This window comes from Sapajus apella, unplaced genomic scaffold (genome assembly GCF_009761245.1).
Source record: "Sapajus apella isolate SASKATOON/1434 unplaced genomic scaffold, GSC_monkey_1.0 scaffold5, whole genome shotgun sequence".
Taxonomy (NCBI): domain Eukaryota; kingdom Metazoa; phylum Chordata; class Mammalia; order Primates; family Cebidae; genus Sapajus; species Sapajus apella.
The window spans coordinates 33,897,161-33,969,249 of NW_022436945.1; the positions used below are offsets into that span (position 1 = coordinate 33,897,161).

A 72,089-nucleotide genomic window follows, 5' to 3' on the forward strand; every position below is an offset into this window, starting at 1 on the left:
CCAGTATATGAAGCAGAAAACAATGGAACTGTTTTGTTGGAGGAGTTGGGGGGCTTCAGATCTCTCTCTTCATATCCCACTCCTGGCAACTCCACCCTAAAAGGATTCATGTCTCCTCAGGAAATATACAAGAATTCAGGGGATAAACAAAAATGCAGTAGAAGGCAGACTGAAATAAGTGACAAGGATAATGCACAAAGTGGAGTGGAAGTTCAAGAAACAGAAATTCTGATAAGTTCCTGGAATTTGTTACAGTCCTGAGTTGAAGACAAATACAGTTTTTGAAGAGTTGAAATGATGAGGAAGCAGCAAGTAGAGAATAAAGAGGCAAATAAAGCCAAAGAAGCAAAGGACAAGGTGTGTTTTTGGGACAGCACACTTGGATAATAGCTTTGGCTGAATGTAAGAAAGGATTGAGAAATATGGGTCAAGAGATGAACTGGGGAAGTCTGGGGAAAGCCGAAAACCAAGCTTGAAAACTAAAGTTTTTACTTCATCTAGTCATGGGAAACTTGCACTGAGCATGGGGAGTCAATAATTAGAAGCAAGTTCAATTCAAAAAGTGGAACCCCATTCATAAAACCGGTTGATAGTCTGCAAATATGCTTCGAGGTAAGCAAAGAATGCATGTTGACAAATCGTGATAACTACTTTAACTTCCTTTCTCTCACACAGTGGTGCATCCTAGGTTGTGACAATGCTTATTTTCAGTTGTGTCCTCTCACCTTAAAGACGCCTTCTCTGTTACAAACCCACTTTACTCTTTTCTGTAATGGTACATATGGGGTTTTCCTATTCCTAGGAGGACCTTGAACTTAATTTAAACATGGAAGAACACATTGAATATAAAGCTTGTATATAGCATCCTTGAAAATTGTTGCATTTTGTGAATTCCCACAAGAAGCTTGATGTGACACATGTAAGAGTGGACTTTATATGGCTTCAAACCTCAAAGAAAATCATGACTTATTTCTACACACTCTGGCAGTGTTTGCTATGAAAGTTTAGTAGATTCTGCTGCTGCCCCCAATGCCATATTGTTTTCAATAATAATCGTTTACTTAAATTGGGTCTTACATTGATTATTCTAGCACAGTTCTTCAAGTTATTATTTCTGTGCCATTTGTATATATTTACTTTTTAGAATACTGGAAACATGCATGAAACCTTTATTCATTTTCTGAAAGAAAATCAGTGTAGGTCCCTACTGGCCCCATCTGTGTAAATGGCACCATCATTTGCCCAGTTTCTTATGCAAGAAACCAAAGAATCATTATTGATGCTTTGCCCACTTCATTCTCTGCAGTTAGATTGAAAAATAAGATGACAATTATCTATTCCTCCCCATCTCCACACTCTTTGAAATGTGACTTTGCAGTTCTTTTCATAACAGGCAGACCTATGTCCCTTGCCCTTCAATTTGGGTGGGCCTTGTGACATTTTATATATATATATATATATATATATATAATTTAATTAAAAATACATATTTGTTGTTCTAAATATTTACACATCAAATTTACAGGGTTTATTCTAGTATCAGTGTAGTGGCTCTATTTGTAAGTCTATAATTTCAAGATCATACCAGCTATTATCGTTATCCCAATAAATCCTTTTTAAACATAACTTTAATAAGCTATGATTCATATACCATAAAAGTTAACTATTTAAGGCATGCAATTTAATGGTTTTTAGTATATTCACAGAGCTGTGCAACTATCATCAAAACAATTTTAGAACATATGCTTTACCTGCCTCGGAAGAAACCCTTTACCTACTAGTAGTCACTCCCCATAGCTCTCCATCCCTTGACCCTATGTAACCCCTGACCTATTTGCTGCCTCTATAGATTTGACTATTATGGACATTTCATGTAAATGGAATCATGTGATAGAGGTCCTTTTGTAACCGGTGTCTTATCCTTAGCATAATATTTCTTTTTTAAAAAAAAAATATATATGTATATATATTATTGCATTTTAGGTTCTGGGGTACATGTAAAGAACATGCAGGATTGTTGCATAGGTACATACATGGCAATGTGGTTTGCTGCCTCCATCCCCATCACCTGTATCTGACGCTTCTCCCCATGTTATCCCTCCCCAACTCCCTACCTCCCCACTGTCCCTCCCCTAGTCCCCCTGCACAAACTTCAGTGTGTGATGCTCCCCTCCCTGTGTCCATGTGTTCTCATTGTTCAACACCCACCTATGAGTGAGAACATGCAGTGCTTGATTCTCTGTTCCTGTGTCAGTTTGCTAAGAATGGTGTTTTCCAGGTTGATCCATGTCCCTACAAAGGACACGAACTCATCATTTTTTATGCCTGCATAGTATTCCATGGTGTATATGTGCCACATTTTCCTTGTCTGGCCTATCATCCATGGGCATTTGGGTTGGTTTCAAGTCTTTGCTATTGGAAACAGTGCTGCAATGCACATTCATGTGCATGTGTCCTTTTAATAGAACAATTTATAATCCTTTGGATAACTTATAATCCTTCTTAGGTTCATCCATGTTGTAACATGTATCAGTACTTCATTTTTTTATTGTCAAGTAATATTCCATTGTATGTGTATACCGCATTTTACCTTTTAATTTATCAGTCAATGAACATTAGGTTGTTTCCATTTTAGGCTATTATGATGAATGCTTCTATGAACATATATGTTCAAGTGTTTGTGTAGACATATGCATTTGTTACCTTTGGTATGTACCTGGGAATGGAATTTCAGGGTCATATAGTAACTCTATGTCTAGGATTTTTTAAAACTGTTTTCCAAGGCAGCCTCACCATTTTCTTTTTCTATCAGCAGATCATTAGGGTTCTGATTTCTCCACATCCTCACTGATGCTTGTTATGGTTTACTAACGTGTATTTCACATTTCCATGAAACTGATGTCTGTTTGTCTTAAATTTTACTCATCAATTCAGTACTTTTCCCACAAAGCTATCATAGTGATATTTCTAAAACATTTCAGCAGGCAACTCTTTTGGAAATGTATAATTTATTCTTATTTCCTATGGTGTCAAACACAAATTATAAACTTACACTTCAAAGTCTTCAATAATTTAGCACCATCTTGCCTTTTCTTCCTTCATTTTTGTTCTGGTGAGTCCTAGAGTTCTACTTCCTTACTTCTCCTTTCTTCACACTTTGGAAATAGTCTTTGTAATGCTAATCAAAATTAAAATTGAGATGTTCCTGTTCTGGAAGTTTTCTCTAATTCACTTTAGCATGTATTGAATTATTCTTTCTATGAATGTCTTTCGTATTTGTATTTAGCATCAAAGGTGTTAGTTTCCTCTCTGTAACTAGGCTGGAAACTTCTAGAAAGTTAGAATTGTGTCTTAAGCATTTTTGTGACCCACTGTACCACCCATGATCCATAGGGTGCCAAATGGTTACTTTGAAACACTTGTGAATGAAACAAGATGGAGCTGCTACTATTAGCTAATGTGTACCATGTCTGAGATTTGCTACCATCTTTCCAAAATTGGAATAATTTTCACAGGACTGTTTTTTTCTTTTTTAAATCAAACATATTTTTTATAACTTAAATTATCCAACATACTATTTACTGCAAGCTGCTTTTCTGATGAAGAATGCATTGATTTATTTTCACAGTTTTCCTTTCTTTTATGTTCACTAAAACTCAAGGTGATTGGTATTATGGAAAGAAAATCTCTTTCAGTTTAGTCGTGGATTCTGAGCATAAAGTTGTTCAAATGCTGGAAAATTTATCTGGCACAATTTCTTGTCTGTAGCAAATACCATGATCTCTTTATTATGGTTTTTACTTAGTATTTTGGTATGGATTAAAGTCTAAGGAAATATGATAGGGGACGTTAAGTTATAATCAGTGATGCCATGATATAAAGAAAGGCAAAGGATTAGAATTCAGATAGCTAAACATCAGACATGGTATATATTGTAAAAGATTTTATGAAAAGGAGTTAGCACCAGGGATTCTAGATTTATCAAATGATTTATTGCTCTATATGTTTTAAAACTGATGACCATAACATTACCAGCTTTCCATTTATTTAAAACTTAAGCATTTTAGATTTCAAGCCACCTGCAGGTTAATCAAGAGAAGGCTCAGCTGCTATAACAAAGAAAACAAATTTAGTAGCTTAGATAAAATAAACATTTTTTGCATGCTATAGTCTGAGGTGAGCATTCTAGGTTGGCATATGGCTATGCCCTAGGCATTCCTTTAGAGAACTGGCTTCTTTCTACTTTGTTTCTGGGTGAAACAAAGGCCATTGTCCTCAACAGCTTTAGTGAAGCTGGGTTCAGATACTTTCTTTCAGCTTGTGAGGAGAGCCTGGATACAGGGTCTCAGTAGAAGGTTTTACAGGCAAGGCCAGAAGTGATTACATGTCACTTTTGCTGACATTTCATTAGCAAGAACTCAATCACTAAGCTGCACCTGTCTTCAGGGGGCACTGGGAAATAAAGTCTTGGTTAGGCAGTCATGTCAGCTACAGCATCCTTAATGTGTCAGAAAAAAAGACGGATTTGGGGCAACTAGCAGTGTCCTCCACAGTGTCCTCCACCCAGACCAAAACTGCAGGTTACTAATGAGAAAACTGAGACTAGAGAGACTATTACTTGCCACCTATCTAGCCTCAGATACGTAAATTCTACCACATACTATTTTTGTGAACTTGAACATATAACCTCTATCACTTTCCACCTGTTCTACAGTAGAGGAAATAACCTCTACCTTTATTTCAACTCAAGTAATAACTTCTTAGCATCTATGTGACCTTGGGCACAAAACCTTTACTGGTTAATACCTTTGTGACCTTGGACATGTAATTGCTATCACTTGTTATCTGTCTGACCTTGAGCACTTAGCTTTCACCACTTATTACCTGTGTCACCTTGAACACCTACCTTATACCACTTACCATCTATTTTTACCATCTATTTTTCTCATCTCTACTTCACAGGTTTGTATTAGTCAATGTAACTGATATAAAGACTAGAACATTGAAGAGCACATATTTCTCAATAAATGTAAGCTTCTGTTGCTATTACTATTATTACTCCTCATGTGACTGTTACATTTGATACCTAATTAACAGAAAATTACATAAACGTTGTAATTAATCTTTTATGAATCACATAGAGGAATGTTTTAGGGCTTCCCGGTTACTAATATGAATTTTAGTTTTATTCAAGAGCATGCCAAGCTTTTAGACATGCTCTTGAATAAAAGGTTGTAATCAATATAATGTCACCCAAATCGATATTTAATATACACATGTCAATATTATGTAGTAGCTATAGTTTCAGGTTAAATAGAACAGTAACACATTTATGTATTCTGGTGCTATTTGTCAGTTATATAATCCTGTGACTTGTTTATTGAATGTTGCTCCTGTGGGGGGGAAATTAAAACATCAAAAGTGGGATAATTTATTCTGAATATATTCTCAGAGTTAAATCAACTATTAGAGTATTTTATCTACTCTTTTATTATGTTAACATCCCAGAGACTTTAAGTGATCTTAATAATTATTTACTCAATAAATAAACTATTTAGTTGGAAACACAAGTCTAGAAACTAAAAACCCCAAGTAGTAGATTTCTAGAGTTTTCCAAAATGAAACTACATCAATTTTTAAATAGGTCTTTACATGCAAATGGCCTGTCCTTTTCTGCATACAGCAAAATAACTTGAACAGATGAAGAGTTCTTAAGAACTAAACACAGCAAACAGATTACTGTCAACATCAGAATTAGTTTTTCTGTATCTTACAGACATCATACCAAAAATTTTAAACAGCTTCCATTTATGCTCTAGCTTGCTTTCTGTTTTCTCTGAATCAGTCATAGTTTACATTTATATTATTAATATTTTTCTTTAGAAGCATGTTGATACCTGTTACCTTAAATGACACTTTATCTTATTGGCCCCATATACAGTATGATTTTCAAATAGAGCATCTATTTGTTTTTGTTTTGTTTTGTTTTGTTTGTTTGTTTTGAGATGGAATGTCGCCCTGTCACCCAGGCGGAGTGCAGTGGTGCAATCTCAACTCATGGCAACCTCTGCCTCCTGGGTTCAAGCTATTCTCTTGCCTCAGCCTCCCGAGTGGCTAAGACTACAGGCACCTACTGCCACCCTGAGCTAATTTTTTTGTTTGCTTTTAGTAGAGAATGGGTTTCACCATGTTAGCCAGGATGGTCTTGATCGCCTGACTTCGTGATCCACTGACTCAGCCTCCCAAAGTGCTGGGATTACAGGCATGAGTCACCGCACCTGGCCTGGAGCATCTATTTGTAAATGTCCATGTTTTGAAGTATATTTTAAATCCTAGCAATAATCCAAAGTAATTTCCACCAGCTACAGAAGATTCTTGATATTTGTAAATTATGCACTTATAGGCACACACACACATGCACAAGGATTTAGTGTTTTTGATTCATCACATATGTGATAAATAACTCTATTTATTTTGTTGAAAATGGACCTGAAAAGAAAATGAACTGGAACTAATGAGAAAATAAAGAAGTCTCACAAAATTACCGCGAATGAATTAGAAGCATGGGCTAAGTTAAATTCACCTATAGCCTGACTATGTTATATGCAAGATCACTATGTATTTTACCTAAAGTGTGAAAATATAAGTCATGAAATTATTTCACTGGATGTCCAGGGAGAATTAATTTCTGTAGCTCTATAAATGCAAAAATTTAGAGCTGTTTTATAAACTCAGTAAGGGCGTGAACAAGATGCTAATTTTTTTCATTTAGTTATGGCATATTATGAAGGAAATTATATGTTACAATAATGTTTAAGAATTTGGGGAATCTTCACAGCTTCAGCATATGCCTCCTGGAATGGCAATATTTATTTAGCAAAGAGATAGTCATTGCCTACTGGTCTCTCACTCACTTAATACATGAGTCAATCTGCAAGCCTGGATATATGGATTGTGTTCTGGATTTTGCTGAAGTGGCACCAGAATAAAAATGTAGCTTAAGGTCAGTTATTTATAAATACATTAGTTTATGTTTATGGTAATAGCTTTTTAACCAATTTCCAAATTAACTTTTAGAATATGGTAAAAGAGAAAAAATTGGCACTACAATTAAAACAATAGCATTCAATTACACAATATTAAGAAATAACTTTCCATCTCTCTTTTAGAATTATTTCATAGAAATACATGAGAGTCATTTTATTTTTTTTTATATTACATAGGGTATGTTTATTGGACACTAATATTCTACAATCAGTCAAAACATTGTCCTGACCAGCATTTCATTTTATTTCAATTCTTTACAGCGTGCAGATACTAACAAGTTTTGCCACTGGGGGTCACTATTTACCTGTATTAAAAAAACCCATCACTTAAGTGAAGTGATGTAACTGGATAACGTATGTCGCTAATGTGGTGTACGGTTTAAAGAAACATTGCTGCAGAAAAAGTTTAAATTTAGACAGACATTCCTAGAGACTAAAATACCATTCTTGGTAAATTAAGTGATTCCGTACAGGCACTGATTTTTCTCGAGATTTTATTCAGAGATAGCTAATAGTGATTATGTCCAAAATAACCATGTATGTATTTTAGGATGCTGTACCAATTTGGGGCAGTTTATGGGCTAGATGCTTTCCAGGGCCCCAGGGAATAATGGAGGAGACAGGGCATAGTGAAATAGATGGAACAGGGCCTATGACTCAGGAAGGAGAGTTAGGTTCTAATCTGGCTCTATCACTCACTGTCTGGGGACCTGCTATTCCCTTATTCTCCATTTTCCCCTTTGTAAAATGCAGGTGGGAGGTTTCATGATTTTAGTAGTCGTTTGTCATTCTATCCTTCTAAGAGCAACTTTCATTAACTGTTAGATTGTAAAGTTTTTGGGTGAAAGGAATGAAAATGTTTTACTCTTTTATCTCCATAATAGACAAATATTAAGACAGCAACAAAAAAAGCACTTGTTTTGGGTTGCATAAAATATTTTATGACAGCATGATAAAGTGACTATTAGTACAAAGTGTTCTTTTGTAGTGAGTGTTGTAAGACACAAAGAGGGAACCAACACTCTGAAAAGTTCTTACAACACTTTAGATCAAGTTAATGTGTTTTTGATCAGTTTTGCTTAATGAATTACTATTGGACCAGTGCTTTTCCCTGACTTCTCTGGTTCTAATTGATCCGTAGGAATAAAGATTCCCATCCTAGGAGCTGCTGGATTCTCTCCCTTTAACTTTTGGCCAAGAAAGATTCACTTCCACATGAATGCTTACTCTCCATTTTCTAGCTTGGTGCTATTTTATTCTCTAGCACTAGTTCTAAGCCAGTTGTCCCTGATGTTGTGTCTCAGATCTGTCAGTCATAAAAAAAAAAAATTTGTCCGTGGGACCAGGGAGTAAAACTCAAGCAGAAAGCCACTGTTTTAATAGCTTAAATGGTTAGAGCTAGAGTTCAGAACTGCTAGCCAATTGAAAATTGAATAGGAAAATACTTGAAAAAGAGGAAGGACACAAAATCTGCATATAAAATTCTCTCACATCATTGGATAAACCAGAATTGTGCATGCACAGTGAATATTCTAAGGAATATAGAATGAAAACAAGCTTGTAGGCTTAAAATGCTAAGCAAAGATTTGAATTTCTGCCCAGCACAAGGATCATGGGAATTGAGACTTAAATCTTTCCAAATGAGAATTGCTTTTAACTGAAAGCCCAGAAGAGCTATGACTTATGAATAATGATTATTTCTGCAGGACTAGGCATTCTTCCTAAGACTAAGGCTGCACTGAAACAAACCCTCCCCAAGAAACTATAAAATCAAGCCCAAACAAGTTGAAGATGTATAGTAAGTAATTTATTTATTTACTGCCTACAAACCTCCCTCTTTAAAGGAGGATTCCAGAATCCACAGTCTAGTTTTTCAATATATAATGCATTGCATAAAACCAATTTTTTATTTCTAGATAGGTTCTCCAGTTGAAAGTTTATAGCTATAGTATAAAGGATGCTTTGAAAAAATCTTTTAATACTGCTACTGTCATCCGTAAAAGGGATGGAGGTAGCTGAACCATGAGAACTCTATTGGCAACTACATATGCCTCACCTGTTGCTTTCCATTGTTTTTCTTTTTCCACACTGTTTCATTTTGTATTTCATTCAGTGGCTTATCCCTCTCATTTAGATTATCTTTCAGAGTTTTTGTGGAAAATATTAAACAGTGGTCTCTAAACCTAAAGGAAGGACCACAGTGTGGATTCAAAATACTGCAGTAAGATCTCTGATAGCACCACTAATTACCTGGATTTGAGGACATTTTATGTTGCTTGCTCTGCATATAAATGAAATAATTTATATCCACCTTCCTTTCCTTCTTCCTTCTCTCTTTATCTAAACAGCAAATATAGAATGAGAGCCAGTTATATCCTATGTAAAGACAATATAGAAGTGAACAAAATCAAGACCTTCATTTTCTAGTGGAAGGATATGAATAACTAACATAAACATATATATTACATAATGAAATGTACTATAAATATGAGTAAAGCAAGGTGAAGACTGGGTGACTGATAGAGATGAGGGGATATGTGGTGTTATTTTATAGAGGGTTGTCAGGAATGTGACATTTGATTGATACCTGAAGGAACTAAGAAATGAGCCATGTGAATACCAGGAAGAACAGGATTTCAGATAGAAGATAGCAAGTGAAAATTTCCTGATGTTTGCTTGGTATGTTAGAGCAACAGCCACAGAATCTTGTAAACCTGGAGGAGAGTGAATGAGGTGGGAGTCGTGGCCATAAGGTCTTAGAGACGTCATGGGTTTGAGGTTATAGGTTTGAGATTTTACTTTAAGTAAAATAGGAAGCCAAAGGAAGACTTTACATGTAAAAAAATCTTTTAGATGAGTTTTTGCTAAACTTTCTGAAATTCCTAAAATTGATTAAGTGTTCTAGTTCCAATTCTGTTGGGCTTTCCATTCAAAAGTGGAAAGAAACTTTTGTGTATTCAATAAATATAGATATATACTATTCTGAGGAGGTGTGTGATTTCCCAGAAGTAAATAATAATGGCATTCTAAATTGACAAATAATAGCAATATAATCCTATTCCAACTGTTCCAAACAATGTGTTGAAGTAATTGGAACACTTTCAATGGCTGCCAAGAGTTAGGATGAAACTTGAAAATGATTTCTTAATATTTACTCTCATAAAAACTCCTGTGTATTTAACTATTACCAAACACTGTCAAAATATGAAACAATTAAGATTCTGAACTTGAAAGACTAGGATGAGTTGTTATAAGTAAACTCTGCTGTATACTAACTATGTGACCTTGGACAAATTTCCCCAGTGTCTTCGAGTCTCAGTTTCTTTATTCCTAGCATGAGTATAATAGATCATAGTTCACGGATAATGTATATAAAGCAGTTAATCAAGTTTTTACCACCTAGTAAGCGTTTAAAAATAATTGTTATAATAACTACATAGTTCTTGTCTGTTCTAGTATCATTAAATATTGGGCAGACTAAAATAGGTTACAAAATTTGCATTCAGTTGACTGTAGCCAATATGAATATTTATTAATGTACTCGTTTTTTGATATTGCTAGGATCTAAAAATAATATGCACAAGAATCAAGCAAAGAAAAAACCCTATTAATGCAAATAACTTAAACTGATAGGCAATAAATACCTTTATACAAATCAGTGAACAACAGATTTAAATTTTGAACTACCCAACCTCTTATCAGCACCTTTTTTTAAAATTCAAAGAACACGAGTTTAACAACGCCTCATTTGTCCTTGACTCATTCTGACATCTTGTTGATTATAAATGTTCAATAAATGCTTAACACACACAGAGGGAGAGGTGGTATTTAAAAAGTAAAATATCTTCCTGAATTTGGGATCCCTGTGCACTGCTGGTGAAAAAATAAATAGTACAGTTAATATGGAAGACAAGATGGAGATTCCTCAAAAAGTTAAACGTAAAATTACCACATGATCGTGCAATTACACTTCTAGGATTTACACAAAACAACTGGAAGCACAGACCCAGACAGATACTTGTAGACCAGTGTTCATAGCAACATTATTTACAATAATGTAAAAGGTGGAACAATCCAAATATTCATCAGCAGACAATGAGGCAAACAAACTGTGGTGTATTCATTAATATACAATAATATTCAATGGAATGTTATTCAACCTTAAAAGGGAATGAAATTCTGATGATGCCCTAATAAGGGCAAACTTGGAAAGCATATGCAGTTTAAAATAAGCCAGCGACAAAAAGACAAATATTATATTATTCACATACATGAGGTACCTAGAATAGGCAAATCCATAGATTTAAAGATATAATCCATAGAGATAGAAACAGAGGTTACCAGGATGAATGGGAAGTTATTGTTTAATAGGTACAGAATACAAAGTTCTGGGAATGGATAATGGTGATGATTGCACATCATTGTGAATGTAATTAATGCCACGAGTTGTACACTTAAAATTGAAGGAAATGGTAAATTTTATGTTTATGTGTATTTTACCTCCATAAAAAAGTCTGTTCAGAATTTTAAAAGTGTCTCCAAAAGTAAATTTATTAAATATTTCGCAGACATAATTACTTCTGTAGTGTTACCTATTGGGTTATCCATTCAGTCACTGAGAATTTATTACATGCTATGGTGTTTTCTCAGCTAATTTCCCAGAGGATTGTGTATCAGTCATATAGTTTGGGGATGGGGGAAGGGTGTTGGTATTTTCATGCTCTCTGGAGTAGTTTTAGCCTATCATTGTAATTTTGTGCCTCTTGCTATGGAGATTTTTCCATAGATGGGTTGTTGCCGAGGTCTTAGACAAGATAGTAAGGACCACAAAATCTACAAAAGGAGTGTGGCTGTAGAATAACTACCCCAACTACTGCAGGATTCCATTCTAAAAAAAAAAAAAAAAAAAAAAGGAAAAATTGCGCCATGGACGTTTTTATAACCAGCAACACAAATCACAGACAACTTATACCAAAAACTATGTCCCAACTAAATCCACTGGCATGTTATGAAAGATTAAAGGCTCATCTGTCCTCAGAAAAGGTGTCAGTGCTTTGTTATTTCCTTAGTGTTTAAAAATAGCTTGAGAGCTACTAGGGAAACCACTGGCAAAGAGGAGAAGCATGTGAAGCTATAAAAAAATTATCTGCTTTTTTTTTGGTTTTTGTTTAATATGCTAAATGTAGAATTGTACTGGGTGCATTCTTAGGTTCATTTAATCTAAACTCTGTTATTCTGCCCAAGAACGTTTGGAACAGATCGTGTCCACTCCCCCTACCCACAATGTTAGTTAAAGCAAGAGAGTCATCTGAAGCAGAAGGAGACAAATTGTTCCCACTCTAAAACTATACCACCTTTGGTGGAGGTGCAAAAGAATACAATAGTGGAAGTTATTTTGGTGCTGCTTCTCTGCTTAGTAAATGCAGACTTGTGTCCTTTCTCCTTCCCTCCGAATAAATATATTCACTCAAAAACCTATATCTTAAACTATTGCTGATACATTTTCTTTTCTTTTCTCTTTGTTCCTTTAAGGTGTTGTTCATATATATTCTTGTCATTTTTGGGTGGTTATAATCACTTCATAGACTAAATTTTGAATTCAGTCTTTTTACCCTAGCATTTTTTTATGACAATGAGTCCGTGTTCTTGTTAGTTTTAAGATAATTTCATTAATGACTATAACTGCCTGTTTCTGTAGTGTTTAACAGTTAAGTTTTACCAATTTGTCACAGTCATAAATAATATTAAGAATGGGTACTAAAATTTCTTTCAAAGAGGAGCTGTCCTTATAAAATATATTGCAAATGCCTAAGGTACAAGATGAGCTATTAAGGTGTCAGTTAACACAAGACTTTTGAGAAGAGTGGAGAATAACGTAAAATAGAAATAGAGGAGACACTACGGAGGTTACGAGAGAGAGAGATAGGAAAGTGAAAGCGGGAAAAGGTGCTAATAATACTGATATGTTCATCGTTGTTAAGCTTTATTTCAATTTTTTTTCTTTAAAAGTACATAAAGAGAAAACATATTCTTGGTTCCTGATAATGATTGCCGAATATTTCTCAAAGAGCTTCTCATTGACATTGCTATCAATATAAAATAAGAACAACAGATTCCAGAAAATATTAGCAGCTTCTATATGTTACACAGCACTTTCATGAATTGAATAGAATCAGTAATGGTGTTATAGTAGGTAGTTAGTCAGACATGATCAGGGCAGGAGAGGGCTCTCTGCATCCCACCAGGAATGTCAGATGAACATCAGATGATGGTTAGACAGTTGTTAACTGTCTCTTTAAAATAATAGTTGGTCACTTCTAGTGCCAGGGAAAGGCAATCTCCCTATAGACAGAAAAGCATGAAATGGCTGATCAGCTTCCTGATAAGATCTCAGGAGTTGTGTGAGCGGGCTTGAGCATGGACACTAAGAGGAAAAATGGCAGAGTTTAACTGGTATATGACCTTCCTCTAGGGACAGTCAACTGGTATGAGAAAAATGCCTTAAGTAAGCACATGCACAACTCCAGTAAACACACTGAGCATGCAGTCACTCCCAAGGGCTGACAGGCCACTGCACTTGTGAACAGCCCACCTCAAGAGAAGAATTTGGAGAAGGGATACAAGACCTCAGAAGTATGCCAACATATAAAACTCCAAGTCAAAGATCAAACAGGGCACTTGATCTTTCAAGTGGCCTGTTTGGCCCTCTTCTAAGTACAATTTATTTCCTTTTGTTCCTGCTCTAAAGTTTTTAATAACATTTCATGCCTGCTCTAAAACTTGCCTCAGTCTCTCTCTGCAGTATGCCCTTCAGTCAAATTCTTTCTTCTGAGGGACCAAAAATTGAGGTTGCTGCAAACCCATGTAGATTCATTGCTGCTAACATACTTTGGTGTTGCATGACTTGAATACATTCCCTAGTAGTAAGACACCTCTATGCCTTGCCTTCTTTGGCTGAAGGTGTCCAAGCCTTTTACACAGTTTCCTTCTCCCCTTTCACTCTCTTGCCTACTAACCAATCCCTCTCAGCCACAGTGGCTCTGCTCCCCATGGCTGACCTCTCAGTTAACTCTGATGAGGGGCTTGCAGGGTTGGGGAGAACCTTGGAGTTTGTGCTGCATAGAACTGAGACACTAATGACCCTCCTGGACAAGAGATTTGTAAGAGTGGTAAGTCTAAAGTATAAGAGTATGCAATGTCTGGGGTTTCCTCTGCTTTTCCAACTAAAATTGGCTCTTTTCCCAAAATCCCCACAGTGTATTCTCCATGTGTATTCTGAAATGGTCATGTGCACCACAAGACCATCCACCTCTGCCTCTTATTAACTTTCACCTCACATGCCATGGGACTTCTTAAATACATAGCCACTGTTATTTATGTGTCCATGCCTCTTGCATTAGCATGGAAGCAAATACACAGGCTCCCTTGTAGATATCCTGGGAGATTTATTCTTGTTTTTACCCTGCCAGCTCAGATGACCTCCAACTCTTCCCATCTGCTGGCACATTGCTGGTACTAACAGTAATTGGAACCTGGACTCTGCCAGGTCCTTATGACTTACCATAGACTTTTTGTCCCTATTACACTCCAGGGCTAAGTTTTTTGGTGGCTTTTGTTTGTCTTTATGCATGGGGCCTCACTCAGTGGTCCTTTAAGGGTCCCACCTACTTTCTTTTTTGAGTTAGCACCCCTTTGGGAGGAGGGCAAATTCTTCCCTTGCCATTTGTGCTTTTTTTCCCCAAGCCCCAAGTCCTCTGGAGGTTACTACTTTATGTCAAGAGAGCAAATAAACATTTCCTTCTCAAATATAAGGGCTGCTGTTTTTGCAAGTATATGAACGCTTTGTATGAGTTTAACTCTCACTTCCTTCACTTTATCCAGTACCCTTAACTTCTCTGATCACTTCCACACCCTTTTCAACATACATCAAGACATTTAAGATAGTGTTAAAATGGAGGGAAGTCCAGCACCTTGCCATTATTAGCCAAAAATCAGGCTTCTCATCTACTCAAAGACCAATGGGAAATAGGAATCTGAGAAAAGAGATAGTCATTTTCTTGGTAGAATACTCTGAGTGAGAGTCACTGTAAGATGTTGGAGACAAGGATATAGGCCAGCCCATGACCACAGATGCAAGGGATCCATTAGACAGAGATGGAGGTTGGTCCTAGGCTAACAGATGACCAACAGAGATAAAGGGAAGGTTAGGGGTATACCATAAGACTGGTTATTTTCAGAACCCCAAGGATGAACAGTCAGCCACCTGTCACTCTGTTATCTCCTGTGTTCTCCACTGGGTAATTGTGACGAGATGGGACCAGAGTTAAGGGTACACAGTACGACCAGTTTATTCCAGAATGCCAAGGACAAATACAGGATGCCCTCTTCAGGATAATAGAAAAGTAAGAGGGACAACTTCTTTTTCCTTTTTTTTCTCCTCTCTTGTCTCTTCACAGATGAGTAATAGCATCTCCATACAGGAGGACTTGCCCCTTGGTTGCATTCCCCCAAACTGGGAAAGTTTGATTCTCCTAAACCTTAAAACAAGACAAACTCGTTTTACTTTGTAATACTGTTTGACCTAAAAATAAACTGGGAGAAAATACAAAAATGAGCCTTAGGTCCCAGTAACCTTAGGCAGGAAATCCTAAAATTGGCCTCTTTTACAAATGTTAGTCCTTTACAAATGTGAGTAGAATAAAGAGGACAGAAGAAAAAAGAAAAAAAAAACACAGAAATAAGAGGCAGGGTCAACTATTGGCTGCTTTACAAGCTCTCCAGTTCCTTGCAGGTTGTCCTAAGGAAACTCTTCCAGGTAACTGCCATTGGTATGAGAAGCCAGGCTCACTGGAAGGCAAAGTGCCTCAATGGGTTAAAGGGGAAAAGCCCAGCATGGCTTGTGCCCTCTGCCACAAGCTCAGCCACTAGAACTGGACTACCCTGAAGGTCAAAGGATCCTGGGACAGAATCCCAACCTTTGACAAGCTTGAGCTGAAGGGGCTCTCTGCTCCAGGCAGCTCCCAGATTAGACATTCTCATCAACATGGCAAGAGCAATTTTGGAAGCAGCAAGTAAAATTATAATTTTCCCTTTTGGGTTCAAGAGCTTCCTACTCTGTGCTAATATCCTTCTCTGAGCAGCTGTCCTCCAAATCCTGTTAGGTAATGGGGTAAATGACACCTCCTCTCCATCCCAAAGAAAATATTCACACCCCTATGGGCAAAAAGCTTTTCAAAATAGGTGCCAGCTTAATGTTGACTCAATCTCTAAATTTGTCTTTTCTCTAATACACTTATTTCTCCTGGGAAAGATACCTAAATCTTTAACCAATAATTTCAACTTGGATAGTTGTTCCTAAGGGGATTAGAAATGCCCCACACTTATTTGGATAGACCCTAGCAAAAAATCTAACTGAACAATCTCTTGAGGGGGGATAACTCCTACAGTATGTAGATAAACTTCTTATCTGATTCTTCTTATCGGAACTTTCATGGCAACACATAGTACAAACTATGACTTCCTAACAGAAAGGAAAATGCCTTCTGTCTAATTGAAAGAATACAAAGGTAAAAAAGTATTTTTCATAAGAAAGGTTACAAAGAAAATATATTTTACACTAGGAAGGATCTTGTATGGTAAATTATTGTCGTAAAGTTTAGTGACTGGTTGTTTAAAAAAAGAGATTGTTTAGGACAAATAAGAAAGTCCAAGCATGTCATAGATGTTCTGTGTAGGTCATAAAAAGATTCATGAAAGGGCATTTATGTAAAGACATATTATATAACTTTAAAGGTTATTAGGCCTACTAAATACTTCATAAACTGCTACTATGACTTTTAACTGTACAACTTGCCTTCTTTAAAGCCATTAAATTCTAGGTAAGGCCTGAGGACATATAGAGTTAGCCATGTCCCCTAGCTATGCTTATATGAGTCAAACCTTATCTGCACTTCCATCTTATGTCCTAGGCTCCACATTTAGTACATAATTGAAATCGTTTATTTACCAGGTTGTACACCAAAAGTAAAAGTTCCTAAGTGCTAACAGTGTAACATATACTTGAGATGACTGGAAAAACAGTTTTCAATGCAGAGCATTAAGGAATTTAGAATATACTTTTAGTAAAATGTCATAAGAAGCCATGGGAATATAAATTTTTTTTGTCTAGTTTACAGGGCTAAAGGATTGTTATAAGGTAGACAGAATAAAGCTGAAGATTTAAGCAAGTTGTGGGAAGTTTGTGAAAGAATTTTGTCAAAATAATTCTGTGTGTGATCATATTGGATAATGTTAAAGGGGTATTTTTCATTTTTTCCATAAATTTAACATTGGAATAAAAGCACAACAGGTTAGAGCATTGTTCTATTCTTTAAGAGAAAATTATAAAGAGTTATGAGAATCTTACTTTATAGTCAAACTGATTTAGATTGAATAGATTTGTTTGTAAGGTTTTATTAGGAACTGGATTTAACTTCAATAGTACATTAAAGCAAAGGTAATATTTGGCTAAAATCATGTGAAATTCCTATAATTCTGATGTGACTTAATATATGTTATCAGTAATAATTATAAGTATTACATTATTTTGTGCCACACAGGTAGCAAATTTCCTTGTCAATTGTGCCTTTGACTGTGGCTTCCCTAAGACTTTTTTTCCTCCACATACAATTGTTGTCTTGTTTTGATCCTCTTTAAAATGTGTTTTTGTAATCAACTATCAGTCTCTCACTGGTGTTCTTAAATGCAGGTTTCTGATTTGGAGATTGTGACATGAGAATAGACGAAAAACTTTCAGGATATTTATGGAGAGCTGAAATGTTCATGAATGTCAAGCAGAACAGACGTCAGCTGTGTAGACTGAACTGATAGAAGACTGAAATAATTCTTCTATTTACAGTTTTTAATAATTGAGTAAAGTATACTCCTGTAAACAAACTTTGAAGCATATTTGTTTCTTTCTACCTGATTTCTCCAGAATTTGGAAACTGAGTATTCTTAACTTACGTCAATATAGTTATTTGCATAAGTGCATGAGAATCTGTTTTCTTTTGCAACAGGGCACAATTGGAGAAATTTTACCAAGGTTTTGTAAAGCTTTGCTAACTGAATTTGTACTTTGCATTAAGGAATCATATTTGACTTATAAATCCAACAAAAGTCCTTTGGGAAAACTGTCCTCAGATCTACTCTACACAGTCCCTGTTCAGGGTTTCTGACCTGTGGTAAGTAAAGAATATCACTTTTTTTACAGGTCCAGGAGCCCCAACTTATTTTGTGACCTCAAGAGGAAATGAATTTACCCAACTCATACAGGTACTTTATGGCACAGGTATTTGAAGACTTAAACCCATGGCTGGGCTTAAGGCTTTGAACAGTTTTATCTGAGATTCCTCATGGAACAAAGTTCCATCAAAGCCAATTTAAAAAGGAGCCTATATGTCAAATAGTTATTCTTCCTGTGCTTTATACATATAACCAGGTCAAGTATAATAAGACTAAAGCGTAATTTGCAAATAAATCAGTACTATCATGATTTGTTTTTAATACAAATGGGACTGGTGAGAGAAAAATTATGTTTAAGAACTATGGTACTATTATTAGGTTCTAGTCTCATCAGTTGTTTTTGATTTTTTGTCTAAAATTTAGACTAACCCTGCTTATTTCTGTGAACCAACTACTGATCTCTAGCTGCAGCTCCAAAGAAATAGGAGGGATGGGTAATGCAAAAATCTGGATCAATATTCTAATGCTGGGAACATATTGGAATTGGCTAGCAACCCCATCCCCCTAAGTCTTAGCAGGCGTGATTATTGCCTTCAGCTACCTGGGCATGTCAGCAGCTTCAGGATATTTTCTTGGAGCTGTCCTCAGCCCCTTATTTAATTTTGACATCTTCTAAATTTAATAACCTGATTTGTCTCCTCTTGCATTCAGACCATCAAGCACCAGATAATCCTCTAATCCTCAGTGAGGGTTACATATTGAATATTCAAGAGCCACACTTCTACAGGGGACCCATAAAATGCCCATCAATGGGACATGACAGAGATAAATTCCTGCCCCTGTGTCCCTTAGACCTGGCTGAATACTGCTTTTACCAACTCATGGATCCACACTTCCCTGACAGCTAGCAAGAGTCCAAGGCTCACAGAATAGAAGTTTTTTTGGGGGGGCACTGCCAACCCATTATACCTCTCCTCTTCACTGCTGTCATATTTTCATTTAAATGCCATTGCGGAAAGAGCTTTCCCGACCACTCTATAAAAAGTAAAGTCTCACACCCTACTTAATAACACACCTCCTCACTCCATGTCTACTTATAGCTTGCTATGGCCTAACACAACTACATGATACAATTCAATTGTAGCTCTACTGCTAACCAACGTAATCTTTTAGTATCTCCTCTTCAATTTGTTGAGTGAGAAAAAATCTAATTCATACATTTATTGTTTTTTTTTTTTTTTTCCCGTCTGGGACTCATGAACAAACAGGTGGATTGGCTACCCTGATGTCAGTTACTCACTCTGGTCCAATTCCAGTGGCTGGAAGTATGGATTTATTTGGGGAAACCATGGTCATGTAGGTATAACATAGAGAAATCCTCTTAGCAGAAGGATGAGGCATTACTAATATTATAATTATTTAACTTTATTTAGTTTTTGAGATAGGATCTTGCTCTCTCACCCAGTCTGGAATGCATTGCCATGTACACCGCCCACTGCAGCTTTAAACTCCTGGGCTTAAGTGATCTTTCCACCTCAGTGCCTCTACCCCCACCCCTCTACTGGTAACTGGGACTATGGGCACATGCCTCCACAGCTGGCTAAGTTTCTAATTTCAAAGAGTTGGGATTACAGATGGGAGCCACGGTACTCAGCTTTGTTTTGACTACTTTAGTGAAGTCTCAGTTTAAATTAACTACAAAATAAGATGAAAATGTTCATCATTTTTCTTAACAGGTAATAATACATTCCTTCCCCTCTCTGTTCCCTATCTCTCCTCCTTTCTTTCCTTCTTCCTTTATACATATGTACACACACACACACACACACACACACACACACACACATACATAGTCGGTAAAGTTGAAATTAGTAAATTTTAGTTTTTCATAGTTAACCATGCAGTAAACCAATATTGTTGTCTTTAGTGTTGACTCAGCTGTTTGAAGGCATATTTCATCCTATTTTTTTTTCTTTTATATTTGCCTTATCTTTCTTCATCAGAAAATATCTGGGGATAGCACAATAGAAAGAATATTTGGAGACCAGAAATTTAGATTTTCTGACTACCATCAATTAGCTAAATGTCTGATTTATATTTATATCTGATAAATATTACATTTGTTATCAAGAAAAGGGAAATTTGGTGAGTCTAATATGCAAAATATGTCTATAAAATTGGTCAGTTGCTCCAATATGAGCAACTATGAGTCCAAACTTTTGAGTCACAATGCAAAAATGAATAAAATTTTATTCACATAATTTATAACTTCTGAAAATTAAGGAGAACTTTTGGCTTCAAATAAGAATAACATTTCTTTGTCTTTCTACAGATATGAAGAAACTATTCTTTTCATGAGTCATCATGGAGAGGGCACTATATAAATGTAATAAAACTCTTCTTAGTTACATCCTGAAATTAACTACAGTAATGGTTTCTGTAATGATTAAGGGAATGGGGTCTTAAATTGGGTTCAAAATTTCCTACCATCATTTACAAGATGAATGGACTTGAGCAAATTAATCTTTGTTGCTTTAATTTCCTCATTGTTAAAATATTGAAAACAGTAGGGTATAACTCAAGTGTTTTTTAGTGAAGAGTAAGTGAAATCTTATGCATATCATTATTAGAATGATCCTGGGCACATAGTCAACACAAAATATTAAGCTATCACTGTTACTAAAATACAATTTATTAGTTTAAAAATAATTGTCAACAAATAGTGATAGCCTAATGTCAAATTGAATTTCTCTCACAGTAAGTTTTTGGGCAAGCCAAAAGTTTCTTAGTTCTTTAATGATCATACTTAACCCAATGAGATATTTCATAGCAGATGAATGAGTTCATCTATTCTTCAGATAAGAATTTACCCATTCAGATAATCATCTATAAATAGGTTCATTAAACATAGTTTGTGAGAAGTATTGATCAGTGGTGATTTTTGTGGTTTTACTCTGACAAATACTTGGAGTATAGCCATTCTGAGTTGTTAAGTGTAAAACTCGTGTTTGATATTTAGAAGGAGTAAAAAAAAGATTTAAAAGTGAGAAGCTTAATAAAGACACATCTTAATAGAAACCGTCTTTTTCTGCATGGAGATGGGCTGAGGCTACCTTTGGGAAGTAATGTTATTGTTAAAATATAAACTGAGGCTTGACTCAGTATCTAAATGAATGTGCAACTGAAACTCACAAATTTTAAATCAGAGTGCAGAGGTGCAATAATTTTACCCTGGAACATCTTGAAAGCAAGTGTAAACAAATGTTCACTTCAGCCATAAATAAAATATATATGAAAATATATATTCATATATTCAGTGAAATATATATAGAATGTTTAACCTTGAGCAATATTCCTTTCTTGTATGTGCTCCAAATATATGCCAGAGTAACTGAATGTATTTAACATACTGCGTACATTTATTGATTAAGGGCAATTTAAGATTTAGAGAATATATATCCAAAACAATGATTTTAGTTACAGATTATTTTATGGTACAATTTATGTTTGAAATTACTTTGGTGGCTATTTGTAGAAGATTGTTGGAAGGTAATAGTGAAATCAAGAGGTGGCAGTTAATGTTATATGTTAAGTTCACAGGGCTAAGGAATCCCAGACAGCTGATAAAACATTATTTCTTGGTGTTAATATGAAGGAATTTCTGGAAGAGATAAACATTTGAATAAGTAGGCTAAGTAAAGAAAGTGGCCCTCACCAATGCAGATAGGCATCATCCAATCCACTGAAAGCCCAAATAAAATTTAAAAATAGAAAAAAGATAAATTTACTTTTTCCTCTTGAACAGGATCATTCATCTTCTCCTGTCTACAAACATTGGTGCTCCTTGTTCTTGGGCCTTAGATTAGAACTGTAACCTATACCATTGGAACCCTGGTTCTCTGGTCTTCAGGCTTGGTCTGAAGCTGTACCATTGGCTTTCATGGGCCTACCACCTTGCAGATGGCAGATAGTGGGACATCTCAGCCTTCATAATTGTACAAACAAATTCTTAATAATGAATATATCCCTCTTTATCTATCTATATCTATATCCTATAGGCTCTGTTTCCCTGGAGAACCCTGACTATACACAGAGATAAATTAAGCTGCTATAGCAGGAGTATAGGTGAGAAGCTTATGGTTGAAGGTGAATCAGTTCAAGATTTGTGAAAACTCCTAATAGGACACCCACATGATTCATACCCAGTCTTAATATTCATATCTGTAGGTTTAGCTAATTATCCCAAGGAATATGGGGAATAAAAGTTAAATATATTAAAGAGGTATTTTATATTTTAGCAGTGGATATATGTCTTGACAGAAGAAAGGAACATTTTAAAACAAACCATACATATCTTTCCAGGGAACTGAACAGGAATCAGAAAGAAAAGTTTTCAATTATATGAGCTAGATGACAGTTCCTCTGCAGTTGACACAGATAATAATGGTCAAACTAGCCCTGTTTTTGCTAATTCTATCTCTGAATGCTGAAGATATAAAAGTCCACAAGACTCTGAAAATGAATAGATGATTCCTCTGAAGTCCAAGTCTCTTACTGGAAAATAATAAGTTAAAACAAACAAACAAACAAACAAAAAAACATGTTCTTTGAAGGTCATATTTTAGGGAAGCTATTATACTAAAATTAGGAAGCTTCTAAATCCATATATTTATAGTGACAACCTGGCAATATTAAGAGGTATTATGAACACAGATCACTCTCTCAAAGCACTTGAGGTCATATGTGCAAAAATATTAATTTTAAATTTAGGAGTTTATCGAGAAGCCTGGCTCCATTTTGTGGATCTCACCAGCAGACTTGTGATTTTATTTTTGTACAAAGACAAAGGATTGTATTACCCTTGGCACAGCAAGTAGCATGAATTTCATGTTTCATTTTGATCCCCTTACTCTGTCCCCAACTAAGCCTGATAGGAAAAAATGTATAGATGGGTCAAGGTGGATGCTGTGCCCACTGTGTTGTATCACAATTGAGAAACCTTAGGCTTAAGAAACCCCAATGTTTTATAAGATGACTGAAAGCAAACTTGACCAATATGTGCTTTTAAAGGAGGCATTATTTTTATTATCCTGCACAGAAAACAGACCTGCCCTCTGCCTGTGAGGTACATAATGTCTCCATTTTCCATAGTGCTTCCTATCAAACATCCTTCAAAAGATAGTCCAGAAAATATCTGCTAATAACATTGCTTACAAGACATAGGGAGACATGAGAAACCGATGGAGAATTTTGTTCCAATTGTGTTTAGAAAGAAAGCCATGCAAATAGCATTCAAATATAATTTTAACTATGGTAAATTTGTTATTGCAAAAAGAATTGTAAAAATTGTATAGTCACCAATAGCTGGCAGCACACCTATATCTCATTTAAGTACCTGAGCTGAAAAACTATTTGAGACTTAAAATTTAGACCTAAATTATTTTAGTCTAAATTGGACTCTCCCAAATTGTTCAACCTAAAACAAAGTTCTTATTTGGGCACTCAGCAATAGAACAAGCTCTCTTCATCTATTGGTGCTGTAATAGCAAATACCCGAGACTAGGTAATTTATACAAAATAGAAATTCATCCTGGATTTCTGGAAGTCCAAGATCAAGATACCAGAAAGATTGGTGTCTGGTAAGGGTCTGGTCTCTCCTTCCAAGATGCTACACTGTTGGTGCTGTATCTTCTGGAGGGAAGGAATGCTGCATCATCACATAAGTATGGAAGAGCAAGAGAGGCTGTGTCTGCAGGCTGTTTAGGAGCCCATTATTTGATTTATGAGGTCTCTGCTCTTAAGACTTAGTCACTACCCAAAAGGTCCCTCCTCTTAAAACTACTGCATTGGGAATTATATTTTGACATGAATATGGAGGGGAGACCCATCATTGAAACCTTAATGAAATCCCAGCCAACCTTTTTGTGAGAATTCCTTCTGTCCCTTCTAACCATGTCCATCTCTTCTACTTGGAGCTTTACTATATAGAGCTAGATTAAAGGTCATGTTATCTGTGGGGAATTGTGAGGGGGCTACAAATAGAGGCAACACGTGTTTTAAAATTCCCACCACATATCATATTGAGACAATTTAAAGGTTATTAGAAATGATATACAGAAAACCAAAATAGTAGAAAATTTTTTGAATTATATCTCATAGTCTTTTCACTGAACTTGGAAAAGACACTTCAGCTGTTTGTAACATAGAGCAAATACTGTTAGCAAAAGAATATGTAGCTATAGATTTCTTACTGTTAATCTCTGTATTGTAGCTAATAGTAGATTTTTCAGAATTAATCGTGCATTTAAGTTAAGCTCCGTGATGACTTTTGGTGTTTACTCAGCTACTGAAATGTTCTTTAGTCTTGCTTTTCTTTTTTTCCACTTTTTAGCACTGCATTACATAAATTGTAATTGTTTCCTTATTTCATCTTCCTCTCTATATGACTTTACCACTAAGCTAATGTCATATAATTTAGACATTTTGGTATAAAATAAATTAAAATTTAAATTTTTGGAAAAGCCCTGTGGGTCATGCCTGTAATTCCAGGATTTGAGGAGGCAAAGGCAGGAGAATCACTTGAGGCCACGAGTTCAAGACATGCCTGGGCAATATCACAAGACCTCATCTCAAGTTAAAATACAAAAAGTTACCCAGGCATGGTGGCATATGCCTATAGTCCTAGCTACTATGGAGACCGAGGAGGGACAGTTACTTGAGCTCAGGAGTTCAAGGTGTCAGTGAGCTGTGATTGTGCCATGGCACTCCAGCCTGGGCAACAAAGTGAGACCTTATTTCAAAAAAATTTAAATTTCTGTAAACTAATGAAATATGACTGGATAAAGAAATGGAATTACTGTATTTTTGAAGGCTAACATGAAAGCTGTGGAAAGACACAATAATGGAAGTCACTAAAAAGAAATTGCTGTCAAATTAGGATTAGGTGAGCCAAATGTATATACATGAAATAGAAGAATGGGAAACATTTAAAAAAGATTTTACACTTATATTACTTACAACTAAATTTAAGTTGTTTTCTAGGTTTAAAGAAGTATATACAGAGAACTACAGATTTTAAAAATTTTGTATATGTTTATCGATAAAAAGGCACTAAACTATAATCAATCAGCAGATCTATACATGAGCTCTCTAAGCCTTAGTCAGATATCACAAGGTTGGTAAAAGAATGACTCTATTTATCTATTGATTCATCAATCTGTTGCCTATCATCTGTTTTTATGTCATCATATTTCTATCTATATTTTTTAATTGCCCATTTTAACCAACATTTTCAAGTAAGTCACAAATCTCAGTGATATAATGTATGGAGGTTTCCTCTCCAGAGGTTGTAGCAGGTTGCATGGACAGTCTCCTGCCCCTTTAGAGGTTTTTGCATGTGTATATTCTGATTCAGTCTGTGCTGATTATAAAACTTAATATCTATTGAAGATAATTTAATTTTTCCTGAAGTTTTCAGGAGAGAGAGAGAGCCCCTTAACATACAGGTGGTCAAACTAGGTAGGTGTGTATTTGTTTGTTTTTATTAGTTTGCTTTTGTTTTTTCCCTTCTGACTGAGTTACGGGCATTTACTCATAGCATTAAGTTTTAGAAAAATGTGATTATGGGGGGAATTGAATGGCATTTCATCAAATATAGGCTCTTTAAGATTTATTTTAGTTCCCAAATTTTGTACATTTAGGTTACTGATGTGGTTTGGTTCTGTGTACCCACCCAAATCTCATCAGGTAGCTCCCATAATTTCCATGTGTTGTGGAAGGGACACAGTGAGAGATGATTGAATCATGAGAGTGAATCTTTCCCATGTTGTTCTCGTGACAGTGAATGGGTCTCATGACATCGTGGTCTTAAAAATGAGAGTTTCCCTGCACAAGCTTTCTCTTTGCCTGCTGCCATTCACGTAACATGTGACTTGTTCCTTTTTGCCTTCCACCATGATTATGAGGCTGCCCCAGCCATGTGGAGCTGTAAGTAAAACCTTTCTTTTGTAAATTGCCCAGTCTCAGGTGTGTCTTTATCAGCAGTGTGAAAACGAACTAATTCAGTTACTAGACATTTTTAATTTTAATAATTTAAACTTGAAAGAGACCTGCTATGATAATACTTTGACTTATTTTGCAATTTATCCTTTGGATAAATTACTAGAAGTAGAACTTCTATATCAAAAAGTATGAACAATTTCAAGATTTTGCTATATGTAGCTAAAGTACTTTACAGAGCTTCTTCCAATTTAAATTCCCTTCAGCTAACTTATTGCATCCTATTCAAAATAAATATTGACATTTTAAATTTTATCAAATTGCTAGGAAAAAATAGCACTCTACTATTTTAATGTACATTTGGTTCCAAGGGGTACATATCCCGCATATGTTATCGATGGGTTTTTGTTTCTTTCTTGTGAATTGACTGAATTCAGTACATTCTTCCAACAGTTATTAATTGTGATTGATCTTATTTACTACAAATATTTACCCACATTGTTTACTTTTTAATTTTGTCTATGGTGTCTTTAGGAGCACAATATACCAACAAAACTAGAATTAGAGAAATTTTATTGCTGCCATTAATTGCTTTTTATTTATTTATTCTTAAACAGAAAACATTTAAATGATTAAAGGACATCCTTGTGACTAAGAGTAAATACATCAACAAATTCCTCGATTAGAGTTTATGAGTTTTAAAACTTGTCATTAAAAGTTGAAAAAAAGGATGACATTATAGCTTTGCTATAATAAGATGCTGCTTTTAGAATGTAAAATATGGTTACTCACTTGAAAAATAAACTCAAGTGAATACATTTATTTATTTATTTTGTCATTTAGTCATCCAGGCAAATCCTAAATGGTGAAGTTGCAATAATATTATTGGTATGGAGTTGGCATACATCTTTTAGCTGTCTGCGTGATTTTCTGAAAGATAATGTTTGTTTTCTTTTTTTCTTTCTTTAGCTTCTTGGGTACATGTGCAGATCATGCAAGATTGTTGCATAGGTACATTCATGGCAAGGTGGTTTGCTGCCTCCATCCCCCCATCACCTATACCTGACATTTCTCCCCACCTTATCCCTCTCCACTCTCCCCCCACTGCCCCTCCCCTAGTCCCCCCAAAGGACCCCAGTGTGTGATGCTCCCCCTCTCTGTCCATGTGTTCTCATTGTTCCTCACCTGCCTATGAGCGAGAACATGTGGTGTTTGATTTTTCTGTTCTTGTGTCAGTTTGCTGAGATTGATGGTTTCCAGGTTCATCCATTTCCCTACAAAAGACATAAATTCATTGTTTTTTATGACTGCATAGTATTTTATGGTGTATATGTGCCACATTTTCTTTGTCCAGTCTATCATTAGTGGGCATTTGGGTTGGCTCCAAGTCTTTGATATTGTAAACAGTGCCACGATGAACATATGTGTGCATGTGTCTTTATAATATAATGATTTATAGTCCTTTGGGTATATACCCAGTAATGGAATTGCTGGATCAAATGGAATTTCTATTTCTAGATCCTTGAGGAGCCACCACACTGTCTTCCACAATGGTTGAACTAATTTACACTCTCATCAACAGTGTAAAAGTGTTATTTCTCCACATCCTCTCCAGCACGTGTCTCCAGATTTTTTAATGATCACCATTCTAACTGGTGTGAGATGGTATCTCAGTGTGTTTTGATTTGCATTTCTCTAATGACCAGTGATGATGAGCATTTTTTCATATGTTTATTGGCCTCATATATGTCTTCTTTTGAAAAGTGTCTGTTCATATTCTTCACCCACTTTTGGATGGGTTTGTTTTTTTTTTTCTTGTAAATCTGTTTTAGTTCTTTGTAGATTCTGGATATTAGCCCTTTGTCAGATGGGTAGATTGCAAAAATCTTTTCCCATTCTGTTGGTTGCCAGTTCACTCTAATGGTTGTTTCTTTTGCTGTACAGAAGCACTGAAGTTTAATTAGATCCCATTTGTCTATTTTGGCTTTTGTTGCCATTGCTTTTGGTGTTTTAGTCATGAAGTCCTTGCCTATGCCTATGTTCTGGATGGTTTTGCCTAGGTTTTCTTCTAGGATTTTTATGGTGCTACGTCTTTTGTTTAAGTCTTTAATCCATCTGGAGTTAATTTTAGTGTAAGGTGTTAGGAAGGGGTCCAGTTTCTGCTTTCTTCACATTGCTAGCTAATTTTCCCAAACCATTTATTAAACAGGGGATCCTTTCTCCATTGCTTGTTTTTGTCAGTTTTGTCAAAGATCAGTTGGTTGTAGATGTGTGGTGTTGCTCCGGAGGCCTCTGTTCTGTTCCATTGGTCTATGTCTCTGTTTTGTTAGCAGTACCATGCTGTTTTGATTACTGCTGCCTTGTAGTGTAGTTTGAAGTCTGGCAGTGTGATACCTTCCGCTTTGTTCTTTTTGCTTAGGATTTTCTTCGGTATGGAGGGTCTTTTTTGGTTCCATATGAAGTTTAAAGTGTTTTTTTTTCCAGTTTTGTGAAGAAGGTCATTGGTAGTTTGGTGAGGATAGCATTGAATCTATAAATTACTTTGGGCAGTATGGCCATTTTCATGATATTGATTCTTCCTTACCATGAGCATGGAATGTTTTTCCATCTGTTTGTGTATTCTCTTATTTCCTTGAGAAGTGGTTTGTAGTTCTCCTTGAAGAGGTCAGGGAGGGACATACTAAAAACATTTTTTAAATGAAGTAAAAAATAAAAGAAGAAAACAAAAAAAATTATTGTAGCATTTCATATACAGCTAAATGAAGTGTGATATGTGTGTGTGTGTATATATATATATATATATATATATATATATATATATTTGCCAGTATCCTAAAAGTAAATCTCAGTAGAAATGGAATAACTTTCATTAGAAGGACAAAATATGAGATATAAATTGTATGTGTGTATGTGTGCATGTGTAGTGTTATACAGAGCAAAGTGTATATGTTTTATTATGATTTAAAGGCTGAAGACGTATTTAAAGCATCAACCATGGAAATTAAATGGATTTAAAAAAAGAGAGAGACTGAAAACTAGAAGAGGAATTAAAACAATCACTGAAAGCTACTAAAATTTTAATAAAGCATATTTTTTCATTTTTCATTTTTGTGGTTATAAAGTAGGTGTATATATTTGTGGGGTATGTAAGATGTTTTGATACAGGCATGCAATGTGAAATAATCACATCATGGAAAATGAGGTATTCATCCCCTCAATCCTTTGTGTTACAAGCAATCCAACTACACTCTTTCAGTTATTTTTAAATGTACAAATAAGTTATTATTGACTGTAGTCACCCTCTTGTACAATCAAATAGTATGCCTTATTCATTCTTTCTATTTTTTTGTATCCATTCACAACACCCACCTTCTCCCCTCCCCCAACTCTTCACAGCCTCTGGTAACCATCCTTCTACTTTCTTTGTCCATGAGTTCAATTGTTTTGATTTTTAAATCCTACAAATAAGTAAGAACATGTGGTATTTGTCTTTCTGTGGTTGCCTGATTTCACTTAACATAAGGATCTCCAGTTCCATCCATGTTGTTGTAAATGATTGAATGTCATTCTTTTTTATGGCTGAATAGTACTCCATTTTGTGTATGTACCACATTTTCTACATCCATTCACCTGTTGATAAACACTTAGGTTGCTTCCAATTCTTAGCTGTCGTGAACGAAGCTACAACAAACAAGGGAGTGTAGATATCTCTGCATTATACTGATTTACTTTTTGTTGGGTATGTACTCAGCAGTGGGATTGCTGGGTCATATGTTGTCTATTTTTAGTTTTGTGAGAAAGCTTCAAACTGTTCTCCACAGTGGTTATACTAATATTTCCACCAGCAGTATATAGGGTTTTGTTTTAAGATTTGTAGAAATCAAAATATTTATTCATATAACTTTAAACTAAAGTTGAAGCTAATAAATCTTCCATGGTAATGATTTAAGTGCAAGTGATGCTTGGCTTTCTTTCACATTCATTTCTTTTCTTCAGAGTGAAGGCATATCAGTTATTCTTGAACAAGTCAATACAACTCTGCAAAAGAGAGACATTGTTCCTAGCATGTTTGATTTCCAGTTCAGACATTTCAATTAGATTCTTTCTAAATGCTGCCACTCTCTTTGATTTGAAATTTATCAGTTCCTTCTTTTGCAGATCCAGAAAGTTGTTCAAATTTCCGGCAGCACTTCTGCTGGTGTGCCTCAGCCATCTTGATGTCTTTGCTCTTTAACCAGGCCTTATTCAGAGCTTTGTTTGAGTTCTCATAGTCCATGAGGGCTTTGGTGTATCTGTATAAGAGATCCTTAGCAGCTTTGATGTTGAGCATGTAGTATTGGAGGAACTCTGTTAGCTTTAAATCTTCATCTGATGAGACTCGACCCTCTACTTTCCTGTTTTTCAAATAGCTCAGCAACCTTCAATAGGTACTTTTTGATGACTGTGGGCTCTTCTAAAGCCAGGCTATGTAAGCAGGCTGCAGTGTGGATATAGTCATTGGCAACATTTTTATGAAATCTGGTCATTATGTCAGCTTTCACACAAGAATCTTTGATTCTATTGTAATAGTTAATAAGGAAGTTCTTCTCTTGCTCAAAGAAGTCATCTACCTCCTTAACTCCAGTAAAAAGGACTTCTTCAGCACTTTTCACCATACTTTTGAAGAAGCCACCAAACATCTCTTTAGTATTTTTCCACCTAACACTTAGATCCTGATCATATTCCAGGAAAACATGAAAGTTGCAATCTTTACTGAGAACTGAAGAAAGAAAGCCACTGAAGAAAGACTTCATGGGAGGATATAGACTTCTTAAAAACAGCAAGATACTGAGCTTCCAGTTCTTGTTTCATCTTGGCAAATTTTTCTTTGATCATAGACCCTTTCCCTTCTCCCAGTTTCTGCATCTTCTCTCGAGGACCATCGAAGTCAGGCTTCGTAGGAGCAGGTGGAATAATAAGCCTAATGTAGTCTGTTCTTTCAGTAAGAGTGTCACATAGCCACACAAAGTCTTCATATTGCCTTGTAACAGAAAACTCTGGGCTCTGAAACATGGGCAATGTGGCCTTTGTGCGCACTGTAAATTTGACCTTATCTCTCTCACTGAGTGCATCAGGAATATCAGTCTAAAGCAAGGGATCAACATTGAGGTCCACAGATACAAAATACACAGATACAAAAGATTTCCTTTTCTTCACGTCCTCACCAGCGTTTGTTATTGCCTGTAATTTGGATATAAGCCATTTTAACTGGAGTGAGATGATATCTCATTGCAGTTTTGATTTGTATTTCTCTGATGATAATGATGTTGAGGACCTTTTCAATATGCTTGTTTGCCATTTGTAAGTCTTCTTTTGAGAATTGTCTATTGAAATATTTTGCCTATATTTTGATCAGTTTACAATATTTTTTTACCTGTAGAGCTGCTTGAGCTCCTTATATATTGGGAACTAGAGCAAAGATCACTTTTGCTATTTTGGAATATACAATAAATTATTGTTAACAATAAAGAAATGGGTGCTTCTTTATACCAGTGTGAGTGGACTATACAACTAGATAATCTCAATTAAACTATCTTTTAGTTTGCTATTTCTTTATTCTGTCAGCTCAACTCTTCTGTTGGGAACCACTAGTAGATTTTCATTTCTGTTATTTTACTTTTCAACTCAAGAATTTTTGCTTTTTAAAAAATAATTTCCATTTGTTATTGATTTTTTGTATTATGACATTATTCTCACACATATCTTTAATTCTTTAGACATGGTTTTTATTAGTGCTTAAAACATATGTGTATGTGAGCGTACACTCACACAGATATATATTTAGCTCATTAAAAGTCTTTGTCTAATAAACCAACATCTGAGCTTCGTCAGGCACAGCTTCTAGTGAATGTATTTTTGTTTACAAAAATACATTCTTTGCCCTTCTTTTCTCTTTCTTTGTATGTCTCATTAATTTTGTGGAAAACTAGATATTTTAAATTGCATAATATGAAAAATATTGATATTGGAATTCATCACTTTCTATATTTTTTTTGTTGTTGTGTTGCAGCACAGTGTGTGTCAGCATTTGACTTTAAGGTTTCATTGATTAAGAGCTCTACCTTAGTACTCACATCCTGCTTTGTAGAGTCTCACCGTCAGCCAGAGGTGAGAGATAATGGCCTTTTCATACTGTTCCTGGACAAGCCTATTGCCCAGCACATGTGCACAGCCTTCTAGATCTCTAGATGTATGTCTTCCTAAGAACATTTTATTCCCCGTATTCCTTAAAGACATAGAGCTTTAAGACCTAAAGTTTTTGGTTAGTTCCTCTTTGTTGTTCCAACAGCTATTGCTGCCCTAATTGGCTGTGATAAACTGTTATCACTGATTTATCACTGATTGTTTTTGACAAATGTCTTGGGTATAGAGCTTATACCACTGCCACTGAGTGAATGCTGAGTTACATAAACAAAGACAAGCTCTGTAAATGAGAGTTCCCTAGGGAGGTGCCAGACATGCCGAACAGTAAAAATATTTGTATGTGAATCTTAGGGGAAAGCTCTAGTGCCCCCTCCAGTAGCTGCAAGATGGTTGAATTTTACAGGTACTGTTGTTGCAAGACTAATGAATTTCAAGGACAATGTGAAGCTGTGGCAAAGGGAATGGAAGTAGAGAAGATTAAAATGACACAAAACTGGCTGTAATTATGAAGAGTCAGCTATTTTTCTTCAAAAAATGCTCATTGCAATGTTACAAGCCTTTGGCTAATTTCTAGAGTTTTTAAAAAGTTGATTTTAACCATATGTTTGTAAGTGTTCTGTGTGCTTATGGTGGAGTTGACTTATTTTGTTATTCCATAACTCTTGTGTGATGGTCTTTTAACTGGAATTCCAACTTATTACTCTTTTCCTCTCACAATCCATTCTTTATAGTGAAGCCTAAGAGAGCTAGTAAAAGTGTAAATCAGATCAGATCACTCCTCTGACAAAAAACTTTTGAATTGGTATTTCTTAATATTTAGAATAAAGTTTAAGTTTCTGATTATGGTCTACAAACCATTTTGGCTTAAGAGACTTTATATAAGTGAGGTTCAAAAACAGCAACAAGGTAGTGAAAAGAGCGTGGGGAATTACTTTGAAGCTGATATTTATACCACATTGCATTTTAGGGGGAGGTGGAGTGTTGTTTTTGTTTGCTTCTGCAATTGTAGTAATACAAGTCTCTTATCTGTTGTGTTCTCTTGGCTCCTAACTGGACATTTATTGCATCATCTTTTTCCCCTTAGAAACTACAATTTTCTGATTTCTGAAAACATATTCTTCCCTATTACATTATTCTCCTTTTATTATTAGGTATCTTTTTACTTTCCATCTGAATTTTAATCTATTGTTGTAGACGAGGAGCTGTGCAACTCCAATCCGTCTTCAAGGAGGGAATTATTGCCCAACTCTGAATGTGGTAGCCAGCAAAGGAGTTTGTACATTCAGTTCCTTTGGGCTAGGCTCAGTTGCAGGGAGGAAATATCACTGAGGTTTTACATTCACAACCCATGGTAGTCATTTACCCTGAAATATATATTAATTTACCCTGACTATATAATTGAGATTTAGATACTTCTAAGTTGGCACTGTTGCATTTTTGGTCCTTGGTGTGCAAGTCCATGGTCTAATGAAAGCCTCTGAATATGCCCTCTCTGCCTTAGCCAAGGTAATAAATTTTAAAAAAATAGTGCATAATGAAAAACTGGGCATAGATGGAGAGCATAGAGTTACTACTAAGAATCTAAAAGATGAAAGGATGGGGATTTTCATCACATCTGCTATGAATTTACCAGTTGGGGCCACTGCAGAAACTAGACGTATCCTGTAGAATGACTGTGAATTACAGCAAGCTCAAGTAAATAGTAGCTCTAATTACAACTACCATGACAAAGACAGTATCTTTGCTAGAACGATTAATATGGTCTCAGGTATATAGTTATTCTCCAGGACTATGTTAACTCCCTTATCACAATGTAGTCTAAAGAGATACGGACAATTTTTTTAATGTCCTGAAGAACATTACATCAATTCATTGCACCAATAATAGGTAGATCTGGCTGGATGAGCAATATCTGGCTAGCCTTGCTGCAGGCTCAGTAAGACAAATTTGCTCTAGTGAGTAGGAAATAAACTCTAAAAAGATTTCAGGGCTAGAACCATTTGAGGAAAATTTTAGAGGTTTAGTGGCCAGGGCTTGCCGGTAAATCCTCGTCCAAAGTAAAAGATAAACAATTACATATTTCCTCTTCTACCATGACTAAGAAAGCACAGTGCATTGTGGGCTACTTTGTGCTCTGGAGACAGCATGCTTAACACTTAGGAATACCACTTTGCCCGTATGCTTCTTTGAGTATGGATGGAGCAGGAAAGAGCTCTGAGCAGACTGAGGCTGTGATATAAGCCATACTTCTTTTTGTACTATGCAATCTGTTGGAACCTACATGTTAGAGGTATCAGTGTTAAGAAATGGGACCATGTTGATTTTGTATGAAGCACAATAGAGGTTCCTGGGATTCTGGAGAAATGCCATAAAACCAGGGAATGTTATGCCTTTTAAAAAATAACTCTTGGCAAGCTACCAGTCCTGACCATGGGACTGCAAGTGACCATGTGGGTAGAACTATCATGAGTTAGGTCTTTTAAGTGTTACTAAGTCATAAAGTCAGATAATACCAACAGTAACCTCATTGTAAGATGGAAGTGTGGTATCCAGGATTGAGCACAAACAGGTTCTGAGAACAAAAGAAATTTGCATAAACAGGTAGTTCAGGTCTATGGCTCCCACTAGTAGTAGTACAAGCATTTCTCTCTTAGCCCATTTCTGTGGCTATATGATATGCTGTAGGACCAATAGAAAAGAAAATGAAAAATTTCTGAGTTTGGCTTCTAGATGCGTTAGCTTGGTATGTAAGTGTAGGCCAAATATGGACACCAGCTACACTATAACTGTACTCAAGGATGCCTTGAAAAACTGGTACAGAAAAATATTTCCAATTGGGAGAGTGATTGTGATGCATTCAGGCATTGACATAGTGTGAAAAGAGAAGTGACCCAAGGTTAGAATCCACACACACACTCATGGGAAAAGAATGGAAGATCATAGACAAGAAGATCTGGGATAAAGGTATGTGGTTGAACATATGAGAATAAAGAAGTTTGAGGATCTTTGTATTCCACATAATAACCACCAGCAAATATTGACCATTGAGGAGGCACTAAACAACCAAGTAGACAAAAGGGTCCAGCCAGTTGTCATTAGCCAGACTCTTTCAACAACTACTCCAATGCTGGCAAAATTGGTTCATGGATGAAGAGGCCACAGTGGCCACTTCATAGTAGATATAGAAACTGTGCCTAGGCCCAAAATTGTGAACTCCCACTTATAACACCTGATCTGTCTTAGCCTATGAATGTCCTACCTACTAGCAGCAGAATTCTGAAACCCCAAAAAGAACCACTTCTTCAGGAGACCAACCTGCCATTTGACATAAAGTTGATTGTATCAGGGCCCTCTGTTCCACAATAGCAGGTTTTTTCTACACAGACGTGTATTGTGATTATTGGTTTTCTTTTCTTGTCAACAGAATTTTGATCAGCACATTATCCAGAGACTTAGAGAGTACTTTATCCATTGCCTTGTGGTCCTACATAAAATTGTGTTAGACCAGATAAACTATTTCACAGCAAAGGAGGCGTGGAAATGGGCCCATTACTGTGAGAGCTATTGCTAATATTAAATGCCGTGTTGCTCCAAGTTGCTGTCCCGAGAGAGCATTGAAACAGCCTGTTGGAGGTATAGCTGGTGTGCTAACTTGGCAGCAATATTCTGCAAGAAGAGTTGCTATAGTTTAGGTTGCGTTGTACACATTTACATAAATATCTATATGTAGCGCATGTCTTCTATGGAAGGAATATATGAAACCAGAAACCAAGTTGTAGAAAGAAGAATGGTACCTCATACCATTAATTTCAGAGACCGATGAGGAATTTGCATATCTTGTTTTTACAACTCTGGGTTCTGCATTGCTGCAAGTACTAATTACCAAAGGGGGAACGTTTTCACCAGTGGTACAAAAATAGTACCATTTAATTATTAGCTGTGACTACTGCCTGGGCAGTTTGAGCTCTGTTTCTCTGGGAGCCAGCAGGCGCAAATAAGGTTATCATCTGTTCAGATTGCTGTTTCACAATAGAGACAGTGAAACATATATAAAAACAGATAATCTACTTGAGTGCTTCCTAGGATCTACTTGTGTCAACCCCAAATTCATATATTGAAATCCTAATACTCAATGTGAGGGGATTTGAACAGGGTGATTTTGAGAAGTAATTACGTTATCAGGGTGGAACCCTCATGCTGGAATTAGTGCACTTATAAGAACAGGCAGAAAAGAGATAACATCCTTTGTCTCTGTTCTCAGCCATGTGAGAATATAACAAGAAGATAGCTGTCTATGAAACAATAACTGGGCCCTCACTGTACACAACAAGATTTACTGGCACTTTTATCTTGGACTTCCCAGACACAAGAGCTGTGAGAAATAGGTTTGTTGCTTATGCTACACAACCTATGCTACTTTGTTATAATAGGCTGGATTAAGACATTGTCTCTTGATTCTTTCTTGCTTTATTGTGAATATAAATGGACAGCGATAGCAATCTCAGCTGGACAAGAGCACAGTGATCATGGTTCAGGGATTTCAGAGATGATTGTTGCTTCACATCACCAGGTAAGCTGCCAAGTTCAGCTGAGTTGGTAGCTGAGGGTGAGGGAATTCTAGAACGGATAGCAGAGAAGAAAGACGATGAGAATCAGCTGCCTTCCTAAGGTTAACTTTCACTCCTTCCCTCTTCTGCTTTCCTTAGGAAAAAGAGGCCTGCAGCAATCATGGAGAGGCTGTCTGTCCCTCAGATGTTGGTGGAAAAGTCAGTAGAAGAGACATCATGGTGAATGACAGTAGACATAGAGATACATCATGCAGATACTACCTCAGAGATCTTGATGCCCAGATGTGGTAATTGCAGTCAGCAGGCAGCTGTTCCTTCAGGATTTGCCTTAGTTGACCAAAGCTGTTTCACTCCAGGTCACAGCATTCCTTTGGAAGCCCACAACTGACGACTGAAGGCTAGATATCTAATACCTGGCATCAAACACCCTGACAGGTAGTAAGTATTCCCTTTAGAGGTCTTCACTAGGTTGGCCAAGACTTTGTTAGGTCTGCATTGCAGTTAAACTTCTTCCCCTGTCCAATTCTGCTTCCTAAATATGCATAGTATTTTATTGTTTTATTATCTAAATAGTAAAATGATAAAATAGTATTTTATTGTATTATTAACTAAATACACATAGTATTTTATTGTTTTATTATCCCACAAATTGTTATTCATTTTATTTTATTTTTCACAGTCATGGATTTTTGTAATGTATTTTTTATTGAATTATTTTTATAGAAAGGGACTCTGAAAAAAAAAAAAAAACTTTTATTTGTTTGTGGCCCTGAGTACATACCCTAGAGGCAGCCACTAGAGGATATAACCTGTGCAGCCCACTTCTTGGCTAGTCATCTTACTCTATATTCTGCTGGAGAACGCTGACCTCTGATTCCTTCCTCATACGAATGATCCCTCACTGCCTGCTTAGTGTGCCAGAAACATTCAATATTAATTTATAGAAATGAGAAGCTTTATATAACAAAATATAACAAACTGATCTCGATTGTAACTAGTTTTGACAATTGATGTATTTCTTTTGTGTACCCAGAGAGATGCCATTCACCTCTTTTTTGCTTCCTGAGACAACTTGCATTACTTTCTTGGCAAGCATTTAGAACACCTGCACATAAACCACAGGTGAAATACAGAATAGAGCCTTCTATATTAATTTTCTTGGTAGCAATTAGTTGTACTTGTGTTTGTTCTCAGAAAGCTTCTGAACTACTGCTCAAAGCCAGCTCAATTTTGATGAAGGAGATTGATTTCTTGGAATATTGTCAATCTTTGTACCCCATGCTGATAGCAGCTGGATCAGAAATACACTCAGCATTGCTTTTGTGCTTGACAGTTATAGTTGTGACCATGGTAATTACCATCTGTCTAATAGCACAATGGGGACACTGTATAGTTCTGAGAGTGATTATAGTCTTGCCTTCTACAGAAAGGCTTTCTTGGAAACCATGAGTAATTCATAATTAAAGAAGAAATTCCAATCATCCTTGGTAAATATATCTTTCATCTAGAGTACAATTCTGTTTCACTTTCATTTTGGTTAGGTATTGTGTCAGTTAGGTGTATCTGGGAATGGGATCTCAAGGGTCTCTTGCCATGTAGTCTGCAACATTTAAGCATGAGAAAATATCTTATTATAAAATGTGCCTTATTTTATAATGAATGAAAGCATAAAATTATTTTACATTTAAGTAAATATTATTTTATATATTTAAAAGTTTTATAAGACACAATGTAATTATATAATTATATACAATATAATTATATATATTTAATATTTATAATATTTAGATGCCCTAAATATATGAAATAGTATGTATTTAAATGTCAAATAAAGTAATTTATATTTTCATTTTAAAATATAATCTGTTTAGTAATATACAAAAAATCATAATCCAATGAATTATAAAGTACAAAATGAACAACCATAAAATCACAACCATTCAAATTCTATTTTGAAATTGAATTCAAATTCAAAAACCTACTTTGAAATGTATAATAGATGACTGAAACTTATGTTAACTCTACTGATCTAACACTAGTTTTTATTTCTTCAATCGGACTGCTTATTTTTACTCATTTATCAACTTCTCTTCATCTTCCTCTTTTTTAATGTTGATAGACATTTTGGCTTTTTCTGGTTTGAAAGGTTTATAAATAATATGCAGTCCTGTATATATCTTTTGCTGCACGTGTCCACATCTTTCTTGGTTATGTAGATAGGTGTGGAATTTCTATTATAGTATGTGTGAATTTCAATATTAGTAGCTTACTGCAAACTATTCTCATAATGGTATTACCAGTTTATAATTGCACCAGCATTGTGTGATAGTTCCTCTTAATCTATATCTTTGTTAAAATGTTTCAGTCTCAATTTTAGTCATTAATGGGTTTCTAGTGTTATTTCTTTGGGATTTTCATTTGTAGTTCTCTGATTACTTCTAAAATTAAAATATTTTCCTATATTTATTTGCTATTAGGGGCATCCTCTTTATGAAGTAGCTGTCCACCTGTCTTGCTTATTTTGGCTAGATTTTTATTTTTGATTTGTAGAAGTTCTTTATATATTCATATATGTGTGTTATATTTTCTTCTGTACTTTGGCTTGCATTTATCTCCCTTGATTATATCTTTTGAAATATATGTTTTTAACTTTTATGTAGTCCAATCAAAAACTTTTTATTATTTAGTACTTTTTGTGTTTTATTCAAAAATCATTTTCTTACCCCAATGTCATAAAGATATTCTCTTATAGTACATTCTGAAAATTTCTAGTTTTATCTATATTACACTTAGTTTAGATATTTGTTTATGGTGTGAGCCAGAACTACATTTAATTTTTTCCAATGATTTGTCTAATTGTTTCAGTGATAATTCCTTTGCCTTCGTCCATCCGAATAGTATTTTGACTATTCTGAGTCTGTTGCATTCAATTTAAATTTTAAGATAATTTGTTAAGATAGACACACTACCACACTCCATACCCATACATCCTGCGTAATTTTATTGACTTTTTAAAGAAGTTTTAGAAGAATCTAAGGATTTATTTCTTCAAAATATCAAGTCTTTCCCAAATAAACACGTTATACCCCTACATTTATATAAGTATTTATCAATTTCTTTCAATATGTTTTATTATTTTCTATGTAGAAATCTTACATATCTGGTCTTAGATTTACTATATTTCATAATTTTGATGCCATGGTAAATAGTGCGTTCTTTAACATTTTTATTTTCTAGTCAATCGTTATGAGAACTTTCAGAAATGTAATAGATTTTTTTATTAATATGTATTTTATTTTGTTTGTTTAGTTTTAAACTTTTATTTTAAGTTCAGGGATACATGTGCAGGATGTGCAGGTTTGATCCATAGGTAAATGTGTGCTGTGGTGGTTTGTTGCACAGATCATCCCATCAGCCAAATATTAAGCTCAGCATTTATTAGCTATTCTTCTGATCCTCTCCTTCCTCTTGCCCACCATGCTCTGACATGCCCTGAGTGTGTTGTTCCCCCACATGTGTCCATGTGTTTTTATCATTTAGATCCCACGTATATGCAAGAACATGCAGTATTTGGTTTTCTGTTCCCACATTAGTTTGCTAAGGATAATGGCCTCCAGCTCTATCCATGTTTCTTCAAAGAGCATGATCTAGTTCCTTTTTATTGCCGCATAGTATTCCATGGTGTATATGTACCACATTTTATCTAGTCTCTCATTAATGAGCATTAGGTTAATTCCATATTTTTGCTATTGTGAATAGTGCTATATTGAACATACATGTATGTGTGTCTTTATAATTTGGGTATAAAATAAAAATTTTATGAGTGTATAAAATAATTTATATTCCTTTGGATATACCCTGTAATGGCATTGCTGGATCAAATAGTATTTCTGCCTCTAGATCTTTGAGGAATTGCCACACTGTCTTCCACAATGATTGAACTAATCTACCCTCCTGCCAATATTTGTAAAAGTATTCCCTTTTCTCCACAGCCTCACCAGCATCTGTTGTTTCTTTGCCTTGTTAACAATAGCCATTCTGACATATGTGAGGTATCTCATTGTGGTTTTGACTTGCATTTCTCCAATGATTGGTTATGTTGAGCTTTTTTTCATGATTTTTGATTGCATGCATATATATATATATATATTTTGGAGAAGTGTCTGTTCATGTCCTTCACCACTTTTTAATAGGGCTGTTTTTTTTTTCTTTCTTGTAAATTTATTAAGTTCCTCATAGATGCTGGATATTAACTTTTGTCAGACGCATAGTTGGAAACATTTTTCTCACACTCTGTAAGTTGTCTGTTTACTCTGTTGATAGTTTCTTTTGCTGTGCAGAAGCTCTTTAGTTTAATTAGATCCCATTTGTCAATTTTTGCTTTTGTTGCAATTGCTTTTGGTGTCTTTGTCATGAAATCCTTGCCTGTGACTATTTCCTGAAAGATATTATCTAGGTTTTCTTCTAGGGTTTTTATAGTTTTGGGTTTTCCCTTTGAGTCTTTAATCCTTGTTGACATGATTTTTGTATATGGTATAAGGAAGAGGAGCAGTTTTAGTTTTCTGCATTTGGCTAGACAGTCCTACCAGCATCATTTATTAAATAGGGACTCCTTTTTTCAATGATTGTTTTTGTCAGGTTTGTTGAAGATCAGATAGTTAGAGGTGTGCACTATTATTTCTGGGTTCTCTATCCTGTTCCATTGGTCTATGTGTCTGTTTTTGTACAAATGCCATGCTGTTTTGGTTACTGTAGCCCTGTAGTATAGATTTAAGTCAGGGAGCATGATGCCTCCAGCTTTGTTCTTGTTGCATAGGATTATTCTTTTTATGCCAGTTATGAATGGAATTGCATTCTTGATTTGGCTCTTGGCTTGACTGCTGTTGCTATATTAGAATGTTAGTGATTTTTACACGTTGATTTTGTATCCTGAAAGTTTGTTGAAGTTGTTTATCAGCTTAAGAAGCTTTTGGGCTGAGACATAATGAGGGAATTTTCTAGATGTAGGAACATGCCATCTGATTTGACTTCCTCTATTTCTATTTTAATACCCTCTATTTCTTTCTCTGGCCTGATTGCCCTGGCAGGAACTTCCAATATTATGTTGAATAGTATTGGTGAAAGAGTGCAACCTCGTCTTGTGCTGGATTTCAATGAGAATGCTTCTAGCTTTTGCCTCTTGAGTATGATAATGACTGTGGGTTTGCCATTTATATCTCTTATTATTTTGAGGCATTTTCCTTCAATAGTTTATTGAGAGTTTTTAACATAAAGGGACGTTAAATTTTATTAAAGGCTTTTTCTGCGTCTGTTGAGATAATTGTGTGGTTTTTGTCTTTATTTCTGTTTATGTGATGAATCACTTTTGTTGATTTGCATATGTTGAACCAGCCTTGCATCCAGAGGATGAAGCCTATTTGATGTCCTGCTGAATTCAGTTTGCCAGTATGTTGTTGAGGATTTTTTCATCAATGTTGCTCAAGGATATTGGCCTGAAGTTTTCTTTCTTTGTTGTATCTCTGCCAGGTTTTGGTATCAGGATGATGCTGGCTCATAGAATGAATTAGGGAGCAATAGTGTCCATAGGTATTCTACCAGCTCTTCTTACTGCCTCTGGTGGAATACAGCTGTGAATCCATCTGCTCTTGGTATTGTTTTTTTTGTTTTGTTTTTTTGGTTGATAGGCTATTGGGAGGGTGTATGTGTCCAGGAATTTACTCATTTTCTTCTAGATTTTCTAGTTTATGTGCAGAGATATATTTATAATATTCTCTGATGGTTGTATTTCTGTGAGGTCAGTGGTAATATCCACCTTATCATTTCTGATAGTATTTATTTGAATATTTTCTCTTTTCCTTTTATTAGTCTTGCTGGTGGTCTATTTTATTAATTTTTTCAAAAACCAGCCTTGGATTCATTAATTTTTGAAGGGTTTTTCGTGTTTCTATCTTCTTTAGTTTCTTGGCTATTTCTTGTCTTCTGCAAGCATTGAGTAGCGTTTGCTCTTGGTTCTCTAGTTTTTTTGTTATGATTTTAGGTTGTTAACTTGAGATTTTTCTAGCTTTTTGTTCTGGGCATTTAGTGCTATTAATTTCCCTCTTAATAAACTGCTTTAGCTGCATCACATCCCAGAGATTCCAGTATGTTGCCTCTTTGTTCACATTAGTTTCAAGGACCTTCATGACTTCTGCCTTAATTTTATTATTTACCCCAAAGTAATTCAGAAGCAGATTATTCAATTTCCATATAATTGTATGATTTTGAGTGAATTTCTTAATCTTAAATTCTAATTTGATTGCACTGTAGTCTGAGAGACTGTTATGATTTCAGTTCATTTGCATTTGCTGAGGATTGTTTCACTTCCAATTATGTGATCAGTTTTGGAGTAAGTGCTGTATGGCAATGAGAATAATGTATATTTTATTGTTTTTGAGTGGAGAGTTCTATAGATATCTCTCAGGTCCACTTAATTCAGAGCTGAATTTAGGTCCTGAATACTTTTGTTAATTTTCTGTCTTTAAGATCTGTCTAATATTGTCAGTGGGGTGTTAAAGTCTCCTATTATAGTGTGGGAGTCTAATTCTCTTTGAAGGTCTCTAAGAACTTGTTCTACAAAACTGGGTGCTTCTAAATTGAGTTCATATATATTTAGGATAATTTGCTCTTCTTGTTGAATTGAACCCTTTACCATTATGTGATGCACTTCTTTGTCCTTTTTCATCTTTGTTGATTTAAAGTGTGTTATTTTAGAAACTAAGATTGCAACACCTGATGTTTTCTGTATTCCATTTGCTTGGTAATCTTTCCTCCACCACTTTATTTTGAGCCTGTGTTGTCTTTGTATGTGAGATAGGTCTCTTGAAGACAGCATACCATGAGTCTTGGTTCTTTTTCCAGCCTGCCATTCTGTGTCTTTTAATTGGGGCATTTACCACATTTACATTTAAGATTAGTATTGTTATTGTGGATTTGATCCTTTCATCATGATGCTAGCTGGTTATTTCGCAGACTTCTTTATACGTTTGCTTCATAGTGTCACTCGTCTGTGTACTTCAGTGTGCTTTTGAAGTGGCTGGTAGTGATTTTTCCTGTCCATATTCAGTGTTTCCTTCAGGAGCTCTTGAAAGGCAGTTCTGATGATAACAGATACCCTCAGCATTTGCTTTTCTGAAAAGGATCTTATTTCTCCTTCACTTAGGATGCTTAGTTTGATCAGAAATGAAATCCTGGGTTAAAAATCCTTTTTAAAAGAAGGTTGTATATTAGCCCCCAATCTCTTCTGGCTTGTGGAATTTCCACTGAGAGGTCTGCTGTTAGTCTGATGGGCTTCCCTTTGAAAGTGATCTGGCCTTTCTCTCTGGCTGCCCTTAACATTTTTTCTTTCACTTCGACCTTGGAGAATCTGATAATTATGTGTCTTGGGATGATCTTTTCATGAAGTATCTTACTGGGGTTCTCTGGATTTACTAAATTTGAATGTTGGCCTGCCTATCTAGATTGGGGAAGCTCTCCTGGATGATATTCTGAAGTATGTTTTCCAACGTGGTTCAATTCTCTCCATCTCTTTCAGGTAACCCAATCAGTTGTAGATTCAGTCTCCTTACAAAATCTCATATTTCTCAAAGGTTTTGTTCATTTCTTTCATTCTTTTTCCTTTATTCTTGTCTTCCTGTCTTATTTCAGAAAGACAATCTTCCTGCTCTGAGATTCTTTCCTCTGCTTGGTCTATTCTGCTATTAGTATTTGTGATTGCATCCTGAAGTTCTTGTAGTATGTTTTCTAGCTCTATCAGGTTGGTTATATCCCTCTCTAAACTGGCTATTTTGTATGTCAGTTCCTGCATTTTTTTTTTTTTATGATTTTGTACTTCTTTGCATTGGGTTACCTCATGCTCGTTTAGATCAGCAATGTTCGTTTTTATCCACATTCTGAAGCCTACTTCTGTCATTTCAGTCATCTCAGCCTCAGTCCAGTTTGGTACTCTTGCTGGAGAGGTTTTGTGGTCTTTTAAAGGAAAGGGGGCACTCTGGCTTTTTGAGTTTTCAGCATTTTTGCACTGCTTCTTTCACATCTTTGTGGGCTTATCTACCTTTTATCTTTGAGGTTGCCAGCCTTTGGATAGGGATTTGCTTTTTTGTTGTGCTTTTTTGTTTGTTTTTCTTTTAGCAGTCTGGCTACTCATTCCTAGGGCTGCTGCAGTATACTGGGGGTCTACTCCAGACCCTAGATTCCTTGACTTTTCCAGTACCTAGACATATCACCAGTGAGGGCTGTGAAATATCAAAGATGCCAGACTGCTGGTTTCTCTGGAAGTCCTGTCCCAGGTGGGTACTGACCTGTTGCCAGCCTGAATGCCCTTATAAAAGGTTATAGAGAGCCCAGTTGGGAATTCTCACTCAGGAGGAACAGGATCATGGAACTGCTTAAAGAAGCAATCTGGCTGTGCTTTGGTTGAGAAACTGTGCTGTACTGGAGATCCCTTCAGCCTCCGATTGTTTTGGGCTCTCTAAGACCTGCAGACTGGATTGGCTGAGATGCCCCAACAGCAAAGATGGTGGCCTGCCATGTCCCTCCATGCACTCTATCACAGGGAGGAATTACAGCTCTGTTGGCTGTAAAACACAGGTGGAGGTGGCCAGAGGCCCTAGCTGGGAAGACCTGCCAAGTGAGGAGAGATGGATCCAGATCCTGTTTAAAGAAGTAGTCTGGCCCTGCCTGGACAAAACAGCTATGTTGTGCTGGGGAACCAGCTCTTCCCTGGTTGGCTTGGACTATCCAAAGCTGGCAGGCTGGACCGCTGAGTCACCTAAACAGCAAAGATGATGGTCTGCCCCTCCCTGCAGGCACCCTGTCCCAGGGAGAAATTAAAATTCTGTCCATAGAATATGGGTGGGCAGGGGTGGCTAGAGGTCTTGACTGGGTGGTCCCACTCAGTGAGGAGGAATGGATAGGGGTCCCACTTAAAAAAGCTATCTGGCCACATTCTGGCAAAGCAGCTGTGTTGTGTTAGGGGAACCCTTTTTTGACTGAACTGTTCAAACTCTGAAACGCCTGCAGGTTGGAACAGCTGAATTGACCAAATAGCAAGGAAGGAAGCCTGTCCCTTCCCACTATGGCATCTGTCCTTCCTCAGGTAGCCTCTACCCTGATGCCACTGGCTGGCTGGAATTCCAAGCCAATGGATCTTATCTTGTGAGATCCTGTGGAAGCAGGGCCTGCAAAGTGATGCTGCTTGGCCCCTGGATTCTGCCCCATTCCAAAGGGTATGCATGGATCTCCTGCGTTGCCTGAGTTGCAGTCACCTTTGCTGGGAATCCTGGGGCTGAAGTATGTAAAGCTCCTGGGTCTTTGTACATGCCTGAGCAGCTGCTCTGCTGAGATTCCACACAGCTCTGTGTGTCTGACCCAAGGCCTGGTGACATGGGTTCACCAGGGGTGTCCTGATCTGAAGGTTGAAAAGATCTGTGGGAGAAGTGTGGTATCCTGGGGTTGCACATTCACTCACCACTTCCCTTGGCTGGGGATGGGGGTTGCCTTGATTCCATGTCACTCCCAGGTGGACCATCTCCCTGCCCTGCTTTTCTTTGTTCTCTGTGGGTTAAGTTGTTTCCCTGATCAGTCCCAATGTGAGTACCTGGATATTTCAGGTGAAGGTGCTGTATTTCCTTTTCCCTTTCGTTTCTCTCTGTGAGTGTCACATAGTGCAGCTGCTTCTAATTGGCCATCTTCCATAACAGATTTTTCTATCTTGACCTTGTAAGCAATAACTTTCCAAAAATAACGTATTATTTTAAAAAATATATGTGTAGATTATTTTGTATTTTCTATGTATGTTGTCACATTGTGAGATAGCACAAGACAATGGTTAAGAGTATAGGTTCCAGAACATGGCTGTCTGTGTTTCAATTCCAGCTCTGCTACTTTTGGGTAGGTCTTTGGTAAAGCTATTTAAACTCTTTAAGTCTGTTAGCTTATCTGTAAAAATGCCGTAATTATAGTACCTACCTCATAAGGATTTTTTTGAGGTTTAATTCAGTGCTTAGTTGGGTGAGCTCCCTGAGAAAGCAAGCTAACTATATTTAGAAAACCAAGAGTACATCTGTGTATATGTTTTTTAAAATAAATTTTTTATCTTAGAATAGTTTTAGATTTACAAAAAAATTGCCAATATAGTACAGAGAGCCTCTAACCAGTTTCCTCTATTAGTAATATCTTACATTAATACATTACGTTTATAAAAATTAATGAGAATTACACATTGTTATTTTTATTATTATTATTTTGAGGTGGAGTCTCACTCTGTTGCCAGGCTGGAGTGCAGTGGCTCCACCTCGACTCACTGCCATCTCCACCTCCTGGGTTCAAGCAATTCCCCTCCCTCAGCCTCCCGAGTACCTGGGACCACAAGTACATGCATACGACCACACCCAGCTAATTTTTTCTGTTTTAATAGAGACGGGGTTTCACCATGTTGGTCGGGATGGTCTTGATCTCCTGACTTTGTGATCCACCCACGTTGGCCTCCCAAAGTGCTGGGATTACAGGCCTGAGTCACTGTGCCCAGGCGAGAATTTCACATTATTATTAAGTGAAGTTCATATTCAGATTTTCTTGATTTTCAACTAATATCCTTTTTTTCTCTCTCTCTTCTGGGATTCCATCCAAGATAACACATTACATTTACTTGTGATGTCTCTTTAGGCTACTCTAGGCCTTTGACAGTTCTTTAGATTTTCCTTGCTCTTGATGACCTTGACGGTTTTGGGAAGTATGCTTCATGAGGAGTGCAACTAATCTTTTTCACATGCTTCAACTGGGATTATGTGTATTGGAGAGGAAATAAAGTGCCATTCTTATCACATCATATCAAGGGATCATACTATCAACATGTCTTATCATTGTTGATATTAACCTTGATCATCTGGCTAGATAGCATTTCTCAGGCTTCTCCACTGTAAAGTTACTGTCTCCCCAACCCTTTCTGTAATGTATTCTTTGCCAGGATGCCGCTATGTGCAGTCCACATCTCAGGAATGATGTGTCTGACCCAAGGCCTGGTGACACAGGCTTACAAGGGAATCTCCTGATCTGAAAGTCCAAAGATCTGTGGAAGAAGTGTGGTATCCTGGGGTTGCACGTTCATTCACGACCTCCTTTGGCTGAGGGTGGGGGTTGCCTTGGCTGCATGTCACTCCCAGGTGGGTTGTCTGCCTGCCATGCTTTTCTGTGCACAGTTGTATGTATAGTATAAACTCATGGATATTTATTTTATGGGGCTGTTATACAACACGAGTTTATTAATTTTGTTGTTCAAATTGTTCTAGCTGTGGTCATTAGGAGCTCCTTTAGTTAGCTCCCATGTCTCTTTGACATAGACATACTCCATAATTCAGAGTTTTTAAAAAATCTTTTTTGAACCCTCATATAAAGCAGGAAAAATTTAAAAGTCTCTAATAGAAAAGACTTAGTCCATTCGGGCTGCTATAACAAAGTACCATAGACTGGGTGGCTTGTAAGTAACAGAAATTTATTTCTCATAGTTCTGGAGCCTGGAAAGTCCAAGATAAGAGTGCCAGCCAATACAGTGTCTGGTGAGAACTTGATTTTTGGTTCATAGATGGTGGTGACTTCTTGCTTTGTCCTCACATGACAGAAGGGGCAAGGTAGCTTTCTGGGATCTCTCTTTTTTTATTGTATTTGGGCTCTGGGGTACATGAGGAGATGCCGCACTGTCTTCCATAATGGTTGAACTAATTTACACTCCCACCAACGTGTAAAAGTGTTCCTATTTCTCCACATCCTTTCCAGCATCTGTTGCCTCCAGATTTTTTAATGACTGCCATTCTAATTGGCATGAGATGGTATCTCAATGTGGTTTTGATTTGCATTTTTCTAATGACTGATGGTGATGATCTCTTTTCTAAGGGCACTAATCTCATTAATTACAACTGGGCCTTCATAACTTAATTACCTTCCAAAAGGCCCCACTTCCTAATACCACTCCCTTGGAGATTAGGATTCGTCCATATAAAATTTTGGGAAACAACAACATTCAGAACTTAGCAGGAAAACAAGAAAAACCATAAAACAATAAGCCCATGCATACATTATAAAAAGCTAAGTTTTTAATGTTCTATAGAATAAAAAGTGAGAAAACACTCAATTGCCTTAAAGTGTTTGATGTGGTATATAATAGTTGTTAGAATTAGTACTACTAAGCACAGGACAATGGGAAATGGACAAGAGTTTAGAAATTTATTTTTGAATTTGTGCCTTGTGGAGACTCTGGAATTACCAAGGCAATCTATCTCTGATTGTTACAGCAGAGGAGGATGAGGTGGATGCACAGGAGGTGGAGGAAGAGGAAAAGGAAGAAGGCTTTAGGTAACTGTGAGGGGAACTAATTTTTAGTGAGTACTTCCACTATATTCCTGGCACTTTGCATATGTTATATCATTTGAAAAATAGCCACCTTTCTCAGTTTTTTTTTCTGTTCAAAGTCTGGGTAATGCATTTAACAGACTTGTTCTCATGCTGCACTGTGGTTCTGTGAATCATCAAAAGCCAACTGGAGAATTTCAGAAGCATTAGTTATTTTTACAGAAATGAATTATATCTAAATTCCATAGGAATGACCCTTTTTTTTGCTATTCTGCCACTCTCCTTTGTAAATTTCTAATAATAAGCAGTGAGGTACAAAGAATAGAATGTGGAGCACAGCTGTTCCAAATACATCAATTTTGAAGTGACCTTTACTCTGCAGTTACTAAATGCACACCGCTAACTTTTATAATCTAATCTGCTGTTGCTGATAAACACAATTCAGGAGAGGGAGACCATGAACCCTTGACTCATGTGTGATGCATGATGTTTGGAGACTCCAGCTGGGACCAATTTACTTTCCCTGTTGTGGCACTGACCTTGGATTATCACCTGTATTTGGTTCAAATAATGAGATTCTCAGGTGGAATAACACATTCATTTTTCCCTAGAATTTAAAAGATCTCCAGGACAAGTTATGTTATTACCAAGCAAGACAGGGATCCTTGATTTCCAGGTCTCCCTTATTCTCTTGACAACTTAACCATTCCAGACTTTTGCTTCTGACTTATAGCCCAGAATAAACACCTAGAGGTTTTTGGGTTCCTGAAATATCTTCAAAACCTCCCAGAAAGGATATATTTCTTTTTCCCAGGCTATTTTTTCTTTCTTTTTCCTAGCAAAGATTCTTTAACCTATATTTACATTTGGGTACATTTAACCTACATTTAGAGAAAGACATACCCACCTGCATTTTAATGACCTGTTTAAATACAATTTGTTTTTTTGTTTATTTATTTATTTATTCAGACAGAGTTTTTCTCTTGTTGCCCAGACTGGTGGGCAATGGCACAATCTTGGCTCACCACAATCTCCACCTCCCAGGTTCAAGTGATTCTCCTGCTTTAGCCTCCTGGATAGCTAGGATTACAGGTGCCTGCTACCATGCCCAGGTAATTTTTTATATTTTTGGTAGAGACGGGGTTTCGTCATGTTGGCCAGGCTGGTCTCAAACTCCTGACCTCAGGTGATCTGCTCACCTTGGCCTCCCAAAGTGCTGGGATTATAGGCGTGAGCCACTGTGCTGGCCATTTTTCTTTTCTTTTCAGACAGGCTCTCACTCTGTTTGCCCAGGCTGGAGTGTAGTGGTGCAATCCTGGCTCACTGCAGCCTCAACTTCCCAAGCTGAGCTAATCCTCACACTTCAGCCTTGTAAGTAGCTCCCAAGTAGTACAAATATATATATTTGTATTTTTAGTAGAGCTAGGGTTTTGCCATGTTGCTCTGGCTGGTCTCAAACTCCTGGGCTCAAACAATCTGCTCAGCTCGGCCTCTCAAAGTACTGGGGTTACAGGCATGAGCCACCACACCCTGCCTTAAATACAATGCCTATAAAGTTGGTAAATTACGGTTGTTATAACAATTTAGGGTTGTTATAACAAGTTACTATTTAATTTGGTGGTTTTAAATTTGGTTGTTATAACAATTCTAGGGTTGTTATAACAAATCACTATTTAATTTGGTGGTTTTAAACAATAGAAATTTATTCTCTCAGTTCTGGAGACAAGAAGTCCGATATCACTGTGTTGGCAGTGCCACGCTCCCTCTGAGAGCTCTAGGGAAAAATCCTTGTTTCTTTGCAGCATCTGGTGGCTCCCCACAATGATGGTGTTCCTTGGCTTGTACCTACATCACGCTAATCTCTGCCTCCATCTTCATATAGCTTTCTCCTCTGTGTGTCTGTATGTGCCTCTCCTCCTCTTAGATGGTCAAAAGTCACTGGATTTAGACTCCACTCTTATTTATTTTTATTTACGTTCGAAAATTTTTTGTGGGTACATAGTAGGTGTATATATTTATGAAGTACATGAGATGATTTGATACAGGCATCTACCCTTATTTAGTATGACCTCATCTTACCCTGACTCATTACATTTGTAAAGATGCTATTTCCAATTAAGTTCACATCTTAAAGTTCCAAGTGGACCTGAATTTTTGAGGATACTATTCAACCTACTATTACTATTAGAAGCAAAGTAGAATCAGGGGCAGGTTAAGGAGTCTTCTGAGATTGCGTGTGGGAAATAGTCATAAATGTTGGCTCACAAACAGTGAGAGAAAGGCTAAAAACTCTAAATCACATTTATGTTTTGTGTGCATTACATCATAGCTACCAAATGTGTATACATAAGTGTTATCTCAGGAATGTGTTTCTGTGTGGGTTTGCCTCATTACTAGTTCATAGAGAACACTGTATAAATATTAACTTGGCTATGTATTTATGCAATATATAAGAAAATTATGACACACTAATTATTACATAAGTGAATGCAAATATTTAGCTGTGAACTTGTCAGCAAATACATATGTGTTTGTGTGCAAATGTTAACATAAATACAGGTAAGTCATCTTTTTATTGTTTTTATTGTATAACCATTGACTGTATCATTCATTTAAAGTAAGACACATGTACTCTTTCGTAAATATCACAAGCCAAAATTATCAAATTTAACAAAGGTCTGACATTGAACATGTAAAGAAATTAAGTGTCAATAATATTGTGTGCATGAACCAATATTGAAATTTAAAATTTTTATTTTATTGTAATTATGTACTTATTGTGAGGGATGTAATCTTTTTTCATGTCCCAATGGAGCTAATTAACTCCAAACTTTAGAGACTAACTATATAGACTTTCTCCTGAACAGATCAACAACAGATTAACTTCTATTTCCATTTTGGAAATTTTCTGCAAGGGAAGAAAGGAGTTGGTTGAAAATTATCATCCTCATCATAATTGTAGTAGTAGTTAAAATTTATATGAGTACTTTCTGTGTTCTAAGTACTTTTATGCGTGTCATTTAATTGAATCCTAATAATGACTGTGTGAGATAGGGGTTATTATCAACCCTACTTTTAAGATGAGGAAATTAAATCAGAGAAGGATTAATTTGCCTAATACTGTATAGCTATGTATGATATGGTGAATAGTCTGGGTTAACTGAAAATCAGATCAATATTGATTTTGACAGGTCAACTCTAATAAGCCACTATATTTGCTTCCAAACTCTAGATGCGCAGAATCTATAACAGATGAAAGCTGTCAGGACTGTAGGGTAAACACACCTGATAGCACTAACTTGCATTTTTGCAAGTTGAACCTGTATGGTGAATGCACCTGAATTGTGTTCTGCACTGGGAAATTCAGGTGTGGCCAACCTGGAGATAGATTCATTCCCTGTTCATGGGGGAACATCTGAGCCCCCATCCTGTGGAACGGGGGCCATACAGGGGATTGAGGCACTGAGTTTTGGCCTAAATGAAGACTGCCAGGTAGAGGTTATTAGGGGAGGGTGTTAAAATAAAACACTTTGTAAACTGCACACTGTTTGCAAGCACTTCTGATTTTCCTGCTCAGCCGGCTGCCACTGGACTCTCTCCCTTGTATGTAAATCCCATGTCATGTTTCCTGGCTTTGGGTCTCATCTTTGGCTTCATGAACCCAGTGCCATCACCACTGAAGCCAGCAGGGGCTGAGCATGACAAGGACTGACTGGAAACATGGGAAGTAAAGCAGCCAATTCTCACTGTCATCACCCTGCAAATTCTACCTGCTTGTATTTACTCTGCATTCTTTTTTGCCTCTTATACTTTTTTCTTAAATTCCCTTCTCATAATTTGTATTTGGCTCCCCCAAAACATGGAAAACAAAAAGCGAAATAAAAAATTTTTAAAGAAAATAATTATTTCATGCTAAATGGTATGAGAATCGGAGTCAGAAAGTGCATCTGCTGGTCCTGCTCCAGTTCATATCCTTGGTAGATCATTGACAAACCTCAGCCCAGATGAGAATAAACTTCTCTCCACAGCATTGCAGGAAGCCACTACTAATTACTTGAATTGGTTAAAAAGAGGAAGCTTTTTTTTTGGCAGTAGCATCTGAATTGTCAGCAGGTGCATTCCACTTCATTTGACTAATTTATAGATGAAAACGACGGTAGCATTGTTTAAGAAAAGATTGGCTAAAGCTAGTCAGGAATATATTAAGTACTTCTATCATGTACATACTTTCTCCTCAATGCTCCAAAAACCTTCTCTGGTTAGAGTTTGAAAATAAGTAGGCAATAAAATATAACCAAGAGTGAGCATGGCATTGAACAGAGAATACAAATTGGTTTATGTGAAATAAAAATAATTTTATAATACTGAATGCACATGTGTAAGGGACATGAATGTGCTTTGGTCAAGGAATAGGCCAAGGTGGATATCCAGACCTGCAGGACTGAGTGAGTTTGGCATGCAAGTGCATACCTCCATTTGTTATATAACCTGTTTGCGTAAGTTCATACTTGGCTCTAAGCCACTATTGTCTGTAAAAGGTGTAACTGTCCTGCTGACACTGTACAGGAGCTCTTGACTCCACTCAGCTCAATTCAACATGGCTTGACATAGCAAGCACACTCGTGCCCAGAGAAAGAGTCAGAGGTGTCCATCTTTGCAGATGGACAGGAGGGAGCCATGACACAGCTCAGAGAGAGAGACATAATTAAGCTGCTGTCCCTGAAGGCAAGGGAGAGCTGGCCACACAGCTTGTGTGGGGGCCACCAGACTAAGCATCCGAGACAGGGCAGACAGTGTGAGAAAGCTGTGGATGAGGGCTGCTGCTGAATAAAATCATTCACCTGCCTATGGCTCCCCAGTGTTCCTTCTGCTTATCCACCCACTCCCTTTGGACCTCAGCATGGGCTGGAACCTGACCCCGAGCATGATAACTGGTGTAGTCATGAACCTGACAGCATAGTTTAACTTGGAAATTAAGATGGTAACTTTGTAAACATAGAAGTAGAAAGGAATTTTGAAACTATTAATAGAATTTCAACTACAATAGTCTGAGGTAATTTGCTTTTTTTAAATTGAACTTTAGGTTCTGGGGTACATGTGCAGATAATGCAGGATTGTTGCACAGGTACACACATGGCAATATGGTTTGCTGCCTCCATCCCCCGTCATCTACATCTGGCATTTTTCCCCATGTTATCCCTCCCTGACCTCCCCACCTCCCTGTTGTCCCTTCTTTCCCCCCACAATGCAGGTAGTCTAGTTCCAAAATCCATACTCCTAATTACTATATGATACTGACCATTATGTCATAGGTGCTTAGTACACACTTATTTAGGGACTATATCTAATTAATACACATTAATTCCTGCTGATGTGACTTACAACTCTCTCAAATTTATATTCCCCTTTAGTGGCTAGAGATCACAATATTAGTTATCTATTGTTATATAATTAATTACCCAAATCCTAGTGACTTAAAACAACTATAATCATTTATTGTCTCTCACTATTTCTGTGGGTTGGGTATTTGGAACAGTCTGGTTGTGCAGCTCTTGGTTCAGGTCTCATATGAGATTGCAGTCAGGTGCTGGCTGGGATAGCAGTCATCTGAAGCCTTGACTGGGCCTGAATGGTCTGATTCCAAGGTGGTTCATTTCCATGGCTGACAATTTGGAGCTATTAAAGACAGTGTGAGGTGTTTTCGTTCCCCTTTACCTGGGGCTGTCTATAGGACCACTTGAGTATCCTCATAGCATTGAGGCTGGTTTTCTCTAGAGTAACAATTCAAGAGATTCAGATGGATGCTCCAGTGAACTTATGTTGTTGGCTTGGAAGATACAAATCTTCATTTCTACGATATTCTCCTGGTCAAAGAAACCAGCTCTCATCAACATTCGGGAGACTATGTCATAGTCCATTTGGGGTGCTAAAACAAAATACTGTATTGACTGGGTGGCTTATAAAGAACAAAATTTTATTTCTTACAGTTCTAGAGACTGAGAAGTCCAAGATCAAGTTACTGGCAGATTCAGTGTCTGGTTAAAGGCTCTTTCTTTGTTCATATATGGAATCTTCTTGCCGTGTCTTCACATTGAAAAAGGCGCATGACAGTTTTCTGGGGTCTCTTTCATAAGGGCACTAATTTCATTCATAAGTGCTCTGCTTTCATGACATAATACCTTCCAATGGCCCCACCTCCAAGTAGTATCAAATTGGGGATTAGGTTTCAAGATATGAATTTGGACCTATGAAAAAACCATTCAAATTATAGCAGTATACAAAGACATGCGGCTTATCGAGGGCCATTTGGGAGGCTGGCTAACACAATCATATACACACATCATGTTTCTTTCTCTAGCCCATCTGCTCTGGTAGTATCCTTCCTTCTTTGGGGAGATGACTTGTATGCATTTTACCATAGCCTACCCCCAAACTAACCTCCCCTTAGGTTTACAGAAATATGAATGTGACCAATCCAAGGACAATCAGGTGTCACCCCAGGAATTTTTATTCCCATGTGGAAATACACAAATACAAAATGTCATCAGTTTAAACCATCAAATGAGTTTCATAGGAGGATCATCTGCAAATTTCAGTTGCTTCCCTGCTTTTTTCTTAGTTCGGGTGGTCAGTTATTTCTAAACTTTCATGCTTCTTAGATAAGTTAGAGTTGGTTGATTTTCTTCACCATCAGAAAGTCCTCGTTGACAGCCTCACTTTCAGTATGGCCCCAGCAAAGACCAAAATACACTATGTGTGTTATGTTGATAAAAAATCAGGAAACATTTTTAAAAAATCTCTCAGGCAACTGGATCATTGAGTTCAGGAGGCAAGAGGGCCCTCAGATGGCCTTTGGAGACACTCCTGAGACCTGTACTAGAGAGCTTCTGTCTATTCTTCTGTCAGCTTCTACCATCACAGAGTCAATAATAAAAGATGACCTCCCTTACAAATCTGGGCCTATTACTAATAGGAGACCATTTCATAGAGAATTTGTTAATTTAGTTAATGATGTAAACTGATAATTTAATTCTGTTTATGTGAAAGCCAAAATATATCTCAGAATCTTATAGACAATTATATCCTATTAATATTCCATTAAGTATCTCCCCCAAAAATCAAATCTTTGATACATTTTCAACTGTCTTATATGCCAAACGATTTCTACATATTAACGTGTGCAAGATTTTCTTTTAATAATTATTTAACACAAATCCATTTCAAATGATTCAATCTTTCTTATTTCATTATTATAAACCATGAACATAAACTTTTAAAATATACTTTCTCAGCTGGAAGTATATCTTATTAGCTTTGTCTTCAAAGCTAACAGAAATAGACACTATGTTCCAATCTTTTTACAATGTGAAAAACAAATTTAGTGGAAGAAGGGATACAATTATGTGTGGGAAGGTAAAAGCAAGGACAATAGTTTCTGGGACATTGTTAACTGAATTGTATGTGTGGGTGTCCCAGACTCCATCAGCTGAGAAGCAAATATAAGAGTATAATGTAAGGTGCTTCTTAAACATTTTTCCACCAAGTGAATGTGTTGAAGTCTTTTGCGAAAAATGACTAGTTGTTGCCTATGTCTGATATTTCAGGTAAATATATTAAACATCACATGATAAATCAGGAGCTAACAAGACAAAAGTCACTGGGCCATATTTCATTTAAGGATAGGATTTCAGCATCTCTAAGTAGAAAATCAAAGCTGCCTCCTGTGATTGCCTTGCATTCTGAGTTTTGCTGTATGTATTATTAATTGTCACCTGAAACATCTTTGCACACATAGGTACACATGTAAACTTCAGGTAGAGAATAATACCAGCTTTCTTTGGCATACAATTGTGTGCTTGACATTTTTTTTTTTTTTGAGACGAAGTCTCACTCTGTCACCTAGCCTGGAGTGTAGTGGACAATCTTGGCTCAGTGCAACCTCTGCCTCCTGGGTTTAGGCAATTCTCCTGCCTCAGCCTCCCAAGTAGCTGGAACTACAGTCACCCACCACCATGCTCAGGTAATTTTTGTATTTTTAGTAGAGATGTGGTTTCACCATGTTGACCATGCTGGTCTTGAACTCCTGACCTCGTGATGTGACCACTTTGGTCTCCCAAAGTGCTGGGATTACAGGCGCGAGCCACCATGCCAGGCCGTGCTTGGCCATTTTATATGTATAATTGCTATCTTCTAACTGCTGGTAGAGTTTGCATTTGTTGAGGTTTGTGTAAATACATGTAGCTATGCCTACATGTATATATTTGTTTACATGACTGATGATAAGTGGGCTTTCTGTGTGTCTGTGTTTGTGTCTCCTTATTAATGTGATTATCCATTTCATTCCATGCTCACTAATTACTACTTCCTCAGAATTCCAGCTTTTTTGTTTGTTTGTTTGTTTCTCTTCCTATCACCTTATTTTCCCAATACAGGTTTCGTATAACCCTTTTTAATGATGTAAGCCTTTCTTAGACTAAATTTCTATTTGAGAATTTAGTTTTTCGTCTTTTTTTCTTCCTCCTAGTTTTTTCCTCTGTAGTTTATAAAAATGTCCCTACTATTGTGAGTTGAAAACATCCAAGACATATTTTCCTTATTTATGGGAGGAGAAGAGCAAAGAGAAATAATTGGTATTTCATGGAAAGGAAGTACAGGTCAAAGAGATATATGAATTTTATCTTTGATGTAGTGATTTAAAACTTTATAAAGAATAAATATATTCATTTTTAAACCAAAATTTATTTATTTTTCTTCTCTGTGTAAGGTACAGGTCTGGGTAATATTTAAAATGGTAATAATGTTCAGTTCTTCACATTTGGCTGGAAGTTGTGCTAAAAGAAGAAAATATGAATATAAGCTATTCAGTCATCTGATAAATAGGTATATCTCAAAAGGCAGTTACAGTGGAAAGAATATAGGACTTGGAGACTAAGTATCTGCATTGAAACCCCAGGTCTTCACATACTGTCTTCTCCACACAGAATCTTTATTTTAGAATGCAGATTGGATTGTATTGTGTTTCCCTGTCTTTTAAAAGCTTCTGATTGTCCTTAGGATAAAGAAAACAATTTTTAACATTGCTTATAGTTCCTTCATTATCCAGCTCCATCTTTCAGTGCTGATCCACATGTACTGTGAGTACTGAAACACATGTACATGTATCGTGGCTATGAACATGCCCCAGCCACCACAGCCATAGTTCATTGAGTAGACAATGCTCCTTCTCACGAGACCATTGCTCTGTTGTTCTCTCTGAAGCACTCTTTTCCTTGCCTTTTAAACTTCCACTACTCCCACTTGGAACAGACTAGTTTTTACAGGTTATGAAACATGTTGCTTTCCTTTGGATCGCTTATCTCCATTTTTAGTTGAATATTAATTTGTGTCATCAACGTTGACACCTCAACTGGACTGTTAACTCCCTAAGAGTGGGAACTACATCTGTGTCCTTGACCCCAGGAGCTCTTGTGCCTATCTCAGTTTCTGACACACACAGTTTTTTAAAAATTTAACCACTTGAAAAATTATTGAACTGCTCAGAAACAAAATTTTGCCAGGTATAAAATGGTGATAAGAAATTACTTGTTAGGGGATCGATCCAAGATGGCTGTTTAGGAACAGCTCAGGATTGCAGCTCCCAGTGAAAGCACAGAGGGTGAGTGGACGCCGCATTTTTATTGCCCACAGACTAGGAAATTCCCAGGTGGAGGAGCCCCACAACTTGCCAGTGTGGCTGTTTCGGCAAGCTCGGCTGTTTTGGCCAGTGTGGCTGTGTCGGCTGGCACAGCTGCTTTGCCCCACGTGGCTGCTTTGTCAGCACCCCGGTGCAGCGGTTCTCCATACAAAATACACTGGTCCAGGTGCCCATTTGACTGGAGATTGGAGGCACAGGAAGTCACCCATTCATCTGTTTAAAAAGGGGACTGAATAGGGAATCAGGACAGTAGATTCCAGGGCAAAAAAAGTGCCATGAATCTCAGTGCCGCTGTTTAAGCCAGCACAGTGAGTTGCCGCATGGGAAAACACACAGATCCCAGTGCCTCTTCAACAGGCGACTGGAACACCAACATAAAAAAAAAAAAAAAAAAGGCTCTGAGGCAGGGAGCCAGGCGATCAGGCTAGGCTGGTCCCACCCCCACAAAAGAATAGCAATCAGAAACTCTCTGGATTGAGAGTGTCACTGCAAGCTCAGCTGAACCCAGGATGGTCCAGCTCTGTGGGGGAGGGACGTCCGCCATTACCGAGGCACTCCAACACTACGGAGGTAGTCAGCCAATGCTGAGGCAGCCCGCCGTTGCCAAGGCAACCCACCATTGCTGAGACAGCCTGCCATTGCTGAGGCAACCCACCGTTACAGAGAAAGTCCACCAATACAGAGGTGGGCCACCATTGCCGAGGCAGTTCTAACTACACCCATATAAACAGGACTGGAGGGAAGTTCACTCGGCAGCTGGGTGGAACCCACAGCAGCTCAGCAAAGCCTCCACAGGCAGACAGTGACAAGGCTGCCTCCTTGCTGGGCAGGGCAACTCTGAAGGAAAAAAAAAAAAAGAAGGCAGCAGCACAACAGAAACTCATAAATAAAGCCCTAAATCCCTGGGACAGATCACCTGGGAACAAAAAACAGTTTATGAGTTCTGCTGCAGCAGACCTAAACGTACCTGCCCAGCAGCTCCGAATGAACAACTGAGCTCACAGCTCAGCATTTGAGCTCCTATAAAGAACAGACTGTCTCCTCAAGCAGCTCCCTGACCCCTGTATATCCAAATAGCCACCTCATAAAGGAGAGATTTGACTGACCCTTGGCAGGTACCCTTCTGGGACAAAGATAGCAGAAGAAGAAAACTGGTAGCAACTTACTATTCTGCAGCTGCTGCAGGTGATCCCCAGGCAAGCAGGGCCTGGAGTGGACCTCAGCAGACCTACAGCAGAGGGACCAGACTGTTAGAGGGAAAACTAAGAAACAGAAATAACCTCATCATCAACAAACAGAACATCCACTCAGAGACCCAATCTGAAAGCCAGCAACTACAAAGACAACAGGTGGATAAATCCATAAAGATGGGAAGAAACCAGTGCAAAAATGATGAAAACACCCAAAACCAGAACACATCTCCTCCTACAAGGGATCACAACTCCTCACCAGCAAGGGAACAAGGCTGGATGGAGAATGAGTGTGATGAAGTACAGAATCAGACTTCAGTAGGTGGGTAGTAAGAAACTTCTGTGAACTAAAAGAACATGTTCTAACCCAATGCAAAGAAACTAAGAGCCTTGAAAAAAGATTTGACGGAATGCTAATGAGAATGGACAAAATAGAAAGGAATATAAGTGAATTGATGGAACTGAAAAACACAACCCGAGAACTTCGCGAAACATGCACAGGTTTCAACAGTCAGATTGACCAAGTAGAAGAAAGGATATCACAGGTCGAAGATGAACTCAATGAAATAAGATGGGAAGGCAAGAATAGAGAAAAAAGGGTAAAAAGGAAATGAACAAAGTCTCCAAGAAATGTGGGACTATGTGAAAAGACCTGATCTACGTTTGATAGGTGTACCTGAATGCAACAAAGAGAATGAATCCAAGCTGGAAAATACTCTTCAGGATATTATCCAGGAAAACTTCCCCAACCTAGCAAGGCAGGCCAATATTCATGTCCAGGAAATACAGAGAACACCACAAAGATATTCCTTAAGAAGAGCAACCCCAAGGCACATAATCATCAGATTCACCAGGGTTGAAATGAAGGAGAAAATACTAAGGGCAGCCAGAGAGAAAGGTCAGGTTACCCACAAAGAGAAGCCCATCAGACTCACAGCAGATCTCTTGGCAGAAACCCTGCAAGCCAGAAGAGAGTGGGGGCCAATATTCAACATGCTTAAAGAAAAGAGCTTTCAATCCAGAATCTCCTATGCAGCCAAACTAAGCTTCATAAGTGAAGGAAAAATAAATCCTTTGTGAACATGCAAGTACTCAGAGATTTCGTCACCACCAAGCCTGCTTTACAAGAGCCCCTGAAAGAGGCTCTAAACATATAAAGGAACAACCAGTACCAGCCACTCCAAAAACATGCCAAATGGCAAAGAGAATCAACACAATGAAGAATCTGCATCAACTAATGGGCAAAACAGCCAGCTAGCACCAAAATGACAGTATCAAATTCACACATAACAATATTAACCCTAAATGTAAATGGACTAAATGCCCCAATCAAAAGACACAGACTGGCAAATTGGATAAAAAGCCAAAACCCATTGGTGTGCTGTATCCAGGAAACCCATCTCACATGCAAGGAAACACAAAGGCTCAAAATAAAGGGATGGAGGAAGCTTTACCAAGCAAATGGAGAGCAAAAAAAAGCAGGAGTTGCAATTCTCATCTCTGATAAATTAGACTTTAAAGCAACAAAGATCAAAAAAAGGACATTACATAATGGTAAAAGGATCAATGCAACAAGAAGAGCTAACGATCCTAAATATATATGCACCCAATACAGGAGCACCCAGATACATCAGGCAAGTTCTTAATGACTTACAAAGAGACTTGGACTCCCACACAATTATAGTGGGAGACTTTAACACCCCATTGTCAATATTAGACAGATCAACCAGACAGAAAATTAATAAGGATATCCAGGACTTGAACTCAGACCTGGACCAAGCAAACCCAATAGACATTTACAGAACTCTCCACCCCAAATCCACAGAATATACATTCTTCTCAGCACCACATCACACCTACTCTAAAATTGACCACATAGTTGGGAGTAAATTACTCCTCAGCAAATGCAAAAGAACGGAAATCGTAACAAACAGTCTCTCAGACCACAGCGCAATCAAGTTAGAACTAAGAATTCAAAAACTAACCCAGAACTGCACAGCTTCATGGAAACTGAACCACTTGCTCTTGAATATTGACTGGACAAACAATGAAATGAAGGCAGAAATAAAGATGTTCTTTGAAACCAACGAGAATGAAGACACAACATACCAGAATCTCTTGGACACATTTAAAGCAGTCTCTAGAGGAAAATATATAGCAATAAGTGCCCACATGAGAAGCAAGGAGAGATAAAAAACTGACACCCTATCGTCAAAATTGAAAGAGCGTGAGGAGCAAGATCAAAAAAACTCAAAAAACAACAAAAAAAATCTTCAAAAAACCCTTGAAAAAAATCAATATATCCACGAGCTGTTGTTTTGAAAAGTTCATCAAAATAGACAGACCACTAGCCAGATTAATAAAAAAAAAGAGAGAATAACCAAATTGATGCAATAAAAAACGATAAAGGGGATATCACCACAGATTCCACAAAAATTCAAACCATCATCAGAGATTATTACAAACAACTCTATGCACATAAACTAATAAATCTGGAAGAAATGGATAATTTCCTGGACACTTGCCTCCTCCCAAGCCTAAACCAGGAAGAAGCCAAAACCCTGAAAAGACCCATACAAAGAGGAGCTGGTACCATTCCTTCTGAAACTATTCCAAACAATAAAAAAAGAGGAAATCCTTCCCAAATCATTTTATTAGACCAACATCATCCTGATACCAAAACCTGGCAGAGACTCAACAAGAAAAGAAAACTTCAGGCCAATATCCATGATGAACATAGATGCAAAAATCTTCAATAAAATACTGACAAGCCGATTGCAACAGCACATCAAAAAGCTTATCCACCATGATCAAGCAGGCTTCATCCCAGGGATGCAAGGCTGGTTCAACATACGCAAGTCTATAAACGTAATTCACCACATAAACAGAGCCAAAGACAAAAACTACATGATTATCTCAATTGATGCAGAGAAGGCCTTTGACAGAATTCAACAGTCGTTTATGCTAAAAACCCTCAATAAGCTAGGTATTGACGGAACTTATCTCAAAACAATAAAAGCTATTTACAACAAACCAACAGCCAATATCATACTGAATGGGCAAAAACTGGAAGCATTCCCCTTGAAATGTGGCACTAGACAAGGATGCCCTCTCTCACCACTCCTATTCAATATAGTACTAGAGTTCTAGCCAGAGCAATCAGGCAAGAAAAAGAAATAAAGGGTGTTCAAATAGGAAAGGAGGAAGTCAAATTGTCTCTATTTGCAGACGACATGATTGTATATCTAGAAGACCCCATCGTCTCAGCCCCAAATCTCCTGAAACTGATAAGCAACTTTAGCAAAGTCTCAGGATACAAAATCAATATGCAAATATCATAAGCATTCCTATACACAAATAACAGACTTAAAGAGAGCCAAATCATGAACAAAATTCCATTCACAATTGCCACAAAGAGAATAAAATACCTAGGAATACAACTAAAAAGGAATGTAAAGGGCTTCTTCAAGGAGAGCGACAAGCCACTGCTCAATGATATAAGAGAGGACACAAACAGATGGAGAAACATTCCATGTTCATGGTTAGGAAGAATCAATATCATGAAAATGGCCATACTGCCCAAAGTAATTTACAGATTCAACGCTATACCCATCAAGCTACCAATGACCTTCTTCACGGAACTGGAAAAAACTACCTTAAACTTCATATGGAACCAAAAGAGAGCCCGCAAAACCAAGTGAATTCTAAGCAAAAAGAACAAAGCAGGAGGCATCTCACTACCTGACTTCGAACTATACTACAAGGCTACAGTAATCAAAAGAGCATGGTACTGGTACCAAAACAGAGATATAGACCAATGGAACAGAACAGAGGTCTCGGAGGCAACCAACATATCTACAACCATCTGATCTTTGACAAACCAAACAAAAACAAGCAATGGGTAAAGGATTTCCTGTTTAATAAATGGTGTTGGGAAAACTGGCTAGCCATGTGCAGAAAGCAGAAACTGGACCCCTTCCTGACACCTTACACTAAAATTAACTCCAGATGGATTAAAGACCTAAACATAAGACCTAACACCATAAAAACCCTAGAAGAAAATCTAGTCAAAACCATTCAGGACGTAGGTATAGGCAAGGACTTCATGACCAAAACACCAAAAGCATTGGCAACAAAAGCCAAAGTAGACAAATGAGACCTAATCTAACTCCACAGCTTTTGCACAGCAAAAGAAACAGTCATTAGAGTGAATCGGCAACCAACAGAATGGGAAAAACTTTTTGCAGTTTACCCATCTGACAAAGGGCTGATATCCAGAATTTACAAAGAACTAAAACAGATTTACAAGAAAAAAACAAACAAGCCCATTCAAAAGTGGGCAAAGGATATGAACAGATACTTTACAAAAGAAGACATACATGAGGCCAAGAAACATATGAAAAAATGTTCATCATCACTGGTCATCAGAGAAATGGAAATCAAAACTACATTGAGAACCATCTCACGCCAGTTAGAATGGCTATCATTAAAAAATCTAGAGACAATGGATGCTGCAGAGGATGTGGAAAAATAAGAACATTTTTATACTGTTGGTGGAAGTGTAAATTAGCTCAACCATTGTGGAAGACAGTGTGGCGATTCCTCAAGGACCTAGAAATAGAAATTCCATTTGACCCAGCAATCCCATTACTGGGTATATATCCAAAGGATTACAAATCGTTCTACTATAAGGACACGTGCACACGAATGTTCATTGCAGCACTGTTTTCAATAGCAAAGACCTGGAACCAACCCAAATGCCCATTGAGGACAGACTGGACAGGGAAAATGTGGCACATATACACCATGGAATATTTTGCAGCCATCAAAAATGATGAGTTTGTGTCCTTTGTAGGGACATGGATGAAACTGGAAACCATCATTCTCAGCGAACTGACAGAAGAGCAGAAGATCAAACACCGCATGTTCTCACTCATAGTGGGTGTTGAACAATGAGAACACATGGACACAGGGAGGGGAGCACTACACACTGGGGTCAGTTGGGGGGAAATAGGGGAGGGACGATGGGGGGTGGGGAGTTGGGGAGAAATAGCAAGGGGAGAGATGCCAGATGTAGGTGACGGGGAAGAAGGCAGCAAATCACACCGCCACTTGTGTACCTATGCAACAATCTTGCATGTTCTTCACATGTACCCCAAAACCTAAAATGCAATAAAATAAATAAATGGAAAAAAAAGAAATTACTTGTTAGATTAACTGAGAGAATGTGCATAAAACCTTTGCAGAATGCTCTAAAATATAGGGTAGGATAATAATTATAATAATAACCAAGAGGAATTGCTTTTCTAATTAATTTGGCCAATAGAGAAAAACTAGTCAGTGATATATGTATGCAGATAACTTTAAAATAAATAATTGTCCAATGCATAAATAAGAGCAAAATATGTCTATATTTAGATATCTTCAGATAGTTTAAAGGAAAATAAAATCAAAAAAATGAAAGTTCCTTTCTCTGACAATACTTCCAGCTTTAATCTATAGTTGTAACCATTTAAAATTACTTTTTGTTTACAGCTTTTATCTAGTTATCATGGGATCTCTAAATTTTGTGTTTTAATTTATACTTCTTGATTTATCAGTTTTAGACAGTATCTACTAACTTGCAGATATGAAAGATGAATTTAGATCACCACATTAACTTATATGTTTCCAATTTCTATATGCAATTTTTATTATTTATTTTATGATTCTTTCAGTATTACATTTTTGAGTTTACATTTCTTGCTTCATGTAATTTAAACGTAGCTACTTATCTCACATTGCATAAGAAGAGGAAAGTAGTGTACATATATTTTTCCTTCATTCTTCTTGACCTTTACCTACATTTCCTAAGTTCTGTCTGCTGTGCCACTGTTTGATTTGGTCAGCTTATGTTCTGTTTCATTCTGTCATGTCTTATGTTATCTTCTGTGTTTTCACCATAGGTTGATTTTAAAAACTAAGAGAAAGCAACCTCATAAACATTAACATTATGTAACTGTGATAAATATTATGCATAAACAACATTAAAAACAAATAAATATATTTCAATCAAAGTAATGTAAAGGGGCCCATTGAAAAAGGTTGTAATCCTAATTGAAACTGTGCCAAAAAAAAGAGAACGTTCCAAGTTCTTAATGCTCAAAATTATATTTTAATGTGCTCAATATGTGGTTTGTGGTTTTTTATACAGCTTTTTGTTCTCAAAAGAGTTTCTAATTGTTTCTTTGTTATTACTGGCAACAAAATACCCACAAAAGTTTAGATATTAATCATACAGATTGTAGAATGTAACTGATTTTCTCCTTAAGGATTTCTTTCTTATAGCAGCCACTGATTTCCTTCTTTTATTTGTACTGATGGCACAGAGATTTCATTGCATAAATCTCATGGATTCAAGTGTGGTTCTCTTTCTTGACTTCCTTTTTGGTCTTTCAGGACTATAAACTCAAGTAATTTTGTTTATTGAAGGATGCTTGCAAGGAGGTATTTCTTAATCTCTGAGGTCTGAAAATGCTGCTAATTTATCTTTAAATTTGATTAATATTTTGACTGGGTATAAAATTTCAGGCTTTAACTAATTATTCCCTGGAAATATCAAAGGTATTGGTTCATTGTCTCCTACATTTCATTTCAGCTAATGAGAAGCTTGATGCCAGATTATTTTTCCTTGGTAATCTAGATTTATTTTCTAAAAATTTTGGACATATCCTTTTTATTTTGGTGTTGAGATTTTACTAGGAAATGCAATTGTATAGATTAACTTTTCATCCATCATTTTGGCATAAAATAGGATCTTTAATTCTAGAGATTACATTTTCCTTAATCTCAGGAAATATATATATTAAAATTTTCCCATTTTTTTTACATCCTAACTTCTAGAATTCCTCTGACAGAAGTTATCCTTTTTGTATTTCTTTCTCTTCATTTTAATAATTTACAGCTTTTAAAATTACCAATTTACATGCTTTATAATTATTAATTGATTAATATATCAACAAATATTTATTGAATGCCTCTGAAACAAATACTGACCGCTAGGCTTCATAAATACAATAAAAAGCAGGCAAAAGTCTCCACTTTGACATTATAGTGTCTAACACACCCCACTTAAGCTGCTCTGAGAGTCTTAAGCTCTGTCTTAAAGAACAAAAATTTTGTTATCATCTTTGTTGATCTTATTACTTTTTCCTTCTACTAAATTTTAAATTTCAGTTAATATATTTTTAATGTCATGTCAAAAAGCTTTTCTTCTTTTCTTACATATTTTTATTATGGCCTCTTCTAGAATTTTGGTTTTAACATCTACTTGCATAGGCTGAGATTGCTAATTATATCCTTTTGTTACAAAACCTTTAGTTTCAGAGACATAATGTCAAAGTTTTACTGGTATACATGGAAAAAAAATTACAGATGAAAGTGAAGACAACCTAATCATAGCTATTGCTATGCTGACTATTCATTAGTGTGGAGATGGAAGTTCTCTGTGTGAGATAAGCTATGGACAGGCAGGAAGAGTAACTAGTGCTCCTCCCCTTCCTATCTCCATCAACAGACCCTACACACATCAAAGAAATTTCTCAATATCTTTTCTGGGATAGCAATGTTCTTAAATGCCCAGCATACTCTCCCTTGTCCAACCCATTATGCACATTCCTAGATATGATTGAAATAGTATGGGCAAACCTATGATCAAGTGAGTCTAATCTCTAGCAATTGGAGCACGTTGACCAAGTCTTCACTAGCAACCTGGAAGCCCGTAGGGTACCAATATGCAAACTGAATGCAACACGTTTTTGATGATGGGAAGGCAGAATAAACACTTTTGGAAACCACAACAGCACTACATATAACATGGCAAAAGTCACATTCCATCTCCTGGTCCATGTATGTATTATGGTGAGAGCCACTTTATACCATGTGGTTGGCTGGCTCTACAATCTCTGCTATGGAAAGCTGTTTATCACAAGTTTTATAGGCAGAGATGACTGTGGTTTACATGGCTACCGTGAATTAGATAAAGGATAGCATTTAAGATTCGTCTGAAATTCTGGCAGGTCCACGTTAAAGGCATTTTCAACCAAAGGGAGGTAGTTATGGAGTACTATCTACCTAATAAAGATGTTAAGTTTAGTGTAGTTTGGGTACTCCATACTGAGAAATGTATACCTTAATTTCTACTAGATACACAATGACAGTCGCAGGATAGTGTGGGGACTGAATATGGAGTAATAGGGGCATGTAGTTCAGTTACAGCTGTGAGGTGGTGTAGGTAAATAGAGAATGTGAGCTTTGACATGTTGCCTTATTCAATAGCAACTTTCCATAAGCAGGAAGTAAATCCAGAATTTGTTCCCCCTCCAAAGTTATGGAAAAACCAATAATTTTTAAAGATCTCTGCACTCATCAGCCATTTGCGAATTCTGTCTAAGACTAAATGAATGATTTCCCTGATAGTGATAGAGTGGCCCTGGGGATAGTTACTGGTCTTCCTTCCAGTTATATCCTGCTCAGAGTGGAAGAGCCAGTGGTTAAGTCTCAGTGCAAGCTTAATAAGTGTGAGTTTCAGGACTTCAAATGCTGTTTTGGAGACATGTTCTTACCACTCATCTCACTGAAGTTGATAAAGGAGTCACCTCTCCACATGGCCACAGTTTTGTTATTTGACTAGATGATACATTCCAGGAAGTAGAGCCCTCAGCAGTCAGTTACCTGTCTGGCACCAGCCTGTCTGTGGTGATGAACGTAAGCATGTGACTGTGGGTTGGAAATGAAGCTAGCTGGAGCACCGAGTCCTAGTTACCATGAAAACTGGCTAAGGTTTGAGGTAAGTAATTAACTCAGATTTTTTTTTTTTGAAAGTTTTATTTTAACCTCCAAATTATCTCATGATTTACATCACATTACTGTAGTTGCTCGCCTTGGTATTTCTTTTTCAGCATAAGGAGGTCCCCATATCTCTAGTGCTATTTAGTTGTTAGATCATGTTTATGAGTTGTGATTAGATTGGTTAATATAGGCACCTGGTGTATATATTTTTAAAAATTAAATGTAAATAATTTCAGAAATAAAAAGAGGGAGAAAACACATCAATTGGTACAGCATTTCTGAAATATAATAGCCTTGTATATAAAATAGCTAAATATAAAGATGCTGTGCTGTTTTTGAAAAATGACATTATTGTCACCATCATTATGATTTTCCAATATTTCCTTTTATTAGGATTTATCAATATACAGTGAATGCAAAGGTTTACGTTTAGATTAGATAGAATCCCTGCCATAGGAAGATTTACAGCCTAGTGGATCTAATACTCTTTCAGTAACTTTGGAAAATATATTAACTCGTCAAGCCTGGCATCAATTTAGCACCAAGAGTAAATATTAAATAATGAAGATGGTTTATTACAAAAATCCCATGAGTACCCATTTTAACTTCTTTTACAAAGATTTTCAGACATACTTAGGATATAAAAGTAACAAAGTAAATGTGAATTGTTTTATGGCAATTCATTCCTCTTTGCCTTAAGAGATGTGTTTCTTTTATAGTTTTTTAAGTGCTGGCTTTGAAATACTGTGTTGCCATATTTTATTTGTTCCTTCATATACTAAAGGATTAAATTACAATATGAAAGCAGTAAATACTGCAACAGAAGATACTGATGGAAACAATAGTATGATAGAAAAATATAATTCACATTTTCTATTTATATGAGAATATTGAAAAATAAATCAAACAGAAGGGCGTTCTGTGAGATGTGATAAATTTTTGAAATGTGCCAATTACATATTTTTCTTTTACTTCCTCAATTAAAAACTGCATTTTCTTTGGGTTGCTTGGATACATTCTATGGCGTGACACTTCCAGAAGTTAGTGCTAAAACATAAATCAAAATGACAACTTTAAACACTGGAACTAGTCCTATAAAGGTCACAAAACTATGGTTCTCCAAGGTCATTTTTTCTCATTTCATTTAATATGCAAATAGCTCCCAAGATTATGCTCTCTTACAGCTTTTCTTCACTGCTTTCCAGAATGATTCAGTGGCACACATCATTATTAAAAAAAGAATAAAAGTATTTCAACTGTTTCTGACATAGGATTTAGCTACCTAAACACCATCCATGTTTCTCAATTTTTATGTTGATCTTTTTACCTTCTACATTTCTAATCTCACTTAATCTGAAAGAGCATACTTTGTGCAATTTATCCTAACCATTTCTGTTTCATTAGACAATGATAGGTAAATATAACTGATTGTGATAAAAAAAAAAAAGCTGTTTTGTTATTGCAGTATTCTGCACTTCACTTAAATTGTTGTATGATCAAATCATCTTTGCCTACATGCCATTGCTTAGCTGGCCCAAAATAACTGGAGGCAGAGATGATTGTATGACCCTCAAGGTGTATATGGTGACAATATTTATTTGTCTTTACATTTGTTCATGGTTCTAAACTATAGATTGACTCAATAATAAGCCATAAATACTAGAATGTCTTCTTACATGTATACTTCAAGAAATGACTGTCAGGATTACTATGACAAGGACTCATGACACTGTCCGATTTTGAAGAGACAGTCTCATTCTAGGAAAACAGAACTGTTCCTGTTCCAGAGTCCAGTCCAATTAAGTTTAAGACACCTTGACTTTTGCTCATTATGTTGCCCAGGCTGGCTTCAAACTCCTTCTACCTCAGCCTCCCAAGTAGGTGGGACTACAGGCACTTGCTGCCATTTCTAGGGACATTGTAAGTTTTATAGAGAATTTCCAAATGGACAACATAGATTTCTCTCTGGACATATACATGTGTAAGTGGAAGAAGATGAGACATTTCTGTTCCCTAGTTGGCTAGTCATTGACTGAAGTATTATAATCCATTTAAAACAACATTTTTCCACCAATTATGCATTAAATACACAGCATGAAGATTCATTTCCTTATCCAGTGCTCTCTCTACCTCTCTCTCTCTCTCTCTCTCTCTCTCTCTGTTTTTGAGAGGCTGAGTTGAACATTTTATAAAAGCAATAACTTTGGGGCTCTCTTTAGTACTATAAAAATCAGTACTCCTTTATCATAACCTTTGAATGCTCAACTGTTCAGCCCCATATTTTGCCTAGCTGTACTTTATTGTTGTCATCAGAATCAATATACTATGTCTGTATTTGATCTCAAATTATACTTAATGTTACTCTGTAATTTTAATTTAAATGATAATGTTCTAATAAGCAATATTACTCTAGGTCAGCTGACTGAATTCTATTAAAATATTTGTTGCTGTCATGACTGATAATGACATGTCTGCTCATACATGCGTCATTGCAGGTACATTCTTACTGTGCTCTGCCCTTGTCAGAGCTTACTACTTGCAGCAATAAATGCAGATTGTGCATAGAGTAATCGTTATGAGAATTTTCATTAATTAAAACCTATTAAGGGAAAAATGATGCTCAGGGGCAATAAGTATATCATATTACTGCATTTCACTAGTTTTTCATATTCTCTGAAATTAATTTTCATGTTACAATCAATGGTATCTTAGATTTGACAATAATGGTGTCATCTATCAGCCCTCTTAATGTCCTCAAGCATTTATACCTAACATGTAAAGACTGAATTGTGCCAGATATTTAAAAAATCTGTTTTCATCCATTTGCAAGAGGAATGAATTATATTGAGCCTTCTTTTCTGAAGTAAAGTGTTCCATCTTTATGGGAATCTGTAGATATGGGGTAAATTCTAACTGATAGGATAGGCTTTAGGGCCTGGGTTATGAAAATGTCTCTTTCTATTTCAAGATCCAACCA

The 72,089-nt window shown here is 36.7% G+C and overlaps 1 pseudogene across 1 annotated transcript; it reads right to left on the reverse strand.

Moving 5' to 3' along the window:
• Positions 1-30,144: 30,144 nt before the first annotated feature.
• Positions 30,145-31,425, reverse strand: LOC116548675 (annotated as a pseudogene). The gene has a single exon (XR_004267500.1). The product of XR_004267500.1 is annotated as a sorting nexin-5 pseudogene (transcript).
• Between the last annotated feature and the right edge of the window lie 40,664 nt (positions 31,426-72,089).